The following is a 72,089-nucleotide window of genomic DNA, read 5'->3' as shown; positions in this document are numbered from 1 at the left end:
GTAGGGTTATCTTCTATTTTGACAATAGTTTTATATAGATTTTGTGTAATGAGACAATGCCAGATCATGCCATAATATGTATTCGCTATCAGAATGATGCTTTTTTTGATAAATGGAATTAGTTTGTTCTCGATACAATCATTTTTGTAGACTTCTTGTTTGATTGCAAAGCCACTTTCTCTGAGTATCGGCGAAGAAATTTCTTTATCGGAAAAGCAAATCTGAACAAGGAACTTCTTTTCATATTTTGCAGTGAGGTTGAATTTGACACTAGTTGGTGTTTGAGAGACATCACTTGAACATTAAATATTATTTCCATTAAGTAGAGTGTTTAAATGTGAAGTACAACTACTCATCGAGGATAAATAATATTTTGGCGGAAAACCAATACAGCTAACCACACTTTATTCAAGCTGTCTCTATTTGATCACATGTTTTGATGGAATCTTCTTCTTCTTCTTAGGCCTAATTAAAGACTTTGTTTTTAATGTTTTACTGATATAAATTTGGGTGCACATAAACTGCTTGTATTTACGATATGCTGTCTTTGTGGTCAAACATTGTTTTAAGTCTTTTGATGCTCCTCTTTGTCATTACTTTAGCAATCCTACTACTTCCAGAGACTCTCTAGTGCCCAGAACGACTAAATTAAACAAGGTTTTTAGAGAATTAAAAATGCTACAAACTCAGTAGGATGGCAACCATAACTAATATAAAGTTATTAACGATGGTCTTGATATACCAAAAAAATTGAAAACGGTAAAGGAAGATATAACAAAGATGCCGTTCAAGTTCGAAATGATTCTCAAGAATGCAACAAACAAAAGATAACGCGCTCCGGACAAATAATAAGAGCCCCACAACGATTAGACTTATGAGTTAATTCACCAAGAGGGCTTGACTCAGTGAGTCCAAAGAAGAAGTAAAATATAAAAAAAATTTTAGAAATAATTGTATGGTCCGAAATACCTACAGAAGAACAAGGAGAATCTTAACACAAGCTAAAATCGGAGACAAGACACAATTCAAGAAGTGAAGTTAAGTGGTTAGAGTTTTCTGGCAAATGAATCGCAAAGTTAGCGAAGAGTAAAAGATTGAGAAATACAGAAGTTATGAGCTTTAGAGCTTTAGAGACAACAGGGTCAGTAGTGTTAGAGCAAATCTTTCAGTGTTATGAGCATTAAAGTCACCAACAACAACAATATTGGCAGAGGGATAAAGATAAAAGGGCTTGGTTGAATTAATCAGAAATTACATATAAAAGAGTAAAATATTGGCAAAATGGATAATGATAAAGGACAAAGACAAAGGTTATTCAGTGAAGATGTGCTAAATAAAAGCACATAAAAAAATAGTTAAAGGATTCAAACTTTAGTTTGTTGTATATATCCCCCACCTCACAGTTATGACCTTGAAAATAACCAAATTAAAGCCTCTATAAATTTTGCATTTAAATTAGTTGGAATTACCCACAGGAAACTTTACCCTTGACAGTACCAAATTATCTAATTACATTGCAATCACTACTAACGTGCTAGCTGAAGACTATTGAGACATTTGATTCTAACAATTTAACACAACCTGTCAATTATAATACTTTTCAAATGAGCTCTATATTAGGCCCTATTAGCACTCTAAATCTTATATTAACTGAAATTTTTCAACGCATATTTTCTCTTAAAAGACATTTTCTCTTTAAAAATATCTTTAAATTAAACAATATTGATATAAAAAAACTATCAATAAAATTTAAATATATCATTGTAATTTAATCAAATTTAATTAAAATTGTAAATATAACAGATGCCCCTTTCTAGCAGGCTGGAAAATAAGACTCTGATAGGCATTTGTTAAATAGTTTTGAAAGTATAGCCAATATTTTTGTTTTTGTTTTTACTGTTCCATTGTTTTTACTGTTCATTTCTGTTTGTTTTATTTTGTTTTTATTTTTGTTTAATAGATTAACTTATTGAGGGATTGAAGCAGGGGAGTGTAAATACATTGACTGACTTAAATAAGTGTTTTTTTAATACTTGACTAGCATGGCTACTCGATGTTTATAAGTTTATAAAATAAAGTAAACTTAACACAAAATATGACTGAATATAGATAAAACTTCTTTTTGAATCCTCATCATATTGATTAGTATTGTTTCATAACAAGTCACTGTTTTAACCAAAACAATGAAATACAAAATGTCAAATACATAACATGGTAAGCAAAATTATCAGATTCAAAACTCTAAAGCAAATTCATTATTAAACTTTTAAGTGGTGTAAACATTAGGAAGCATAAAACTTTTAACAAATAAAAATAACAACTTTAAAATATAAAAATAATGATGATCAATTTTCCACAACAACAATTTTTCAGAAATATAAACAAAAGAGGTTTTTGTCACCCTTTTGTGCACATTTAGATAATGCAATTTTTATAAAGGATAGACAAACAGACACTCATGCTTATATAATTAATTCTGGATTTAAAATAAAAAACTGAAATAAATTTATTATTTAAGTTTATAAATTATGTCAAATATCTTACTTATGTCTGTACTTTATCAAAGTTACTTATAAGCTTATTAGGCAATGTAAAAAATTGAAAAACATAAGTTTAATGTATAAGTAAAAAATTATTTAAAATATTAAATCTACTATTAACCTACTAAGGCTGCATGCTTTTAGTTTTTTTAAATGTTATTATTAAAAGCTCTCACTTCTGAAAAATGGTTCTGTTGTTTTAGAACTATATCAAAAAGATAAGCCTTTTTCTATCAATGCTTTCTAACAACTTAAAACAAAAATAAAGAAAGCTTTTTTAACTTAAAAATGTTTTTACATTAGTAACTTTTACAATAACATAACAATTAAAAAAGCAATGTGATTTTTGCAAACGAATTCTAGAATCTAAACTTTTTAACTTTTTTTCTATTTTATTACAATTTTACACTTATTTATATTATTCATTATACAAATAAACATCTTTAACTATTCATATCATAAAAATAAACAATAAAAAATCATTGTTTTAAAATCAAAAACTAAAAATAATTTCAATAAAGTAACAAAAAATACTTTATATATTGATCTTCCTTTTGGGCACTCGATACGAGTTACTGAAGAATTATCAATTAAGTCCAAGGCACCCTCAAGAAGAGTAGGAAAAATACAATTTAACACTGACAAATATTCATCTGAAATTACTTTATCACTTGAATTATTTTTTTCATCTTCACAACTTTTAAGTTGCATTAATATCTCTTTGCTAATAATCAATAATTCTTCCATCTCCAAAGATTACATTTATTTCTATATGCTATATAAAAACAACCAATAAAAAAATTAACTTTGCTTTTTCTATATTCTATACAATATTATCAAAATAATAATAAAAAAGCTATTAAAAAATGATATTAATGATTATTGGTGGGTGATAATGTGTATACTATATCTATTCATAATGATTATTTCTTTAATGTCTTCTCTCCACATTTTTAAAAAAACTAGATAACCAATCTTAACTTTAATTGCTTTCTTACCTAAAAATAATGTTTTAAGGTACTCTGATAAAACTAAAAAATTATACAGTACCTCTGTATAATTTTTTATACAATATTTTTCTTCTAACAAACCACAAGTTTAACTAAAAATTTCCTCTTAACAGCATTACTTCTAAAAAATTCTTCAACCAAAAAGAAATAAACTAAATCAATATAAAATTTGAGTTCTCAATATCTCAAATCTCAATATCTCAAAAAAAATGTGTTCAGTATACTAAATGAGATCAAGGTATTCAAAAAGCAAATAAATAGTTCCAAAAGATTGACAAGACATACAAATGTTTTGCCAATCATTTTCAGAAACATAAAAAGTTTATTTTTGTCATAAATAAACTTTTTATGTTTCTGAAACATCGATAGCATAGAGCTATAAAAATACTTTGCGGAGATAGGTGGAGAATTGTTACATTTTCATCTGAATGTAAAAAACAAAAAAAAAATTAGAATAAATCCAAAACACTTACCTTTTTCTACTTTTAGACCAATAATTCAAAACAAAAATATTCAAACCAACACTCAAATAACATGAAAATTTTTTAAATTTCGAAATTGATTTGAAATAGCTGGAATCTTGCCTGCGTACCAATTCATTCTGTAACAATGCTTTTCCTTTTTCCTACAGCTACTGTTTTTTAACTATCAAAGCATTAAGGATTTGAATTTAACAAAATTATAAGAGACCATTTGATTATTAATTATTTTACATTTGCAACAAACTTTTTCCTAATATGGTGGACTTATGGATTTATAAGCAGAGGGTCAAAAATATTTTTGATATATAAATCCAACAACTCAGCAATCAAATTATGTATTGACAAAATAAATCATTTTATGTGACAATATTATTAAACAATATCAAGATTTTGCTATAACTAAAGAATCTCATATATTTGATACTAGAAAAACAGATTATAATGACATTGATTGTCATTATAACTGATTGTCATTATAACCTGATGACATTGTCATTATAACCTGCAGCAAGCAGTTATTATAATGACAATCAATGTCATTAAAACCTGTTGTTGTCGAAAAACAGCAGATACCTATTGCAAGGTATCTGCTGTTTTTAGACAAGTTGTAAAATTATTACATTAAAAGTATTCTTATACAATGCATGTTACTTTGAAGTCTGTAGATATTTTTTGCTATAATAACATGTTTAACAGCTCAATTTTATTGTAATATGTGGCCGTGAGATTTAGATGTCAATTGCTGTGTGAAGAAGTTAACTGCAACTTCGAATCTTGGAATAGCCACTTTTGTTCATACAGTTTGAGTTTAACTTTTGAAAACAACGGTTTCAAGATATCATTTTAATGTTTTTATGTTGCATTCAAGTGTTACAGTAAAATATATAGCATTGCCACTGTTAATTCTTAAGCATACGGAAAAGCAATATAAATTTATCTATTGTTAATTATTTATTTTTTCCATGAGAAATATTCAAATTTTTTGTCAAAGTAACAACATAACTAACAAGTTTAGTTTTAAATTAACAAAAATTAATCATGAATATAGTTATACTATTGAAAACTTGAAAAAACTTTTCAATACTTTTCAATAAATCTTAAAAATTTTCATTAAACTTAAAATGTTCATAATTTATGACTGTGACTGTAAATTGATACACTTCACAATATTGCAAATTTAGTTGTATTTTAAAAGTTATTTAACATTTTATTATTTAACTATATCTCGATAAAGTATGTTTTAAAAGTTTCAGTTTTAATTATAGTTAGAATTTATTCTATCAAACTAAAATGAAAATGTTTAGCATTGACACTAGAAAGAAACAATTTAATATTGATAAAGTCTTAGAAACAATACAACTTTTTTTAATAAGCTATGTTTAAAACAACATATTTTACAATTTTTAACTATCTTATAGCTGGAGACTTGTGTGTTTCTAACATAGCTGGAGGTTATTTATTTTAATATTATTTTATTACTGTATCATACAGTAGTTTTTCTTTTTATTACTATCAAATTGTAAAATAATATAGAACCTATATTATTTATAATTTATAATAGATTATTATATAGAATAAGATATTATATTATAGCATATGACATAAATACTCATTTGGAAAATGCAAACAAATAAATGTAAATTAAATTAAGTAAACAATAGAACAAATTCAGAAAGCACTAATCTTAATTATAATTGCTAAGTTTTTTTCTGCAATTATTAATTTACAATTGTACTTGCAGAAACTTGTTATCGTTGTGTAACTGTTCGGCTAATTTAGAGTATACACTTTCGTTATACTAGATTTTGATCCATTTAATTTGTGTTCACTTTCCTAAGTTAGGAAAGTGAACACAAATTAAATGGACCTAAACACGTTAGGACCTAACGTGTTTACCTCACGTAATGCTCACCGTAGTTAAGGCGAATTAGTAAACTTAATCAAAATTTTTCATCTTTGATCAAAGGTGGAAAATTTTGATTGTCACGACAATTTATAACTTCTGTTTTCAATGGAATGCAATAAGGCAAAGTTCTTGTTTTATACAACTACTTCTGTTTGTGTTTCTAAAAAAAATTTGTCCGAATTGACAAAAAAAAGTTTTTTTTGTCAGTTCGGACTTGAAATATTCACAACTAAATAAGTGTGAATTTTTTAAGTCCGAACTGGCTTAAGTGAAATGGCGTAAGTGCGAACTCAGGTATAGGCGAACATGCATAAGTGCAAACTGACAAAGTGCACCAAAAGAATTTGCAAACATTGGCATAAATGTCGAATCGGCGTAAGTGCGAACCAATTATATATGTTAATATATATCATTGGTGCGAACTGGCATAAGTGCGAAGCAGATGTAAAAATATAGGCATATTTGCAAATCAGCATAAGTGCAAATTGGCATAAGTGCAAAAAGCCAATTCACACTTATGGTAATATTTGCATTTTTATGTCAGTTCGCACTTATGCCAGTTTTTGTAACTGCTTCGCACTTATGCTAATTTGCACTTATGCCAATTCGCACTTATGCCAATGTTTGCTAATTTATTCAGTGCACTTATGCTAATTCGCACTAATGCCATTTTGCACTTATTCCAGTTTTTGCTACTGCTTCGCACTTATGCCTGTTCACAATTATATTATAAAACATAAAATCTTAATAGACATATTTAATATATAAAACATAAAATACAGCTAAGTACTAATTTTTAATTTATTTATGTTATATTTCAATTTGATTAACTCAGACCGTTGTCAGACGAAAAATAAAATATCGTAGACCTACTTACTTTGAAAAGCGAAAAATAAAATATCGTAAACCTACTTACTTTGAAAAGCGAAGTAACTTTGAATACAAATTTTTTCAGGTTGTAATTATGACAAGAGTTTATATGAAACTTAGTCTGGTCAAAGCAGCCGAAAAAATAGTGGTAGGTTTGCAATAATTCGCATTTAGCTAAAAATTGGTACATACGTTGGGGACATTATTAAAAATAAATTAAAGACTCCGCCGATTCCACATCAGCCAAAAAAGTTATTCAAGGTAAAAAGTTATTTAAGGTAAAACTTTTGTCGCTTTGATAGTGCACTATACTATCTACAGAAAAAAAAGTTTCAGCGGCTTTTCTCTGGAACAAAAAAATATTGCTAAGTTTTAGGTGGTTTTATTATTTGTTTAGCTTATATTTATTTTTTATTTTAGCGTTCTAAAATTATTTACATTTAATTAGAATTAAGTTCTTATAATTGTGGTATGTTAAAAAAAATTTAAGAGTATTAATTTGTTATAAATTTTGTTTATTAGTTTTTTTAAACATAATTTTTTTTTTAAAGCCGTTTTTATGAACCCTATAAAGAAAAATAATCAACTAATATTCTTAAGCAAGTTTTTTTAAACTAAATTTTCTTTTTTAAACTAAGTTTTAAACGCTAAAAGTATTTCATCACGTTATACTCCTTGAATACGGACCAGAAGTCTGTGACAATTCATGTGCAGTGCCGTAAAGTGTATATTCGGAAGAGTGCTATTACAGCATTAAGAAAACAGCAAGACATGCATCAATTACTCTACCTCGTACTAAAGCTAGCGTGAGTGAGTCCAATTTTTTTTTGTAAAAACTTTGTTTATTTTGCGTCGATGAAGCGAATAAAAAGGTTGAAAAAAAGAAAGCGCAAAGTGTTTGACGCAAAATTTATAAAGTTGTTACCCTTAAATTCAAAGAATGGTCGGAGTCAGTCTGTTGATGTAGTAAAAAATAATACTGCACGCATTGAGTATGAATATGATTTAGTTGCTGAGGCTAGGTACCATAATAGTAGTTAAAATTGGTCGTCCTTAAAATAAATCTACGAATGATTTGATAGAAGAAATATTTAGACACATTGAAAATAGTGACATCAGTTTTAATTGGAAGAGTTAAAAAGTATTTGCAAAAATCCAGATTTAACAGAACAGAACTATTAAGATTGAAATTTAAGTATTAAAATTATTATCACTGGTAATAAAATTATTATCACTGAAAAACCGAGCAGATTAACTTTCATTTGTTTTTTTGACAATCATGACGATGTTCTTACCCAACCTTGATATGAGAAAAAAGCTAAAATAAAGAGGAAGAACGATTTCGAATCTTAAAAACTGCGGTAGCAATCATTCAAAAGTACATCTAATCATTATTCTTTGATAATACCAATTATTCTCTCGCCTAGTCGAATGTTTGAAGATATTACCAGCGATATTTCGGAGTTATCGTCTTTTTTTTTCGGAGCAAGTAATTCTTACTATTGGAGATTGGTAAGCTTATTTGAAGAGCATTTTCTTGCTCTATATGGAGCTCCAAAAAAAATTGTTTGAGACAAGTATGTATATAAGTTTCAATAAAAAAGTGCAATTATTTTGTCTTTTTCCAACATCTGCTTCTACTTGATAGTATACTGGATAGTGTAGACTAGTGTCTACACTATCCAGTATACTATCAAGTTCATGTATAGATAGGCAATCAACTGGACCCAGCAGAGTGGGTTTGGAAATTAGTAGGTAATGCATTTGAGCCAATTTAAGCTTTACTCCCACCTACCACGGAAATACTTCAACACCATCTTTTGCAATTGCAAAAGGGGTTATAGTTCAAAATGTAGCTACAAAAAAATCGGGTTATTGTGTTCACCAGTATGTACTGATTGTCGAGACCGATCATTCTACAATGTTAAACCAATTTCAACAAATGAAGATTTTGATAATATTATTGGTGAGACAGCTGATATATTATTTTCACATTTCCAACTAGAATAATAAGAAGAAGAAGTTGAAGAGGAAGAAAATGAAAAAAAAGAAGAAAAAAGCGAAGAAGATGTAGCAGACTAATATATATAATAGTATTTAGAATAATACTAATATATAATATTTAAAACATAATATACAGATTATGTTGAATAAGACTTCTTCAATTTTAATACTTGCAATATCTTAGGAATAGTAATTCTTGAAAATATAAAGACAATTTTTGCAGATAATTTCATGATCTAACTTTTGCTTGATTTTTTTTTTTTTTTAAATAAAACTTACCGTTTACCGGAAAAAATAAAAAACCGTTTTTTTCAACCTTTGACCTTGAATAACATTTTTTACAGATGCAGGATTGGTAGGGACTTTCAGTATTTTGTTCGCAATAATGTCCCAAGGTCTGTACCAAATTTTAGCTCTATGCGAATTATTGTAAACTGAAATGCCTATTTTGACCGGACTAACTTTTCAAACCTTAAACATCAAAGGATTAAAAATAGTTTATATTTTGATTATCTAAATTTTTACATTGTTTATTGGTTTTTCTTTTTCCTTAAAAAATGAATTATATATTTCGGATATTTTTCTCAAAAAAATTAGTCAGAATACTTTGTACACTGCCTCAGCTCGAATAGCAGCTTGTTCTCTAAGTTACATAATTTTTGTTAACAAATTTATTAAACATGAAAAATCAACAGAAATCTGTTAGCCTACTATAGTTATGTTCCATTGCTTTAGCATAACATACTTTGTTACATTTCAAAAATAATTATTATTTTGTATTTAGATTATTAATTATTAATTTCAAAAATAATAATTATTTTGTATTTAGATTATTAGTTTACATTTTAATGCGTGAAAAATCCCTTTTTTAGCATTTTAAAAAAATCATTTTTTTTCACCGTGTTTTTGAGTCAATTTTTTTCAGAGATGTTTTTATAAAACATGATTATTGTTTTTGAAATTTTTATAAAATTTTTCTTCATTTGAGACCCAACATGACATACTTTTAAAGAAATTTTTTTTTCTATAATATTAGGGACCTGTCTGATGTTTAAGGGTCAAAATGGGGCGGTTTCCCATGTCTAATATTAATATTTTTAATATTTTTTGTTCATTTACAGTTAGACGCAACAAAATATTCTTTGATAGATCAAAATTTTATTTTCACCCTAGCCTAATATATATATATATATCTTATGTATACATATATATAAATATATATATAACTATGTATAAAAATAGTATTTTGTTGTGAAGAAAACAATATCTTGTTCTATAACTGGTAACTCTACTCATTTATTGCAACCTCTTAATGTTGCATTTTATAGACTTAAAAAAATTGAGGTAAAATACTCGATCAATCGAAAACCTTTTGTTTAAATGAAGCATAGACAATTACAAAAAATAAATCTCTAACTTCTACTGTTCTAACTTTATTCACTCATAAACATATTCGTCAGATCAAAGGGTAATCAGCAACTAAGTAGCTTAGTGGTTTTAAAAAAAAAAGGGATTTACCCATTAGATGAAAGTATTATTCTCAATCGTTTGCCAGAAGGTGATAAAAACATTAAAACAGTAAGTTAAACTAATGTAAATGAGACTTTTATGGTAGTCCTCTTAAAACATACCCATTAAAACAAAACAAAAACTAAATGGGTGTTTGTTATGAAGTAATATGACATTATTTTAGCAATAATAAATTCTTGTGAAACTAGACAGTTGTTTTTATTAAATTTTAAAACAAACCAATGCGTTTTTGAATAGGTTTTACTTTTACAAAAAACGCATTTAAAGTTACTCCGTTCGTGAGGTAACTTTGAATGACTAATTAAATTAATATTATACAAAATCCTTTTATTTAAATATTATTTTGATTTTGAATTACGTAAGAGTCAAACTTAGCCCCTACATTCAATTTGTTAAATTTCAAATATTAATAATAGTGAAGGAAGAGAAAGTAAAAATACCTTAAAAACGTTCAAAGTAACCCCGGTTTACGGTACAATAAAATACAACAAAAAACTTAAGTAAAAAACCGTTAGGACGATATTATAAAGATAAACTGACGTAAGGTGATAACTATTTTGAGATTTCAATGATTTTTTTGAAAAGAGGTACCTGATGCTCCATACTTTTTTGTATAATTTTTTTTTTTGTTTCTTTAATATAAACGTCACCCCATGAACACGTAACCTTATACACACCCGAATTGCTATTTGGTAATAACTTGGATTTGTTATTACATAAAACAGACATATTACATTTCTAAATAAACATTAAAAGATTACTTGTAGTCCACAGTAAGATTCTTGGCTAAAGCCCCGGGTTCTCAGTAAAAGTTTATTTTCAAAAATGAGTATTGGCCTTTTATCTACCATATTTAAAAGAAACACCTATGGGATAATCGAATAAAAAGAAAAATATTAAATTTGCCAACCTGTACTTTCTCTGATACTAAAATGAAAATAGTCAATCCATCAATAATTAATTTTTTTTATGAGCTAGAAAAAATGTTTGATGCCAATAGAATGCAGGTTATTTCACTTTCAAACTTATTCCACGTAGACGAATCTGGATTTTCAGAGAAAGTACAGGTCGACCAATGAAAGTCTATGTTTCTTAAACCAGGAAAAGTTATTGTCCGGAAGAGAAAACATTTTTTATTATTTTCGCACTTATACAAAAAAACTGGCTTAACAAGCTCTGAAAGAGGAAAAAAAATCACAATAGTTTGTTGCCAATCAGCAAGCGGACTTTTTGTCCCACCAATGTTGATGTTTGCTGCCAACAGAAATAGGTTCTGGATGGAAAAATGACTGGATAATAACTAAGTTGTTAGAAAAATGGTTTGATTATTTTTTACAAGCAGTCTAGCCACAGCCTTGTAACCAATCAGCTCTTCTACTTTTGGATGATTTAAATGGATGAAATAACCAATCAGCTCTTCTACTTTTGGATGTATATTTAAGTATTAAAAAAAACCTTAGCGTTATTTAAAAAGCTTGCCAGACAAATGTTATTATTTTATCACTTCCGTCCCACTGCACAAACTGCAACCACTTGATGTTTCGTTCTTAAAAAGTCTCATAATATTTTATGATCAGGAAGTTGGTACTTGGCTTCTTCCAGGTCGCCCTGTAACTGAATTATTTGGAATAGCTTGTGAGAAAGCTGCAACTGTTCAAAACTTTCAATCAGGGTTAAAATTGTCAACTGTTCAAAATTGTCAGTTAGGGCTAAAAAAAATGTGGAATTAATCCATTTGATAACGTGTTTACAGAAAAAGATGTTGCTGCAGCTAAGATCACTCATATGTAGTATCAAGTATATCAAATCAAATATTACCTCTGAAATACACCCTACACTCAACAAAGGTTTAGGACTCTGAATAAGTCTTATCACCGAGTCAAATAGATTATTACTGGTTATTAAAATTACCAGATATAAAACAAAATAGTAAATTACCAAAAAATATTACTAAACGAATAAAATATTGAATTTAAATACGAAATATTAAAACAACTAAAAGGCTCTTCTATATTTACTAAGTTAATTTGCTTAATCAGAAACGTTATTTACTTATTTAAAAATATTTTGTGAATTAATTAAATATAACATCTTATTCTAACAAAAATGTTTAATTAAAATTTTACAAGTAAAAAATAACTTATTTAGTGTAAAAGTGTAATTGGTCTAGTAAATTGGCACTTTTTACTTGTTCATATACGATGCATAAAACAAACGTGAATAAAAAACATAAGGCTTGTTATAACAATTATCCTGCCACAATATATATTTACAATTTAAAATTTTTTTAAAAAAAGCACAATAATTGATATCATTGTTTACATCATAAATAAATCAATGTAAGAAAAAAAAAGACTATTAACAATTTACAATATAATTTGAAAAAAAAACTAGCTATATAAAATGATTACTTTATATCAGTATATATTACTTTTTTTCATTAAAAATATTTCGTAATATTTTAAATACTATGTTTATAAATTAATCTTTTATTTCTCTAATATTTTCTAAAATTAATATAAAAATGTAAAATAAGAAAAAAAATTAGCAAAAAAACGAAAAAAAAAACATTTATATATTTATAAAACATAACATAAACATTCAAAACTTAACAAGCGCAACACTATTTTTATCACAAATTTTGTTATTAAAAAACTTTATAAGCAAAAAAAAATTTAAAAAAAAACAAACACTAGTATTGAGAACCCCTAACGAAAACCAAACACTTAGCAGATAATAGTTGTTTTTTTAATTCCAAAGTCCTAACACATTCTATAATATAGGCTACTAGACGATATATTTGTTACATGTACATTTTAATGTATATAGTTGATCTAACTTTATTTGCAAGAATGCTCAATTACGTAGCTACAAAACCGTTTCACAATACTTACATATTTTGCATTATTCAACCTTGGTATGAAATTTAACTATGGTATGATTTAAATTTAAGATATCTGAGTACTTGAATATTTTATATTGCATTAAATAAATTGTTATTTATTATTTTAAGGTAATATTTTTTATAATACAATAAAACTTAAAACTCATGGAATATTTGTAAACACAAAAAATCAAAACTAACGTACATACATTATTAGACACCCAAACAACAGTTTCAAATAAATATACTTTTTATTTTTTATTGAATGCTTCTTAAGTTATTTAGAAAAATATTTAAATTGATTCTCATATCTCAAATTTTCGGTAAACTAATTACAACAGTTTTTTAAATCTTTTGATATATATATATATATATATATATATATATATATATATATATATATATATATATATATATATATATATATATATATATATACACATATATACAATAATCTGAAAAATAAAAAAGTTTCAAGAAAAATTAAATTTCAAAAGAAACAAATGGCTTCAATTTATAAATAATAATATTAGTTAAAAAAAATTGCTCCATGCCTAAGTCCAATATGCATTTGCGCATAATGTAGTTGAATGTTTGTGTGTATATGTAATTATATACTTATTTGTACAAAAAACATTAACTAACTGGTCCTGTCGGAATAAATTTTGGTTGAACTACTATATCAGTGTCTTCTTCTAAAATTACAAAAAAAATAATGCAATAATGTGCTTACAATTATGATTTCAAATAAAATAATTTTTTATTTGTAATACATTCTTAATGCATTATCATTATTATTAATCTTTCTGTTTGTAGAACATTGTTAATAATGATAATGCATTAATAATAATTAAAATATCATTATCTTACTTTGAATAATGTCAATAGTTGAAAAAAAAAAAATTACCCTGAAAATCTTGCCCAGCAGGAACACGTTCCCAAAGTAATAGAGTTGCATCCATTCCTCCTGTAGACAACAGAAATCTGTCATCACAAGTCCACTTAACATTAGTAACATGACTGCAATGACCTTTATAAGTTCGACATTTTGCACCCCGCATCTATTTTCGATAAAAAAAAAAAAAAAAGATTATCATCATAACATGGAAAACATTATTCAAAATTTAAAAGAAAAAATTAATTAAAAATTAAACTTATAAATCAAAAATTAAACTTGGAAATCAAAAAAATCTGATCTACAAAATTTATTACATAAAATTTCTGAAAACATATTTAAATTATATTGACACACATTTTTTTTTAGATAAAATTTGTTACATTAGAAAATACTATTTTTTTCAAGTTTCAAAATGCTGATTTTAATCTGTCTATCAGGCTACCTTCTGGAATTATACGTTTCATACTAATTGTTAACATTCATATTAGAAGCTAAACTTTAAATTATCTCAACATTAAGAATTAACAAACATCATTCCAAAGTACATGAAACCTACTATGAGATACAAAGTACATGAAACACCTGTTAAGAGATACAAGGTACATGAAACACCTATTAAGAGATACAAAGTACATGAAACAATATGGGAGACCGGGGCTTGTTGCCTCTGTTTTTACTCTTTGAGCTCTGTAGCCCTAACGGCAAAATTTTTTGTAAATATTAAAGCGCAGTCTTAAAGAGTATGAATTTAGGTAACATTTTTAACTTGCATTTATTATAAAAAAAATTTTCTTGGGGCCCAAAAAGAAAAGTTCGCTAATTTACCTGTTGAAAGTTGGCGCAAACTATAAAATAATTATTAATGCACTATTTTGTGCAAAATTTATAGAAATTTTTTTACTATTTATTTTGGCGACAATTTTAGACCTAAAATTTATTAACTTTTAGCTGGTACCAAATATTAGTTCATATAACAGCCAAAACAATAGCCCACTTTCCATCTGTTAAAAAAAACTAAATTTTTAAATAAAAAAAACCAAACGAATCCCATAAACAACCAGATAAAAAAATTGCATTTTTTTTAAAACCCTTATACACAAAAGCTGTTTTTTATCCCTTGGCAAGCAGCATATTTATTTACTATGATAAAGCTTGTTGAATCTGAAGATCATTTATTTTTTCTATAAAATATACAAGGTTTATAAATAAGTGGTGCATGGTGCATTAATAATAATACACATTAATACCACACCTACAAAATAAAAACATGATGTCTAAGTGTATAATTATATGTTAAATTAACAAAAAATATTATTTAACAAATCTCTGCCTAATTATATCATACTATAACTTGCCATAGAAGTTGTAACTTTTAATGCTTTTTTAAATTTTTAATCTATTTGTTTTCCTATATCATAAGCTAACAATTGTGTGTGCAAATAATCTAGCCTAAAAACAATTGGCACACAAAAGTGAATCTCATCATTAATTCTAAAATTATTACCCAAAATTAGTTTGGAGTATTTAAGGTGTAACAAAAATAAATTGCAAATTTTCTTAATACCGCAGAATTTAAAAACTTATTAACCAAAATCACTTTTAATTTAATTTTTTTTTTGTTTTTTTTTTCTTTCAGTAGCAATATTACTGAAAGTAACTGATTACATTAAAAAAAAAAAACAATTAAAAAGGTAAGGTTTAATATTAGAGTAAAGGTACCAATTGCGGAATAGTAATTTAATGTGGAATACTGATGTTTTTCAGAAATAGTTAGAGACATCTACATTTTAATAGCTGAATATCATTAGTGGTGGCAATTTAAGTTATTTGATTATTTTTAGCTGATGAATATTATCTAGTACTTTAAGGGGTAAACAGATTCTGTCGAACAGCACCCCTTTTTTTTCTATTAGGCTGGCGTAGATTATTAAAAATTAAAACCAAAATTTAAATAAACATGTTATGTTATGCAACATAAATTTAAATAAATAATTATTATTTAAACAAATATTATTATTATTAAATAAATTTCAATTTTATTTAAAACTACTAGTTCATTAAAATTAAAAATGTTATTAAATAAAAAAAATTGAAAGTAAAAAACAAAGAGCAAAGTTAGGAGGAAAATCTTCATAGTTAAATACAACTACAAAAAAATAAAATAAAAAAATAACTTCATTATAAAGAATGTAATTACTTTTTGCTCTACTCTAATAATGTTAATTGTTCACTTTTATATTTTGAAATGAAGCTGAATATCCATTAATGCCAAGAAAAAGTTGCATAGTTTTATTATAAGAAATAATTTTATAATTACACTGGGCAGCAAAAATATATACTTTTTTGTATCTTTAGCAATTTTATTCAAATTATACTAATTTTGAGAAAAAAGAAAATGACAACGAAAATTTTTTTATTAGCTCTTGTTTCTGAGATTTTTATTTCATTTGCAACAGAGCAATATGACATATAGTTTACATATTCTAATAATATTTAAAGTACATTTGGTTTTTTTTAATAACAGATATATTCTAACAATTTTAAACTAAGAAATCATGATCATCAAGCTAATAGGTATAAAGATGATTATGGGGTATCGTCACAAGATCGTGATCTTTTTGTTTTCCTTTTGCAGAGTTATCTAGAGCATCCCTACACACAAGCCAACAGTAATCTGTAAGCATAGCCTCACTCTAATGACCCTAATATCTTTGTTCCATTACAGAAATAACTTGGTAAAACCTCCATATTTATTCATTCTCCATATTCATCACTAACAGCTACACAACGCCAAATGCAGGATTCTTCATAAGTTGACTTATTTGTGGCCCAACAAAAATACCCTTTTTAACTTTTGCATCACTTATTTTTGTAAATTGTTTCTTAAATACCTAAAAGCCTGTCTTTCTTTGTTCATACCTTTGACAAAAATTTTCATTAAATCCAACTTAATATGTAATGGTGGAAGAAGAACATCTTTTGGATCCACGAGTGGTTCCAAAAGATGTTCTTCTTCCCATATACACAAAAAGCAGCAATATTTAGTATACCCTAATTGCATTCCTAAAAGTATAGCAATGACATTTAGATCACCACAAATTTTTCATTTGTGTTCATTGTAATTAATTGAGTTGAGGAGAACTTTTATGTTTATATAAGTCTCTTCCATTTGAGCTGTATAGCCAATAGAAACAGAAGGAAGACGGTTTTCATTGTGCAATAATACTTAGCTTAGATGAGTCTATGAATAATCTCCATTCAGTTGGATCATAGTTTAAATTAAGACAATACATTAATACAAAGACATCAATGCAAACAACAAGATTATTTTTCTTCTCAAAAAAAGAAAGCAGATTTAGTTGCTGCTTTCTGTAATGTGAAACCTTGCCATCAAATAAGAGAAGATTCCACTGCTTTAGTCTTAACCCTAGAAGTTCTGCCTTTTCCTGTGACAAGTCCAGATCTCGAACAAGATCACTTAACTTTGCTTGACTCAATCTGTGTGGCACATCATCTGTTAACACAAAATCAGGATCATTTGATGTGGAAGGTTTTTTTACTTCTTTTTTTTCTATTTCTACTTCATTACTGCCTTCATTTTCTGCTTCTAACTCACGACTTTATAGTGGAGTAGGAACTGATAAACTATTCGAATGAGGAATAGGTTGAATGGCAGACGGAAGATTTGGATATTTAACTGTTCCTATTTTCTTCATTGACAAACCTGCTTTAATAGGTGGGGTCAAGCAGAAATAGCAGTCGTCTGTATGGTTTTTAGGCTCCCTCCATACTATAGGAACAGCAAAAGCCAAAGATCTTTTTTTATTTTTCAACCATTCTCGTAGTGTAACCGAACAAGAGCTACAGCATGTGGAGCCCATGACATACCCTGGTCTGGCCTTCATATCGAAGTAATGCTGGTAAGCAGTCTTCACAAGAGGTGTCATGTTTTATTTGTTTAAAACTTTTGATATTAGTTATGTGTGTTTGATAAAGTTTCTGATCTAATCTATTTTAGTTTATTTTTTTCATTTACTAGTGTAAAATTTGACAAACCAACGTGCCAAGGAAGTGTGTAAATTTACTGGACAATTTTGTTACATTTATGGTGAAATAACATTTTCCTTACAGAAAAGAACTATAGTCAAAAGCAAAAATTGTTTTTGTTTCAAAAAATAAAAACTTATACCCTTAGGAGAAAATATTTGCTTTTATTTTTTTAAATAAAGTTAATGAGTCATTTTTAATGTCATTTTTGAATTCATTTAAGTGGAAATACATAAGAAATGATTAACTTTGGTTCCGAAACAAAATCACTGTTGGGCAGTGTTATAAGAAAACTTAAGGATTAAACATAGATATATAAATATGTTTCAACAAATATATACGACGCTAATATAATTAAAGTCATTAAACCAATTTTTATATAATATACTACATATTATTATAGAGATAGGCTCTTACCGAGGGGCAGTCGTTGGGTGTGATCAGCTACCCTTTTGTACCAAGTGGTCTTTGTTTCACACAAACTTTGTTATAAAAACCACGCAAAATATCATTTTAAACTCTAAACTTCTTCATTTTACAAAAACGAACTCCCCTACAACATTTCATGGTACTGCCCTAAGAGAACTGTTTGGAATTTTCCATAATATCCTAGAACGTTGTGCATTTAAGATGTTCCTGTGGAGTTTTCTTTAGCTGTTTTACAGCGTGATATAAACTGACATATAAATGAGGTGTTTAAAGCGGACAGTTATGTTTAAATTAGCAATATTTTGTCTCAACACCATTATTGCCTCATTAAAAAAGATCTTGTATTATTTGGTGATATTTGTGCTTTATATACAAACATATAACTGTGTATATAATGTTTTATTAGTGTCTTCGGAGAGAGAGAATCAGTGTAATCGTTGTTAAGCTTAAAGCCCTATGGAGCAAAACATTGAACTTTCGAAATGTTTCAAAATGTTTTTTTATCAAGTGTGTGAGATCTTTTTTATTTTGGTTGATTCCACTCTCAGGTAATCTAATGCAAATTTTTTCGATATTGCCCTCTCCAACTTTTCTTGTAATTTCAGGGATATTTCATTTTTTTGATCATCTTCATCATCATTGACATTAAATATTTTATTTGTATCTAAATTTGAAATGTCGGCTGAAGTAGATGTTGTTACTACTCAAAACAAAATAGGTGATTTTTAATCTATTAAACTCTTTTTGATGCAATTTTTTAATTTGAACATTGAATATTTTTACTACTTTACAAACTTTTTTAATGGTAACATTTGCTGACCAGAAAAGAAGAATTATCATGATCATTTTCAGTAGACATTATGAGTAAACCATTTTTATTTTGCTTCAATTAACCTGCCAACCTTTGTCATAACTGCAGTGCCATCAGTGGTAATACCTACAATATTCTTCAATGAAAGCTCAAAATCACTAAACCTAACGTTCACAATCTCGACACATTTTTCTGCTGGAATTGTTCCAAAATTCTTTGTCAAAGTGGACATTAATATTTATGTAACACCTATTTTTTACCAATGTCCATTCATTGAAAGTTAGAGAAAATCTGTTTCCATTAGCAATTCTGCTCGATAATTCTTTAATTACTTGGTCTCGCATTTTTCTACTACAATTCAAGACCACTTTGTGAATTGTTCTGTGATTCTTTGGTATGTTAGAAAAGCCTCTGGCTGTTAAGCCTTTTCTGATATCATCTGACATGCAGAAAATGTTGAATGATAAACATGCAGTCATCCTAGCTAAAACAGCTGGTAATGAGTCATCCATTTTATCACTTTTAAAAAAGTTGTTTATAGTTGCAGAAGGTTTTGATTTCTGTACAAATTCTGAAGAATCTAAAACAGTGGTGTTACCTACCTCTCTTTTCAATAAGCTGATTTCATGAATTGTTTTTAAATGGGTATGAAGATCGTTTGTAGAGCCTCCATGTGTTTTTATTATTCTCTTACACAACTTGCATTTAAGTACACTGTTTTGCTTTTTCTCTTACAAAATGAAACCACAGTGAATTTTTATCATTTGCTTTGGAATACTCATGGAAATCTTGAATATTCCTATTTTTTTAAAATTCAAAACACGATAATAAAATGTATAATTCTGAATAAAAAGTAACTATTTTACTTACCATTTGGAAATTTATATAATATTTTAATTTAACTATTACAACATGTAAAAATATCATATAAATAATCGTATAACCACATTTCATATAACCACATTTCAAAAACCACATTTTATATAATCACATTTCATGTAACCACATTTCATTTTGTATGATGAATTTTATTTCCATTTATAAGATCAATTAAAATTTTTAACTTTTTAAACTTTCAATTGGTGAAATTATTTTGAATGGTGAAATTATTTCAAAATCTGAAACGGTCTTCAACTTTTTCAATACCAGTATTTGGGCACCTATAAATTGCTCCAAATACCAGGATCCCAATATTCCTAACCCTAGTCTGTAAGTATAAATGCTGTAAGTTAAGTTTTAAAATACAAAATAATATTGGAAAATTTACTTACCAACACTGGGTATTGAAATATTTTAACCAATCCAAAATCATCACCTGTAGCTAAAAGTTTATAGTCTTTAGTGCGATTTGATGTATTCACATCTGTTACATCGGTAAGAGGGGGATAAATTCCTAGACCAAATATTTTTGTTGATTAAAAGATTTTACTTTATAACTTAATAGAATAGTTATATTATAAAGTTAATAGAACTTATAGTTTTTATAAATAAAAGTATAAAACATAATTAGATTTTAAAAAAACTGAAAAAAATATAAAATATAATAAGAATGATCCTACTTCCCTTTTTTTTAACATATTATAATACTCAACCCTCGGAATTAAGAAAAATGAGGTCGACAATAATTACCCGACCTCAATCTTTTAGAGGCCGGAATCAAGTCCGCAAAAAAATTTGATATAAAGGTCTTACCATAAAACATAGAAACGAGGTCAGCAATTTTTTTCAATCTCAAACACTTTTAGGTTGACATTGCTGAATGCCGACCCTAATTCCGAGGGTTGATATATTACAATGATAATATTATATTACAACCATCGGAATTAGGGTCGGCATTCAGGGTCACATACATTACTATAGTTGTAGAATATAGTAATGTATGTGATGTATAGTAATGTATATAAATATATGTATAGTAATGTATACAAATATATATTAAGATTGTAACTTTTTGGCCATATTTTCTGTATGAAAAATAGTTGAACTTTGGTCTAAAAGTAACTAAAAAATTATTTGTTTTATTTACTTTTTTTTAAATAACTTAAATTATTAAAATGGGTTAAAATTGCTTTTCTCTAAAAGTATATTTAGAGAAAAGCAAACAAAAAGTCTGGGCTTCAAAAGAACCATGACTTTATAGAGACTTTAGGAATAATAATCACTTATAAACAAAAATTATACTTAAATTGAACAAAAATTAATATGGTAATTTTCGTGACTGTTTGTGAAAATATAATTTAAAAGGTAAATGAAACCAATCACTTTGAAGTTTTTTTTAAAACAAAGTTTATTCATTTTTCAACAGGAAGCATTTTTATTTTCAATTTATTACTAGTACATATATAAGGAATATTCTGGGAAATATAAAAGAAGTTGCTAGGACTGAGATATTTTCTTCTCTTTTCCACTTCTAAACCAAAACATAGAAAAAAAATAGATATGATTGTTGAAAAAGTTATGAACAAAACTAGTGACCTATTCATATTCTTTTTTTTTTCTTCCTACTTTTCCGTAAAAAGAAAAACGCCTTTTCTCCAAAGAGAATACATTATTTATCAGGTCTTGCACTAAGTACACACACACACACACACACACACACACACACACACACACACACACACACACACACACACACACACACACACACACACACACATATATATATATATACAAACATATTCACATACCTGAGCTAGTGTCATAAAACTCTGTCTGTACAGAAACCATTCTGTACAAACAAATAAAGTTATAGCAGTTATTTCTTTTTTGTTTCAATTGAAATTTTTAAAAGGTAACTTTTTAAAATTTCAATTGAGGGTAAAGTATATGTTTATTTTGTCTTTAAATTATTTTGGGTTTTATACAAACTTTTTTATATATTAATAAAAAAATTATTTAAAGATAAATAATTTTATTATTTTTTATAAGAGAGTGATTCACAAGTGAAGCACTCTCTTATAAAGTTTACAATTTATCTCTCTTCACAAGTTTACAATTGTGGTGTATAAATATGTATGTTTAGTGGAAACAATAAAGACAAAATACCTTTTACAGTTGGGCCTATAACACATGTAAAATCTGCCCATTCTAGGCGAATAACCACATCTGTGCCCATTGTTTTTCTCATACCAGAGGGAATTTCAAACAAAAGATGCTCACGAGCTCCAGAGTTTGTTTGAATAAGTCGACCTAAAACCAGTTTTGATATGGTAACAAAATGAAAGTAAATTTAGATAAAAACAAATTATTTAATTTTTACTCTTAATGAATTTTTAATTTTAATTAGATAATTATTAAAGAACTATATTATAAAGTATATAAATCATAATTATATAAAAATTAATTAATTCATTTTTCTTAAAAAAAAATTTTTTCTTGACAAAAATTTCAATATTTGAACTTATGAAAACAAATTCTAATAAAGTAAAAAAAATTTGAAAATTAAACAACATTTTATTAATAAAGTCAATTTAAAAGTTTTTTGCTTTGTTTAGGCAACAAATATTTATCATTTTTTTAACAAATTTATCATAGTGGTAAGCAAAAAACAATTAGCAATAAATTAACAACAATTAATCCCATTGATTCAAATAATCAAACTCTACATCAAACTCTTGATGTAGAGTTTCATTTAAAACTTTAAATTGCATCAAAAAAACAAAATGTTTTTTGATGCAATTTAAAGTTTTAAATGTTTTAATTATGGTAAAGAGATAAAATTTACAATTTTTTAAAAAACATAGCTATTTGCATTACTTTAAAAACTTTTCATTTTTATAAGATTGCATCCCAAAAAAATAAATATTTTGAATATTGGTCACCATATTGATACCAATATTCAAGATACCTATACCAGAATTCTTTTGGGGGTTAGGCTTTTTAGTACCACATCTAACTATAAAAATCATGAAAAGGTTTTTCTTAGAACAAATAAAAATAAAAAAAGCATACCATCTTTTGACCAATCAAAATGTGTCAAATAACTTGAATTTCCTTTACAAACTGCTTTTTTTCTTCCCTTCTTGACATGATATACGTCTAACATATTATCATGAGATGCTACACCAAGGTACACTCCATCTATATGTAAACAACTATTAATGTAAAATGCTACTTTACAAATCTTAAAAATAAAAAGTAATGAAAATAACCTGGTGAAAATTTAATATCTGAAATCTCTTCATTTCGGTCTTTTGTAAGAACTAATGTCTTTAAAGTTTTTGAATCCATAATCATAAAACTTCCTAAATATGTTATTCATAATACAGTTTTAAAATACCAAAATAAATTTAATATATTAACACAAGACAGAAATAAAACACTAACTACTAAATATTTACAACAAAATTAAAAAAAAAAATGTTTTTAATTAGATTTTGACACCAACCATATATATATATATATATATTTTTTTTTAACATCTTCACTTCCAACAAGGCTGCTAGCAACCACTATTTAAGTTACTGGAAGTTATATAAAGTTACTGGAAGAGAAAAGATGAAGTTTATAAAGCAAGAAAACAATTATCAGATATCTTGAAAGATTACAAATTGTATGAATCAGGAAAACAAGGGAAGCGAATTCCAATAAACTGATGTTCAAGGAAAAAAACTAAACAAATAAGAATTTTTGGAACACTTAGGAACAGTCCCAGTAAAGGGATGAGACTTAATTGAATAGAGAGTAACACAAGAATGAATTTTATTAGATGGCACAAGTTTTGCTAGCACTTGAGAGCAACGTCAACATTATGTTTAGAACAACAAGCAAAGAACAACATCATGGTATTTATAGAAAAGAGAAAAGGAAGCAACATTATGACAATGTAACAATGGAGGTTTGCTGTAAGAACAGGTCCAACTTTGTTTAACTCGTTTTTGCACCTTATCTAAAGAGATAGGGCATCATTTTGAAGATCTGCTCCAGATATGGCAACAGTATTCCATACAAAGATTTATAGAGATAAAGAATAGAGTAAGAAAGTGGTGAGCACAATAAGGAAATGCAAAGATGTTGGTTTTGCAATCAATTTGATATATGGTTTCCAAGATAGATCAAAAGAAGAGTTGATCCTAGAAGGCAAAGGGCAGATGACTCATCAAGTATATTACCATTCATAAATATAGGAAAATCTAGATCATTGCAATAGCGATTAGCTGAAAAAATTGAGTTTTAACTGAGTTAAAGTTCACCAGCCACTTAGACCCCCATGCTGTAACAAAAGTGAGATCCTTTTCAAGCTCAAATGCCCCCTCCAAACAATCAGAGAGTGTTGGCTTCTTATTAAGACAGTGGCAAACCCAGAGTTTATTTGGGGATACTGTTTTTTTTCAGCAACGTGTGTGTGTGGGGAGGGGGGGGCATGAGTGATGTTTTTGAGATTCCCCTCCTCCTTCTCCTCTAATTAAAACCAGAGCTGTGACGATGATTTTTTATTATCATATTCTTAATCACCATTTTAATAATTTGTGTTTAATTTGCTTAGTTTTTATCTGATGGTAAGGAGTTGATTTAAACCGTGTAGCGGCCTTGTTCGTCAAGGTTCGTGTTTCGGAGTTATAGAGTTGAGAGAGGGTTATAACCACAATTAGTTAGCCTCCTCGTCTGTAGTGGCCTTCTGGGCCTTGGGGAGGTGAATTAACAAAAAAAAAAAAAAAAAAAAAAAACACCATTTCTTTGAATACATGAATTTACCGGTGGACATAATAATGTTACTTTAGTTTTTTGGGTGCCCTTACCGCTCCAGCAGTACAAAAACAGGTCTGGGTTCGTCCCTGTAAGACATGAATAAATGGCAGTATCATCAACAACCAATACCACCTTGGATGTAAGAATTTCTGGAACTCCTAAAGTTATAGGAAATGAAGAGCGCTCGAGGACACTCTTATACTACGAGGCACTTTTATACTACAATTGGTAAGGAAGGATTCAATAATCTTAAAGATGTTACCTGATACACCGTAGAAAAGAGTTTATGGAGAAGACCAGCATGCTAAATTTTATCAAGGGCTTTAGAAATGTCTACTCCATATCTATCTAATGCCCGATAAAACTTATCATTTATTACCATTAACAAATCAGCACTAGAACGAGAAGATTGAAATCCATATTGATGATCAGTTATTATGGTGATGAAAGTTAGTTTCTCCGCGCAGCGGCCTTGCTCGGCAAGGTTCGTGTTTCGGAGTTAAAGAGTTGAGAGAGGGTTTCACCACGAATAACAACTAAAAAATAAAAAATACAAAAAAAAAAAAAAAAAAAAAAGAGTAGCCTCCTCGATTGTAGTGGCCCCCCTCGGGCCTTGGGTAGGTGAATAAACTAAAAAAAAAAAAAAAAAAAGTAAGTTGTTAGATTCAAGATGAGAAATTAGGTGTTTGTTAATTAAAGACTTAAAAACCTTGCTTATGATAGTAAGAAGACTAATGGGATGGTAGTTAGACAAGTCAGATCATTCTTCAGAATTTTTGAAAATAGAGATAACAGATGCCGCTTTCCAGCAGGCTGGAAAACAAGACTCCGATAAGTATTTGTTAAATAATTTTAAAAGTATAGACGACAGATCTCGAAATGTTGTCTGGACCACAAGCTGTAGAAAATTTTAAGCAGGAAATCACTTTAGATACAGAAGCTGGAGTAATACGAATGTCAGGTAATGAATTAACTTATTTGTCGGCTATATCAGATAGAATCCAACTGCTGGAATCAAGAGATGATATTGATGAGAAGTTCTAAGCAAACAATTCAGCTTTGTCTTTAGGTGAGGTGACAAAATCTGAACAATACAAGAGAGGTGGAATAATAGATTTACACTTATTATAGATATTGTTGAAGATTTTTCAGATGTCACAAGAGCCTTTATTTTTGAGATGAAATACAAGATTTTGTGACCAGAAAATAGCGGGCTTTGACATTAGACAAAACCTTTTTACAATGGTTTATAGCAATAGTAAACAGACATCACTTTTCTGGAAAATTGTTTTGGCGATAGATATAAAAGTAATGGCTATGATTGAAAATTGCAGCAGCACAACAAAAAAACCATTGAGAAGAGTGAGGCTTGACTAGTGGGAATAAAAAAGTTTCTTGGATTGCACGCAAGCCTTAATCCAAGAAACTTTTTAATTCAGGTTTACATGGAACCTTTTATTCCCTCTAGACAATTTCTAGTATGTTTCTTAGTATTTGCTCTAGATGATTTTTTAATTCTTATGTAATTACATAAGAAGTACATTTGTCAGCAGGAAAACGAATAATTTCTACGCAAGGGCCATCACAAAGAAAAACACGGAAAGAGACCCAGCCAACTTTAAGGTACCATGATAGGGGGATTCTGATGATGAAGAAGAATGAGATGATTGTTTTAGAGAGATCAAACCGTGATTAGAAGCACCTAAGAGCAAATGTGGAGAAACTGAGCACTGACTAGAATCAGAAACAAGACATAAGTCAAGTACAGAAGATAAATAACTCGGATTGTCTGGAAAGCGAGTTGAAAAGTTGACTATTTGTGTTAAAGATTGAGAAAGGTAACATTATGGGCCTTATCACCTGCAGAGTCATTGACACTAGAACCAAGCCATTTAATGTGATGAGCATTAAAGTAACCAACAACAACGATATTGGCTGAAGGATAAAGAGAATGGGCTTGGTCAATTTGATCAGAAATAACATTGAAAAGAGTGCAGTTCTTAAAATGGAGAGTGATATAGAACAAAAAGAAAGGTGATAGAGTAAAGTGGTGCTAAACAAAAGTACATAAAAGAATAGTCTATGGATTCAAACCTAGTTTCCTGACAAATGGGTGAACTTTTGCGAATGTAAAATTTACCCATTTAATGGGAATTAAATAATCACAGGCCAAGCATATTATTATTGGAGCATGTTATTATTGCAGTCTTTATGAATTAAAGGAAGATCATTAACACTAAGATCACAAGATGAGACAGAACTCCAATTAGTCTCACAAAGAGCAAGTAGGCCTTGTGAAATTTGCAAGAGATAAGGCTCAACAGAAGGAAAGTTACTTAAAAGCAACGGATATTAGTGGCCTCGACAATGCAAACCAAAAGTAAAAACAAGGACACAATCCATGTGCAACATGGCACTGTTAGTACTTTGATATTTTACAGCTGTTGATGGAATCAGCCCTCTGAGAGCTATTTGACTACCAGCCGACCTCAGAACCATAAAACTGAGTTTTAAAGTTGTACCCTCATTAGGAGATAATAGAATAAGTTACCTAGTCATAAAAGCAAGCATACAATGAGCCAAGAAAATCCAGCATTCAACAATCTAAACTGGAAACAATGTATTATAAATACATCTATGGAAGCCTAATAGATGAAGAAGAGGAGTAAGGCTGGTCAACAGAATCTGTTTACCTCTTAATTTAATAATGAAACAATAATAATAAAGAACTATACAAACAATATTTAAAATGGCCAAATTATAAAAATTTACTTTTTTAGATTTATTGAGGAAAAGCTCCTTTAAGTTAAAGTTCTTTAAAATAATTTTTTTTTTTTTATTCAAAAGATATAACATTAATAATTTATTTAAAAGATATGACAACAATATCTTAACAACAAAATAATATTAGTTTTAAAAAAATTTACAGAAAATTTATTAGTTTTTAATATAATAGCACTACTAAAATTTTTTTAGAATAAAAAACATTAAGTTTAGAATAAGTACAAGCATCAGTGTGGAACAGAGAAAAAATGTAAATTAGGAAAACCTTCATCACAATAAATTTTAAGTAAAGAAAACCTTCATCACAATAAATTTTAAGTAAAGAAAACCTTCTTCACAATAAAATTTAAGTAAGAAAAAATCTCTCCACAATAATTTTTAAGTAAGGAAAATCCTCTCCACAATAAATTTGAAAATAAAAGTTCTTGTTACTTTTAATAAATGTAAGAGATAAAATAAAACTTTTTTAAAAACACAATTTAAAATTAATTAGAAGATCCACAATGTCATCTTTAAAAACTAATAAAAAATAAATGAAATTGTTTATCACTACATATTTGAGCTACAAAAATAACGACAAAAAAATATGAAATGATCACCTAAACATCTTAAAATTATTTTTCAGTAAATTTCATTACTATATTAGTAATAAAATAAAGTTAACTAAAGGGTGATTCCATGTGAAAACATCCAGGGCATGCAACCCTAAGTCTCAGATTTTGCTGATTTTTAAACCACTTAAAGATTTTAGTAAATTATGAACATCCTGAAAATTTTATCATCTAATTTCAATCGGTTCCAAAGATATAGCTATTTTAAGTTTGCCTCCAACCAACAAAAAATCTGCCATATTTAAACATGGTTTTGGTCCTAGTTTCTGTTATATGTGTGTTAGAAAGCTGAAAAATTGTACCTTTACATATTTGGGCCAACGAATCCAATGAAACAACTTAAAGTATTTAAAAACGAACATAACACTCAAAATTTAAATATTTACCACAATTTTACTGGGGCCAGTCCAATCACAAAAATGCCAATGTAGCTCTTTTTTTTTTTTTTTAAGAATTTGTCCTGAATAGTTAAGTTATAGTTATTACAAAGAATTGGAGAGTGATCTTTTCTAAAACAGAAATAAAAACATGGTCAAATCTACTTAAATTTAATGCTTAAAAATAGGTATTTTGATAAATTAAACGAGAAAAAAAAAGTGTAATTTGACAGTTTTTTAACTGAAACAGTTTTGGCTATATTGAAATGCTCTTTTAAATGTTGTTGTTTAGACTTGCTGTTTCTGCTTTTTAGTAGTTTTATTATTTAGAAATGTTTATAATGTTGTAAAATTGAAGTTAGAATGCTCATTAATGATGTAAAATTTTCTAATCCTGAACAACCTTGACCCCATGAACACATTAAATGAATTATACATTTTTATACATCTTTTTTAGGGATAATAAATAATAGTATATTGATAAAATCTTGTGGATTTGGAAACATTTTAAATGATGAATGTCACAAAATATGTTTCATTCAAAAACAAGGAATAAAAAATTTTTGTAATCTAGAAAAGGATTTTCAAGATTACTTATATTTGGAGGTCTGGCTTGTTTGAGACCACATCATACGAAGAGATAAAGACTATTTGTTATCATTATGAGCAGGTTTTAGGACCAATATTCAATATAAGAATGATAAGTGTTGTGATGTTTTAAATAGAGACAAAAAGAAGGTTAAAGGTAAAAAAAAAAATATATATATATATATATATATATATATATATATATATATATATATATATATATATATATATATGTATATATATATACACACAAATTTTAAAATGTTTTCTACAAAATAGAGTGCTCAATGTTCTTAAAAGAACAGAGCAATTATAAATTAGTAGAAAATCATTTAACAAAACTTTTTTCTCATACTACATTTACAATTTCATTATATATATATATATATATATATATATATATATATATATATATATAATATATATATATATATATATATATATATATATATATATATATATAGTTTGTTGCATTTGGGAAGAGGGGAAGGAAAAAAATGATTCTTACGCCAATACCTACGTCACTTTTAATTACTTTTGATTTTCATCCAACATTTGCGTGTTGTCAGAAAGTTAAAACCATTAATTTAATTACAAATTAATCGTATTTTAAAAAAACCACAAAAACGCAAGTTTAATTGACCAGAATGTTTTTAAAAACATTCTGAATGTTTTTAACAATATAAACAATGTTTTTTTTTTTTTTTTTAATAAAATGTTTTTATTTTTATTTTTTTTTACTGTAAATCATGCGCGGAGTGTTGCTACATCGACTATCTTATAGCCTGACTCGCAAGGGAGTGCTGCTACATCGACTGACAAATAGCCTGACTCGCAAGGGAGTGTTGTTATATCGACTGACAAATAGCCTGACTCGCAACGGAGTGCTGCTACATTTACTATCTTTTAGCCTGACCCGCAAGGGAGTGTTGCTACATCGACTGAGGGTTTGGTTGGGGCAGGCAGTCTATCAATTATTAGAAAAAAAAATTCCAGTCTTGCATTTTAATTTTTACTTTTTGTCAACAAAATATGGAAAAACTTTCTGACAACATATAAGAGTTCTATATATATATATATATATATATATATATATATATATATATATATATACACACATATAAATTTGGAAGTAGAGTACAATGTTTATTAAAAGTTAATGATTTTATTTTAGGTCAAACAACCATATCTCTTGAAATGGCTTGTAACCTTAAATCCAAAAATCTAGACTGTAAACCAGGATGGAAATTTTGTCACTCATGTATTCAGTTATTATCAAATTGTGATGAAGTTTCTAATAATGAAATGGGGTGTGAAATTGATGATGATGTATCATTTGTTAAAGGTAAATCTAGTAATAAACAACAGTTAGACAACTCTTTAATATCAAGTCTCACCAAATAAAGTTCATGGTGTCAAAAAACATCAACAAGTTGTAACAGCAAAAAGAAAATTAGTCAAAGCCTACTCAAAAATAGAAGGAGTAGCAAGTGCTTATGGAGTAAATATAGATAACTTAAGTGTAGCCTCAACTTTTCCCAGTCATCCTACAGATTAAAAAAAAAAGCTAATGATCTTGATCATTTGACAATTTTAATGAAAGAAAAACTTAAAGTTGAACCATTTAAAAAAAAAATTCAAATATTAACTTTTACACCTGAATCTAGATCACCTGATCTAGAAAATACGCTTCAGAATATTTTGAAGTTTCTGAACTTATACGACGTGCTAGGAAACTTAAAAGTGAAAGCGGAATTTTTGCTACACCTGATAAGAAAATAGGCAAAAAAATACCTGACTTTCTTACAGCTTTGGTTCAAGATTTTTTTCAACAAGATGAACATTCTAGAATTATGCCTAATAAAAAAGATTGTGTCAAGGTTAAAAGTGGTCCTTCACAACAAAAAAGATAATTGTTGAGCAACCTTCATGAGCTTTATATTGATTTTAAAAGTATATATCCTAATTTTAAAATAGGATTTTAAAATATCCTAATTTTAAAATAGGATTTTCAAAGTTTTGTAGTTTGCGTCCAAAATGGTGTATGAGTGTGGGACCAAACAGTACACACTATGTATGTGTTTGTATTTACCATCAAAACTCAATATTGCTTGTAAATACTATTTGGAATGTAAAATGGAATTTTACATACAAAGATTTAATGTCAAAATTAGTTTGTGATACAAGCAATAATGAATGCATGGTTCATAGATGTGCCAATATAATAGCTTAAAGGCATTTTTAGATGAGTAGTTAATTGAGATTGACGAAGAAGAAGAAATTCAATTTAATCAATGGCAAAGTACTGATAGATCACAATTAATTACTCAGACAGTTAACTTATTTGAATATAAAGAACTAGTTGTTTCTCACATTAATCAACTAACTTCACATTCATATATTGCTAAATGCCAAACTCGCTAATTGAAAGAGCTAAAAAATAATTTAGGTTACAATGAATGTATTATACAGGCAGATTTTGCAGAGAACTATCAATTTGTTATACAGGATGAAATACAAATTTGTCATTGGAATAAACAACAATATACACTACATCCTTTGTTATATATTTTGAGGAAATTTCTAAAACAAATATTCAGCATAAGTCATTCTGTTTTTTAAGTGATGACAATGATCATGATAGATGCTTTGTGTATGAATTTCAAAAGAAAATTGTAGAGTACATTAAAGAATATTTAGTTGGTATCAATAAAATTTATTATTTTTCTGATGGATGTCCTGCTCATTATAAAAACTATAAAAACTTTATAAATCTATGCCACCATAAGGAAGATTTGCGAGATTACAGCTGAATGGGTATTTTTTGCAACCAGCCATTGAAAATCCACTTGTGATGACTAAAGGAGCGATTTGAAACAGGAAAAACTATTCCAGGTACCAGAAGTTATCATCATTCTATACCCATTTCAAAATTTGAAATTAGTTTTAAAAGAACAAGTGAACATCAATGTGTTGACAGATTTATACTGTCAACACATTGATGCAAAAAAGCAGTAACGCCTGATGTTTTAATTGTACCAAAACCCTCATGGTCCTTCTCAAAACTTTATTTGGCTACAGAGAGATGATATCTGTTGGGTACCATTGTTGAGTTTAATTGCAGTAATCAAAGTCCCAACAACAAAATCAGGGCGAACATATAACATTGATGTAAATGATTATAACACTATAACCAATAAATTTTAATTTTTTTTTTTTAATTTTTTAATTTTGTATATTACTTTTGTTTCTTGAACTTCTTTCCAAGTGCTCTATTTGTTTTGGAGCTTTTTTTCTTTTTTTAAGTTTATTTGTCTTTAGTAATTTAGTTTGATAAATATGAAACTAATGTTTTATAAGCAATAAATTTATATTTGAAGATGTTTTTATTTTTTTTATTACCTTTCAAACTATAATTTTTTAGGATCAGATTCTCTAAGATTATAAAGAAAACAGAAACAGCTAGTCAACAACAGCTAAAAGAACAGTTTGATATTGCCAAATCAGTTTCAGTTACAAAACTGTCAAATTAGACCTTTTTTTTCTCATTTAATTTATCAAAATACCTGTTTTTAAGCACTAAATTTAAGTAGATTTGACCATGTTTTTATTTCTGTTTTAGAAAAGATCACTCTCCAATTCTTTGTAATAACTATAACTTAACTATTCAGAACAAATTCTAAAAAAAAAAAAAATAAAGCTACATCGGCATTTTTGTGATTGGACTGGCCCCAGTAAAATTGTGGTAAATATTTAAATTTTGAGTGTTATGTTCGTTTTTAAATATTTTAAGTTGTTTCATTGGGTTTGTTGACCCAAATATGTAAAGGGACAATTTTTCAGCTTTCCAACACACATATAACAGAAACTAGGACCAAAACCATGTTTAAATATGGCAGATTTTTTGTTGGTTGGAGGCAAACTTAAAATAGCGATATCTTTGAAACCGATTGAAATTAGATGATAAAATTTTCAGGATGTTCATAATTTACTAAAATCTTTAAGTGGTTTAAAAATCAGCAAAATCTGAGACTTAGGGTTGCATGCCCTGAATGTTTTCACATGGAATCACCCTAAAGTATTTTATTAGTTAACAATATTAGTATATTTGTATATTATTCAATATTAATATAGTATTCAACTTTTTAGACTCAATAACAAATATTAGTATATTTGTATATTATTCAATATTAATATAGTATTCAACTTTTTAGACTCAATTGATTTTTTGAAAAAAAAATTAAAAATTAAATTGATTAACAAAAAATATATGTGAAAAAAATCTTCTTTAATTCATTTTAAAATAAAAGTTGTTAATAAACTATAGGTCAAATTGTTTATGGACTACAAACATGTGAGTAACTATTTGTGCAGCACTGTATCATATTTTCTATTAAATAAACAAATGACGTTTTGGAAATGCAACACTCACATGCCAACTAATTTTAATTAATTGAAAGAAACCTTTGTTTAAATAAACATTTGATTGGTACATAGACTTCTAGCCCTTGCCCAAAATCAAGTCAAGGTCAGTTACTAACCATAATGACATGAACTATAAAACTTACCATCATTGAGTCCAACTGCCATAGTCTCCCCATTGGGATGGTAACAAACACATCGGCCACCTTTCTTTAAAACAGCTACTTTTTTCATGATGTGTGCACCAAGGTTCCAAATCCTTAGTGTTTGATCGTCACTTACAGTTGCACATTCGAATTCAAATGGATGGACTGCAAGACCCCAAAGTTCTCCTTCCCCATGTCCCTTAATTTACACACATAAAAAATTATTAAAAGAAAAAGTAAATACTGGTTTAAAAAAAAGGGCTTTTTATGTTGTTCAAAATGTTTCAAACATTTAAAAAAGTGTAAAATTAAATTTAACTTAAACAGAGTATAAAATATAAAACACAACTATGTGCTATTTTATTTATTTGTTGCTAAATCTAGCATGTAGCTGTGTTTTATCTATTTATATTTCTAAAACCTAGTCCAACAAGGAATATCATTGAAACAATTGATTTGACTTATATAATTTGATAAAACATAATTTTGTTTTATAATGACATAAAATAGTGCATAAATTAATGGCCAGCCTTTTTTTTTTAAACATCTTCGCTTTCAACAAGGCTGCAAGCAACCACTAATTAAAGTTGGAAGTTACTGAAAGAGAAAAAATGAAGATTGTAGAGCAAGATAACTATTGACGGACGACTTAAAGGATTGCAAATTATATGAATCAGGAAAGCAAGATAAAGGAAGCGAACTCCAAAGAACTGATGTTCAAGGAAAAAAACTAGACAAATAAGCGTTTTTGGAGCACTTAGGAACAGTCACAGAAAAAAGATGAGACTTAATTAAATGACGAGTAACACGAGAATGAATTTTAGTAGATGGCACAAGAGACACTAGCTCTTTAGACCAGTGCCCATTATAGTATTTGTAGAAAAGAAAAAGAGAAGCAACATTACACAGATGTGATAATGGTTGGAGGTTGGCTGCAAGAGCAGGTCCAACTATGTTTACCTATTATAAATAACAGAATAAAAAATATATATAAACAGATAGAAAAGAGATGTTTGTTTTAATTATATATTAAGACAATTAATTTTTATAAAAAAAGATTCATTAGTTTAAAGCAGTTTAAAAAAAATCAACTTATAATTATTATTTAACTACAAATTAACAATATCTTTATAACCATCTTTATAACAATATCTTTATAACCATCTTTATAACAATACCTTTATAACCATACATCATTTTGTTTTGTATACCACAAATGGTAAAATTGCAAAAATTAAATTTTTATTTCCGTAGGGTAAGTAAAAAATTTCAATTTACATTTCATCTTTCATTATCTTGTGTAGCTCTTTTACTTGTCAAATCTTAAAGCTGCTGTAGCTAGTTCAGAAGATAATGGTAAAAGCTACTGACAACAGGGTTGATTAAACAATTCTGAGATGTCTGTTAACTGATGTTGTTTTTGTAGAGTGGAAGTAACCCATCGAAAACCAGAAATAGCTTGCTAATGTGTAAAACAGCTACCACTCTCATACATCTGTTTGATTCTTGAAGAAAAATTTTGTCTATTTAAATTCTTGCATTTTGTTTCCTTGTAATACTTTGTAAAAATTGCCTTTCGCATTTATTTAACATGGCAATAAGCACTTACCTCCAATGTCTGTAAAATATAAGATGAGCTAGTTGACAAATCAAGATTATATTATTTTTACAACACAGTATTAATTTCTGCTTAATTGATTTGAGTCCACCTAAATGTAAAATTCAAAAACCATTCTGGTATAAACACTTCCTTTAACCATTCAATAAATGTATCATGCTCTTTTAAACACGTCTTCGACATGCTATGGTTTCTTAGCCTCAACCACGACAGAAATCAGACATCACAATTCCAAATATGAGAACCAGATGTTATACCAGGCAGTTGATATTATTTATTTAAACTTCAAATTTGCATTATTATTGCTCTTGGAACCTACTAGTTTTAAGAATGAAAGAGTATATTTAAATACAGCTTTTCTGATTGAAGTATTTTTGTTTCAGATAACACAGCTTCTCGTGATTTTTTTTTAAACTTTGAAAGTGAATGATTAAGATTTTTTATCTATTTTTGTAGAATATATCTATATAAAAGTAAATTTGAATTAACGCACAAGATAATTTAAATTGAATTCGCTAGGTACCTTATTAGGTTTTACCAAAATTTTTATTTTAACTTTTTAGCCTAGATTTTAATTATAAAACAAAAAAAATTATTTATTAAATACTAAGAGTTTTCTTTCTCCATTCTAATTTTATTTCAGCATTTTGATTAGTGATAAAAGTTTAAAAAAATAAAACAAAAAAAAAACTCAACTTTCTGTTGATATGAGAGACAATTTACATTTTGTAAAAGTCAAACACTTTTTTTTTTTAAATAACTTTTAATAAGTAAACTACTAAAGTATATAAATCAATTAAAGACAAACCTGGAGAATCATTTCCATAGAACCATCATAATGTATTTGTATAATTTCATCAGACCCAGTGCCTACAAGAATATTTCCTTCATCTGTATGAATTGATCGTACTTCAGGACAGTCACGGAGAAGAATTGTACCTGGAGGAAATTGTGAAGTTTCTATTTTAAAAGCACGTAATGCTTGGCTAAACATTTCATCCCATACCACAACAACGCCATCTTTTCCACCAGACACAAAACCCTGATACATCCAATAGAATTATATTTTTGTTAAATTTCATCAATTTTATAAAAATTAATATATCAGTCATATTTTTTGAGCTTATGAATGGAATCTTGGAATCGAATTGTTGAGCAACAATAAAAATTAAATAATTAAGAAAATGCTTATTATATTCCTAAGTTATTTATTTTTTAAATTCATTCATTATAAACTGTAAATTTATATTGTAAAATATATGCTTACATTCAAACAAGCATATATTCAAATAAAAAAGTAAAATCAAAATCAATAAAGTGGCAATGTTAATAAAAACATTTATAAACAAAAATTAACCTTATCTTTTGATTGAAGAATTGCAAAAATAGCATAAACAGGTCCTTTGTGTGCTGGTATAGCTTTTCTGTATGTACTACCCTGCCATACATATATTTCACCAGAAGCAGCACCAGTGTAACACAAATCTTCTTGGGGAGAATGGCATATGCACAACATATCAGTTAGCTCACCTGGCTTTCCACAATTTGTTGTTCGTTTTTCAATTTTTCGATCTAGAAAAAAGCAATTTTCTTTATAAAATCAAAATAAATATTTAATTTTATAAAGAAAACATTTTTATTTTCTTCTACCTGTTAAAACATATTTTTTTTATTTTGTTTTTTTATATTTTTTTAAATCTAAATTGTTCCAACTTTTAAAACAAATTAGGGGGTAAAAATATATGAAATCATCCAAAAATAATAATATTTGATACCCTTACGTCTCAGAATTTGTTTATTTTTACACCACTTGCAGTCCACATCAAAAAAATAATAACTGCGAAAATTTTAGTTAAAAATACCAATGGGTTCCAGAGATATCGTCACTTGAAATAATGTTGACTCGGCCATTTAGTGATTTTCTGAAGCGACAACAAAGCAACTTTGACATACAGTATCTTCATAATGGCTTGGGGAAGTTTCCTAAAATTTGGTACTCTAATAGATTTTAACTTAAGGAATCCAAAAAAAGCACCCTCAAGACTCGATTATCTCAAGAAATGCCTCGTTTGTCCAATTTTCTTCAAAATTATTGACTTGTAAATTAGTGATTTTTGGAGGTAAAATGAAGACTGTGGCCCAAAATCCCGAGTAAAAAGTTTAATTGTATATCTTTATTTCATCTTAGGTCTACTGAAAAAAATTAGGTTCATCAATTGTCTCTCTAATACATGATCAAAATTTGCATTTAAAAATGGTGTCTTTTTAGAAAAACTTAAATTTTGTAACAAAAGCAATTAAAATATTTTGTAAAACATTTATGACTAGTTTAGGATATTTATAGTCATGGGCCAAGGAAGATGCCCTCCCCTCCCATGGAAGGCCCCCACGCCGCCCCCATCTCCCTAGATTTATTTTTTTTTATTTTTTTTTTACATAAAATGAATAAATAATAGTTGATTGTTAAAATACATTTTAAAAACTTATTTTTATGTAGTTTTAGACTAATATAGTCATTGACATAATAAGATGGGAGTGATTTGTGATTTATTTAAACCCCCACCCCTCCTTCTCAGCCTACAATTCAAGAATTTGAAAAAAATAAAAGACATTTTAAATGCAAAATAGGTAAATAAAATAAAAACAAAATTATTTTAAACATAATTAATTTATTTTTGTAACTAACAGTTTATATTCTTCAAATCTAAATCAGATATGTTGTATGTACGACCTGATATTGTTCGCGGTGTAGAAATTAGGCATATAACTTCAGAATTGAGCACCCAACACTCATCAGTTCTCATTGGCCAAAAGAAGTTTTTACCTGGTCCATGTGGATGCATGAATCTGACTTTTATATCAAGCTCACTTACATCTTCAGCAATCCCTACCCACCAAAATCCATCATAAAAACATGCAATATAATCCATTTTTTTAATATTTAATGAAATATCTACATAATGTTTGCTTTTTGGAATGATATCAAATATTTCAGTGCATGCATCAGTACTTATTTTTTTATAACTTATAGTGTTTGGAGCAATTGGAATAAAATGATGATACATCTTTGTGCCAGGAACTGTTCTTCCACCTAAATATCTTTTTTCTAATTGTGCTCGTGTTTGATCAATTTCTTCTTTTGAAAATAACTTAAAATAAATTCCATTTATCTTGGCTTTACAAAAGGAGTACATTAAATTAACATCTAAAATCTGCCCAGTAGTTATTTGTTTTAGACTTTCTTGACATACTACTCTTTTAACAGTCCCACCAATACCATCACAGGGGGATTTACCATGACTGGTAGCAAAAAATACCCATTCAGCATTTAAATCTTTACTGTGATGACAAAGATTGATTTAAAATTTTTAAAATTTTTAAATTGTGCTGCACAACCATCGGAAAAGTATTTCACACTTGATACATCAGGTAGATTTTCTTTGATATATCTAGTTATATCTTCCTGAGTCTTGTAAATAAATCCTGTGTCATGATCAACATCTTCTGAAAGGTAACAAAAAGATTTATGTTTGAGAAGTTTGTTCTCTATAAAATAAAGTACAATTGTATAAAGTGAGCATTGACTTTTGTTCCAGTGATAACTTTGAACCTCATCCTGAACAACATATTGATAGTTTTCAGCAAAATCTCCTAAAATTAAGCATTCGTTTTGGTTAAGATTTTCTTTACAGTTTTTTAAGTATCTACTTTGTGTTTTTGCAATATATGAATGAGTGGTAAGGTTGTCAATGCTGTCACATAATAAATCATTAAATTCATCTAGTGGCAATGACTGTGAAAGTAGTGTTGTACGATTGGTAGTCTGCCATTGCTTAAATACTACATCTTCTTCATGCTCATGGTCCATAAACTCCTGCACTAAAAAACTTTTTAACACTTCAATACCAGGGCATTGGTTACATTGATGCAACATACATTCTGCATTTTCAAGAGAGCAAACAATCAATGCCATGAAATCTTTATAACTTTTATTCCACCTAATGGCATCAATGAGAAATTTTGTATTTTGGTGATGTATGCAAACACATACATTGTGGGTACCTGACGCATTAGTTGTAATACACCATTTAGGTTTAAGAGTACAAAATTTTGACAAACTGACTTTGACATTAGGGTAGTCTTTTTTAAATGCAACATGTAATTCATTAAGATTGAGTAGCAATAATCTTTTTTGAACATGTTGGTTTTTCTTAATACTTACATAATCTTTTTTTCCTGGCATCATTCTTGAAAATTCATCACTTTGATAAAAGTTAATCACTGTTTCTGGTGAAAGTGGGTTTCCAGTTTTTTTTCCGGGTAATGATAGAATTCCATTCTCATTTTTAACTTTTCTTGCTGTTCGAACAAGATACTCAGACACTTCAAAGTAGCTTGATATCTTTTTACGTGTCCATGATTTTGGTGCGAGTGTTACACAGTTCACAAATATAGGTTTTAGGTATAAAATGATATGACCCCGGAAGTTTCAATGGATTTAGGTCACTAATGTCATACATTATGAGGTTCTGACTTTAAAAAAATCTAATGTGTGGCCCTTTTTGAGAAAATTAAATTTGAAAATTTGCAAAAATTTCATAAGATTTTTTAAAGATTTTAAAAGGTTTAACTTCTGTAGTTAGTGTTTAAATCAACAATATGGTTATACAATACAATATTTATTATTATTTTTTGTTAAATATAACAAGACTACAACATTTTAGTTAAAAACCAAAAAAATTAGATCTGATTCCCATTATATATCAATATTTGTAGCTTTATTGCATAACTAGTCATATATATATATATATATATATATATATATATATATATATATATATATATATATATATATATATATATATATACACTACATCAAAAAATAAAACATACAGTTAATTTCCAAACATTCAAGTCTTTTTATTTCAATCAAATAATAAATAACATAATTAATATTTACATATTAATTAGTAATTGCTATAATATATAATAATATTAAAAATAAAGTTCATAAAAAAAATTATTTAATTAATAAAAACAAAAAAACATAGTCAAAGAAAAAAACATACATCAAAAAATAAAACATACACCTTCGAATTATATATAAAAAAACAGGAAAAAAAGTATTTTTAATAATGTGTATGATAACCTTTTTGTGTAATAACTTCTTGCAATCTAGTATTCATCGAATGTACAAGTTTTCTTGTATCTTCTATTGAAATTTTATTCCATTCTTCCAAAAGTTTTTCTTTTAATTGTTGTTTATTTTTTATTTCGTGTTGCCGAAGTTGTCTTTCGAGAAGATCCCAAAGATTCTCAAATGGATTGAGATCTGGTGATTGTGGAGGATGCGGAAGTGTTGATTTAACATTAAAAATCAGCCAATTTTTAATTAGTTTCGATGCATGTTTTGGGTCATTGTCTTGGACTAACACGAAATTTTCAGTAGCACCTACTTTTATTGCACTTCGTTTTAGATAATTTTGCAAAATGTCTAAATATTTTTCTTTGTCCATATTAGTTTCAATAAATACTAAATCACCAACCCCACCTGCACCCATCGCTCTGACAAACAATATTTTGTTTGTCAAGTGCACTGCACTTGACAAACAATATTTTGTTTGTCAAGTGCAGTGCCTGTTTTTCGCCATACATACCTTGCTCCGTCTGATCCGAAAATATTAAATTTTGATTCATCCGCAAATACAACTGTGTTCCAAAATTCTTCAGACTTGTTCAAAAACTCATTCACGTAAGCCAATCTTTTAACAACATTTCTTTTTGTTAAGAATGGTTTCTTACGTGAAATTCGTCCTGCGTAGCCTTTCCGGTGCAACAAATTTCTTACAGTTTAAGGATTAACTGTCACATTTAGATCTTTTTTTAAAAGAGCAGTTATTTTTGGAGCCGATGTTTTTGGATCTTTTTTTACCATTCTTTCAATTTTCCTTTCTACTTGCATTGTAAACGCTTTTTTTCGACCTCTTCCAGGCGCACTTTCAAATGATTTATTTTTTCTATAATTATTAATTACTGTCTGAATGGTTGCTCGAGGTCTGTCGATCAACTTAGCAATTTCTGCATAACTTTTTCCTTCTTCCTTTAGTTTCACAATTAACATTCTAATTTCAATGGACACTTTTCCTTTTGAAATTTTTGTTTTTTCAGAAATTTTTTTAGCGGTTGCCATTATTTACATCAATATGCGCACTATTTAAGTAACAATGCAATACTAAAGCAAAATATGACAAAAACAGGTCTTATTTACATTACCGAATTAGATGAGTCATGTTTTTGTGAAAGGGTATGATCGTTTTTCTTCTTGTATCTTATTTTTCTTTCATGTATTTGATGTGTGTATGTTTTATTTTTTGATGTATGTTTTTTTCTTTGACTATGTTTTTTTGTTTTTATTAATTAAATAATTTTTTTTATGAACTTTATTTTTAATATTATTATATATTATAGCAATTACTAATTAATATGTAAATATTAATTATGTTATTTATTATTTGATTGAAATAAAAAGACTTGAATGTTTGGAAATTAACTGTATGTTTTATTTTTTGATGTAGTGTATATATATATATATATATATATATATATATATATATATATATATATATATATATATATATATATATATATATATATATATGTATAAATGTATATATATATATATATGCATAAATGTGTATTAACACAATGATTCTCCAATTGCAGTCGTAGTATTTTTAATGTATTCTTGTTTTTATTATTTACTTGTTTCTATATTTTAATGGATTACTATAAAATAGTATTTCTTATAAACACTTATTCTAGTTTTTACTGTCTTCTTATGCTCACTTTCGAAACTTAAAATGTAGCTAGATATATACTTATATGTTTTAAATAGATAATCTGGAAAAATAAAAAATAAAATCTACAAAACTAGTTTAACGAACCAAAAGGTTATGCCACGCCTACTCTTTAAAAAGAATAAGTATAAGAGATGTCACGAGGACAATCAGAGAATGGTTTGTGCCTGCTGCCATCTGAAAGATTTAAATTGTATACCCATAAACCTGACACTGAAGAAAATGATCAAAGAACATATCAATCCCAACTATTCAAGACATGTGTTTGAGTATCCAACAGGTAAAACTTACATTAAAACTTTAAATGCAATAAGTTAAGTATTGTAGTCAATTTAATATTGTGTTTTGACAGTTGTTTTTTTTTACGATTCAATATGTATTAAACTAAATATTTTTTTAAAGAAAACATGTCTTACAGCTCCCTCACAACAATGTACTTTGTAAAAACAGATATTATTTTTGAATTCATAACTTTAGTTTTATTCTAAGGAATTTGTTCATCATGCAAATCATACATGTACAAGCTGGCTTCCAATAATCCTATTCCAATAAATGTGACTGAAAACTGGAAGCAAGCGGACCTAATGCTTTTCAAGTCTGGAAGAGACTGTGTCATACAGTGTACAGTCTGTTCTTGGGCAAAATCCATGGATCATAGGGTACTAAAGAAAACTAAAGCTAGAATTGAAAAGTCAAAGTCAGAAAAACCTCTTATTTTATGTCCTAACTGCTTTTGTAACCTTGGTAAAGGTTTACCCCACAAATGTTCTCCTGGGCAGGAGAAGGTAAATGTTTCAACCAACCTAAGTAGCAGATCATCATAGGTATAACAGCAAGTTACTTCAACTCTGATTGAAGTAACTTGCTGTTATACCTATGATGATCAAATTGAACAAAAAAAGAAAGTAAAACTTGAAGAGATCCAGCCTCTAATAAACAAACTAGGACTTAGTCAGTATATGAATAAGCAGATGTTGCAGGGGCTTCGAAAATGCGGTATTAAATTTGAGTCATTCATGGAGGCAAAACTAGACGAGAGGAGCAAGATCCTTTCAGATTTTTATGCTGTTAAGACAATTCAAGCTGAAGAGAAGATAAACAATAAGCTTACAAAGGCAGTTTCAAGAGACCTTGCTTATATTAAAGACCTTACAGAGTTTCTCAGCTTTGTCATGGATTTCAGAGGGCAAAATTACTACTGTACCTTTGTCAGAGTTGGAATTGATTCAGGTAACCAAAGCTAAGAGTTAGGGACATAGAATAAAGTTAAGCATTCTTTAAATATAGTATTTAGTAAAATGTTCCCTAATGTTCAATTTAGGTGGAGGTTCATTGAAAGTAATCTGTAACATATTTGAGCCTGAAAAAGAGAGAGAGGACGACATGGGAGATAGAGGGACATACTCTGGGATCAATGGTTCTGTTGTTCTTGCATATGCAGATAACTTACAAGAGACCCATCATAACTTATTGCAGATTGTCGAAAGCATAAATCTGCATGAATGCAAATATTCTCTGGCATCAGATATGAAACTCATCAATATATTGTTGGGAATTTCGGTACTATATATATATATTATAATCCAAATTTTATATTTTTTACATTACTTGAACACATATATATGTGTTCAAGTAATGTAAAAAGTAGTACATGCAAGTATATGTGTGTACTTGATAAAATGTAAATCATGAACCTTATATAAATTATTCTAGGCACATGGAGGAAAACATTCCTGTGCCTGGTGTGAAGGTACATCAAGTATTGCTGCTGGAGATCTCAGAACTTTGAGATCTTTAGATGATTGGTATATACTATATTGCGAGGCTGGATTGCCACACAAAAGGATGCAGGACTTCAAGGTAATGTTAATAATATACATTAAAGATAATGCTTTGCCTTAAAAAGTTCTGCATTTTATCAGACTTTAACAAATATTATTTTTACATAGAATGTTGTGAAGCCATGCTTGATTAAGGAAGATAACAAATCCAAGTTGGTGTTAGATGTTATACCTTTGCCAGAACTTCACTTACTGATGGGCCTTGTAAATCATATGTCATCATTCCTAACCAAATTGTGGCCCGAGTTTGAGATGTGGGTTGCAAGCTTGGGATGTTTAAGAAAAGGATATTATGGTGGAACTTATGAAGGAAATACTTCAAAACGGATCCTAGAACAGTGCGATGAGCTAGAAAATATTTTGCCAGTAGAGCTATTACCTCTATTAAAACCGCTGCAAAAGTTCCACGTGGTAGTTCAAGGAACATTCGGAAACAGTTTAGATCCCAATTACAAAGAAGACATTCACGCATTCACGCAATCTTACATGGTTACCCAAGAATACTGTAAGGAGGTAGAATATAAAATGTACTTTTTTGCTTTTAATAGTCTGTGCAAGCACATGGGTGTTTCACTATAAATGTTATACAAAAATTTTGTATAATTTTATACAAAATACTTTTCTGATAAAGATATCACTTCAATAAACAGCATAATTTAAAAAAAATTGATTGATATTTTATTATAGTATCTTCAAAAAGATTTAACTGTCACTTGGAAAGTACATGCTATTACAGCACACCTAGAAGAATTTATCTCCAGATCTGGGCACTCTCTTGGAAGATATGCAGAGCAGGCTTCTGAATCAGCTCATGCTAAAATGAAGCTTGTCATCAACAGATTCAATGTTTCCCAAATGAACAAAAAACATTTAACAAGAAGCAAGAGAATTGCAGAGGTGTTTAGTAGTAATAACCTGTAATAAAAGAACCTTGTCGAAGTTTTAATATAGTATTAAAGGATATATTTTCATTGATTTTTTAACTAAAATGTCGTAGTCTTGTTATATTTAACAAAAAATAATAATAAATATTTTGTATTATCAACCATATTGTTGATTTAAATACTAATTACAGAAGTTACACCATAAAAAAATCTTAAAAAAATCTTATGAAATTTTTGCAAATTTTCAAACTTAATTTTCTCAAAAAGGGCCACACATTAGATTTTTTTAAAGTCAGATCTTCATAATGTATGACATTAGTGACCTAAATCCATTGAAACTTACGGGGTCATATCATTTTATACCTAAAACTTATATTTGTGAACTGTGGTTAACACTTGCACCTTATGGCAATAAGAGTCAGTCTCTGAAATTTTATTTTTTATTTCATACATTAAAATGTCTAGATCATGGTCATTGTTAATGTTGTTGTTTAAAATCGAACTTTTTATTTCTGTTGTTAAAAAAGTTTCTTTAATATTATATGCTAATGAGACATTTTTGCAACTCTGTCAATAGTGTTCTCAAACTTTTGTTTTGCTACAGGTAATTTGCTGTGTTTTGAACGACTTTTTAGTTTGACTGGTGAAATTCCAAGCAATTCTATAGTGGTATCTAACTTAATTTTTTTCTCACTTTTGGATTCCCATTACTCCTGTGAATTTAAATCTTCATCAGTTTCTATTGCTATTTTGTAACATTTACTGCAGAATTTCCAACCTGGGGTTACATAAACATTATTTTTTTGCAAATAGTTTGCCATGTCTATGGAAATCTTTATATTACCTAAAAAACAAATTTAGTTTTACGTGGTTAAAATAACTGAAATTATCAAACATTTTATAAATAATAAATTGTTTTCTTTTAATTTCCATATCAATTCTGTTGTAAATAAGGTAAGATTACCTTTTATAGCAATTTTTTTACTTTCCTTGTGTGTTCCAAAAGGATTGCAACACTTTGTAATTTTTCTCTCAAAATATTTTCCATAGAATTGCTCATGATAACAACATATAATTCTTATTGAACTATATTTTTCCTTTAAATTTGCTCGCCATATTATTTCTTCTTGTTTTTCACAAGGAAGATCTTTAAATTGAACAAAACCTTGTTTTCTTGAAAATCCAGTTTTGTGGCAATGAATGTTAAGACTTTTTCCAATGTCACATTTCTCCATATTAATTATTTTTATTATTTATTACCTAACAAAATAATATAAAAACTATAAAATTAAAAGTAATTCTTTAAGAAAATACAAACAAGTAAATACCTTTAAAAAGAACAAAACAAAACTTATGTTTGTTTTTTATATAAAAGGAGGTTTTAAGTCACCAATTTGAAATAATGAAAATTTTTTTTTTTTCAAAAATAAAAATTAAATTGTATGTTTTTGCATTATTTATTCATTTTATGCAACAAAAAAAAAAAAAAATCTAAGGAGATTGGGGGAGGGGCGTAGGGGCCTCCCGTGGGAGGGGAGGGTATCTCCCTTGGCCCATGACTATAAATGTCCTAAACTAGTCAATAAATGACACTATTTGATGTTTTATTCAAATAAATGTTTTACAAAATATTTTAATTGCTTTTGTTACAAAATTTAAGTTTTTCTAAAAAGACACCATTTTTAAATGCAAATTTTGATCACGTATTAAAGAGACAATTGATGAATCTAATTTTTTTCAGTAGACCTAAGATGAAATAATGATATACAATTAAACTTTTTACTCGGGATTTTGGGCCACAGTCTTCATTTTACCTCCAAAAATCACTAATTTACAAGTCAATAATTTTGAACAAAATTGGATAAATAAGGCATTTCTTGAGATAATCGAGTCTTAAGAGTGCTTCTTTTGGATTTCTCAAGTTAAAATCTATTAGAGTACCAAATTTTAGGAAATTTCCCCAAGCCATTATGAAGATACTGTATGTCAAAGTTGCTTTGTAGTCACTTCAGAAAATCACTAAAATGCTGAGTCAGCATTATTTCAAGTGACGATATCTCTGGAACCCATTGGTATTTTTAACTAAAATTTTCGCAGTTATTATTTTTTTGATATGGACTGCAAGTGGTGTAAAAATAAACAAGTTCTGAGACGTAAGGGTGTCATGGTCTGGATGATTTCATATATTTTTACCCTAGGGCTAGAGTTTAATAAAACTTGAAATTTTTTTCAAAGTTACATATTTTTTGTGGACTAAAAAGTAAAAAATACTTTCTAGGCTATAGGTCTTAAATTGAAGCTCTATAACTAAAAACATGAACCACATTTTACACAAATTAGTTATATATTAGAAATCTATATTAACAATGTCATCAAAAAAGATTAACACTCTATAGGTAAATGGTTCAAGTGATACCATAAACTGCAACTTATGCCCTATTTTAAACTTAAATTTTTTTATTTGTATAACTTTTAAAAACATAGATATATTTAAAAAGCACTAAAAAAATAAAAAACCTACCAACAATTGTCCAAAACTTAATATGTTTTACCCCTACTGAAGCAAATTTATTTACTTCATAAGGGTTCCACTCCAAATTGTAGATAACATCTTTATGACCTCTAGAATATAAACATAAACTGGAAAAAACAATTATATATAACTTGAAAAGAAAAAGAAATATTTTGGCATACTAACTATGAAAAGCCACAAAAAAGTTTTCTTATTAATGTTATTCATTTTTTTCTTCATTGTCTAAAAAACTTTGAATTTTACACTGAATATATTTTGCTCTGATTTTTCAAATACATTAATCCAGACACTTTTTCAGACTAGAAAAAGTGGGAAAGTTCTTCTAAATAAAGTTTCTTTGTAGATGCAACTTGCAAGACTGCAATTGAACTTAATTCAATTATGCATCAGTTTCATGACACAAACAGTAGCATTGATATTACTAAACATTGATTACAACAAAATAATCTGTATGCATCAGTTTCATGACACAAAATAGAGCATTGATATAATTAAACATTGATTACAACAAAATAATGGTAAAAATAATAATAAAAGTATGGTCATTGTCAAGAAACTGCTAATATCTGCAAGAAATTTAAAAGCCAGAACAAAACTTGCAAAGGACCATCTTAGTTGGAAAGTTAATAACTGGTCAAAAGTCTTTTCCTCTGATAAATCAAAGTTTATTTTATTCAGCACTGCTAAACCACCAGTTAATTTTTGTACTGAAGTCCCCTAAATAGCCCTCACTATCACATTATAGTAAAATATAAGATGGATATTTTACCACAACATTATCATTGATGTTTCATACACTGCTAAAATTGGGGCCCTAATGACAGGTTTTAAGGGATCTCAGTCCAACTAGCCACAACAATGTGTGTCTATATATATATATATATATATATATATATATATATATATATATATATATATATATATATATATATATATATATATACACACACACAGTGTCACATATATATATATATGATATATATATATATATATATATATATATATATATTATTTTGCAACTAACTGTATACTAATAAATTCTTTGATCTGTAAGTGTTAATAAATTAATGTTATGTATAAATTTATATAAGTTAATTTTGTAGTTATTTAACATTTTATTTACCTTGTAGTAGCTAGTTTTTCTTGCTTTTTCCAATTCCAAACACATATACAATGATCATCATCTAAACCTACATCAGCTAACATTTCACCATCACCTAAAAGAAAAACCTAAAAATAGTAACTTAGCATTTCACCATCACAAAAGAAAAACCTAAACTAGTAAAATTCAAACAGTATTTACTAAAAATATCACAGAAATTATAATTTAAAAATCACCTGAGAAATCAACACATATAATCCCTCTTTTGTGAAAACCTTTCAGAACAGCAACATTTTTCAATGATACAATATCCCAAACATGAGTACAAGGTTGGCGACCTATCTAATTAGAATTGTTTAATTTTAATAAATATCATCATTTACTCATACTGATAAATAGACAAATTCCAAAAAATTTAATAATATTAGCATAAGAAAGAATATCAGTAACTTTCGACTTGAAGTAGTCCTATATACTTTCAAATAGTAGTCCTATATACTTTCAAATCAAAACTTGAAATATAAAGACAATTTATGAATAACTTAATTATATAAGCACTTTAGGCATTTGAATTTATGTCTAACTTTTTCCTTTTCCTAGTGAAGAAAAAAATATTATCATAAAAAACTTGTAATAAAAATTTCCTCCAGGAACTTAGATTGATTGATTAAAGACAAAGACCTCCATTCTTAGACATACTAATTAGTAACCTAAGTTCCTTTTATGAATTTTAATCAAATAATTTGTATTTTCTAAAAAAGATATTCTTAATACTATTTCCTTTCATGTAATTCATTGGTGAACTTTAGCTTTCTAATCTTAGTTTGCCTAAGGTAAACTAAGATCAAAAAAGCTCTTATTCCAAACTAATCTAAAAATTTTTTAACTAACCTGTCCGGTAGCAATCAAATCCTGATCATCATGAATAGTAAGACATAAAATATCATCATCATGGCCCATATAAAACCGTTGTTCATGTGTTTGCTGGTTATAGATAACACCAACACCAGCTGTGTGGAAAACAATTTCATTTGATTGAGTGTAAAAAAGATTGTTGCACGAATTATACCCATGATAACTTTAAAATAAGACAACTTTTTTTATCAAAAAATGAATATAAACATTAAAAATATTTTTTAATAAAAATAAAAATTTATTTCAAGAAACATATTATGTTTCAACACTCAGTGTTTGACATCAAAATCACTCTTCTGTTGCTAAGGTTATTTTTCACTTTAACACCTCTGCATTTGTGGTCCTGTCACTGTCTTACAAAAGTGCTCTCTCAAGCTCTACTGATATTTCTCTAAACAACAAACGTTTAACCAAATCAAGTGTTTCCTGCATGCTGGAAAATGGCATCAGTGGTTCAAAAAAACACTGGAGATCAAAGTATGTTATAATATATTATATGAAAACGTAAGCATTTAACTGTAAAATGTATATGAAAAACTAAAAAAATTTACAAAATAATTTACCCAAATGCATATTTTAACTGTAAGCCCTCTTGGGGTTTTCTAGCAGATTTCTCTGGATTCGCAAGTGCTTTTTCAATTTGATCATTTCTTTGAGGTGACTCTGTAATTTCAAGTTTTTGAGGAGTAACTCTTGCCGGAAGTTGATTTTTTGCAGGAGGTTGATTTTTTACAAGAGTGTTGGTTTGAAATGGACACTTGACATTTAAATGGTTATTTGTAAGACAATCTACACAGTGCATAGTTAGACGAAATTTTTCTGAGGCAGCTCCTGAAAACATTTCTTCTTCAATAGAGGACCAATCAGTGTTTCCTAAACAACAATAATTAATAATTACTAAGGATTTAAAAAAAATCTAAACAAATTAAAATTTTTAAAATAAAAAGTTAAAAACTCAAGTCTGAAGGGGGTTTAAACTTTATACAATTATAACTTTTGAATGCTAAGAAACTATTTTATGAAATTTAAAATTTACTGATAAATATAAATTTATTAAAATACATAAATTATTTTATCAACATTTTGCTCTCACATTTAAGGCAGTTGTGGCCAAAACTTTAGATTTTCTTTATTCCCAGACTCCAATGTCTAGAAATTCAAACATCTCAAACATCAAAAAATGATGGATCCGCCCCTGGTAGTATACTCGTGTCATTACCATTCACTTTATAATTTATAACAAAAAAAATTTTTTATTTATGATTGATTTATAATTGCGCATATATAGAGAGTTATGGAATAGAATTAATTAGTGTTAAAAATTAAAGCTTTTCATTAACGAGATTAAAAAAGAGAACTAAATTTATTTTAAGAACAAAAACTGAATAAAAACAATAATTTTTATTTTTTCGATCAGAATAAAAACAGAATTAAAAGTTATTATGGAACAAAAAATAATTTTGTTCTAATTTGAAAAAATTGAATTATTAGATATATATTATTATAATATAATATAAATCATTCATGTAAAATTCACATATATTATTTGTACTGAGTAACAATTAAATAAAAATTATTTTGGAAAAAAATATTAATCATCTTAATTTGAAATTAATTTGGAAGTATAAATATAAAGTATAATTATTTTCTAAACTTAAATGTCACTGTCATTCATTTATTATTTTAAATTTCAATGAAAAGTGGTTTAGAACCTTTAGGCATTTTTTAAATTTATAACAAAAGCGATTTACAAATACAAAACATTTTAATTGAAATCAATTTTTTAGAAATCGGCCATTTCTAAAAAATTGATTTCAATTACATTTTAATTGAAATCAATTTTTTAGAAATTTAAGGGAATTTTTTATGCAAAATATTTTCGGATTTCTTTTAAATAGCACCTGCATTCATTAATAATGATAAAGAGGTAATGCATAATTTAATTTTGTTATACACACATAAAAGCATAGATATTTAATTAAAGTTTTTAATTGCTTTTAACCGAGTTATTCTGCTAATTATTAACATACTAATTTTTATTTAATTTAGTAAAATAAAATTTGGGGCAATGTTAGACAAAAAATAAAACATTTTTCTTAAATAATTTAATCTATTATATTGTCACAATTTATACAAAGTTCTATCAATTTCTAATTAGAAAATAATGGTTTCCTTCTATATACAAGATAAACAATTAATGTATACAACATATGAAAATTTATTTGAAATAAATGTAACTTTAAACTATGTCTAACAAAAATCTTTTCTCCAATCGAACATGCCACTCCAATATCCGATTTAAAGAAAAGGTTGGAAAAAAGAAAGTATATAGATGAACAAACCTTTTTAAATAACATTGATAGTGAAACCAGTTCTAATTTTTTATCCCGTCAAATGGAAAATGAAATTGATACACAACAGATTGAAGAAGCAACAAAAACTACATACAATTATTACTCAATTGAAAAAATAAGTCTAAAATGGTCACCAAATAATAACCAAAACCAAATGATCACCAAGTAATAACGCAAAAAAAAAAAAGAACTACGAGTGGCATCTCAAAAGAAAATAGCGATAAGATTGATAGAAGTCTTTTAATTTTCATTGTCTGTTGCCTTCCATTTATGTTGGTAGAAAGTAATGCGTTCAAAGAATTTGTCTTGTGTTTAAATCCAAAATAGAAATTGTCGTGCCGAAAAAAGTTAAGATCTCTTTTAACTGATTTATATCAAGAAAAAGTTGAATTTTTGAAGTCGAAGTTATTATCAATCAAAGTTTTATCTATTATTACTGACAGATGGACATCCTGTCAAAATTGTAGCTACATATCTGCAACTGCACATTTCATTTCTGAAAAAACAAACTTCATCAGTTTTTGTTTGGGCTTTGCATACCTTAATGGCTGCCATGACGCAGATAATTTATGGCTTTTAAAATTTAATGTTAGCAAATGTAAATGCATGCATATAGGTAGCAAAAATACTAAGTATATAAACACAATGTATGATTCGGTGCTAAACAGAGTTGAACTACCAGAAACCAAAATTAAAAAAGATTTAGGAATTATGATTTCAAACAACTTAAAATAGTCTAGTCAAGTTAATTATTTGTCTGGTAAAGCTAATAAAATGTAAGGAATAATAAAACATTCATTTAAAAACTTAATACGTCTAAACTATTGAACACCTCTTTTCAGGCCTTACTTTAAATCAAAAATGCTTAATGCATTAGCTTAATGCAATATTTGACGCCATAAAATTCTCTTTATTTTTTTTATTAAGATGTTAACTTTTTCAAATTACTGCAATAATGTTAATTACCGCAAAACAAGTAAAATGTTATTTAACAGCTTTATTATTACTATAAAGGAATGTTTATTTTTATTTTTTATTTTTTTAATATTAAGTAATTAAACTTAATATTGGATTTTTAAAAATGTTTGATATATGCAAACTTCTTTCTTTTTTCAACATTCACATAAATGAATTGAAATATGTTAAGTTTTTGAGTTTTTAAAACGATTATTTCTTAAACTTCTAATTGCAGCTTTGCAACAACAAATGATTTTTTATTTAAAAAAAATTAGTGAGTAACAAATTAAAAAATTACATTAATTTATCTACTTTATTTATTTAAAGTTTATTAGTTTATTATTTTATTATTAAAATTACGTTGCTGAATATATCATTTATTAAAAAATTATGGCTGTGATTTAACATACGTTTTGTGCAAACTTTTGATGCAGCCATTTATTTAAAATTTAATTTTGAGTAAAGAAAAAAAATGTTTAGGGAGGAAAACCGAAAAAACAATTGCGATAAAAATAAGCTGATTTTTTTTTAAGAACAAATAAAATTTAAAAATTGAACAATATTTAGTAATATTTTTAAATAGATTACGGTTTGAAAATTTTGGGGTGAGTCCCAAAATTTTAAATCCCTTTAGAGGGATGCTAATACATACCCATAGTATATCATAACAAATGATTTTAAATTACTGTCTGTGAAAGAAACTAATATTTTTGATTTTCTCAATACTGGCTAAGTTTCAAAACTATCTTTTAGTACTAAAAAGCTATTAATTCATCCAATTCTGAGTTGTTTTTTTAAAAAATGTGTACTTTCTAATAAAACAACTGAAAAAGCAAGAACAACAAAGCAAATTTCTGTATAATTTCACAATTTTATTCTCTTAATATCATAACGGATTTAATCATATAGCTAAAACAATTCTAATAAAATCACGTTTTTCACTCTTATATGTTTTGATTCAATACATGTTTGCTGTTGTAGTCTACAACACAGTTAAGTAGTTGCAGTCCATGTTCTGGGTGAAGTGCATGTCTCTTGAATCATTGCCATTGAGGCTTGAAGTTTGCATGAAGAGCTTCAGTGGCTTGTTCACTGTATATTTCAAGACTTTGATGACTCAGAGAGATAAACTGGGTCACGTGAAAGAACACAGTGTGCCCTTTGGAGTGATTGAGACTGGAAGAGCAAGGTATGCAGCTTTGAAGTTCTTAATGTATTCTTGAAAATTTTCATCCAGATGGGTTCCAAAACATGCAGTAACTAACTTATCAAATTGCCTGAATGCTTTAACATAGGGAAATACTGCACTTACAGCTGCTGCTTCAACTTTTTGCTGAAGAATATCAATATTTTTCAACAGCTTTTGACAATGATTTCCATGAAAATGTCCTCCATGAAAGGGTTGGAGGGGAATGTTTAAAACCTCTGGCCATTCTTTAACCTCTGGCCAAACTTTGCTTAGACTCTTGAAAAGGTGATTGACCACACCCATCAGTAGGTGAAGTTCCATTGGTGGTATTGTTTTTAGAATGAGTGTTTCATCTGAAATATTAGGCAAGGGCACATTGATGATATTTCCAAAGCATTTTGCACCCTTTACATTACTTCCTTCAGCAACAAAAGCTTGGTGAGCCTTTCTGATGCTTCCAAAAGTTCTCAGTGCACCACATTTTCCAAGGTTTAAAGAGCCTGCATCACACCAACAGCAAGGGTGTTTGCTAGCAAGTCCACAAAGAATGTTACCAACTTTCATGTCACAAGACAAGACAAAGGAAAAAGCACCAATATTGGTGAGTTTCAATAGGTTTTAATGTTCTCATAGTTTTCTGGCATTCTTTTAGAGATTGCTATAATCAGCTGTACCTTACTCCAGAATCTTTGAAGGAAGAACTACAAAGTATAGGAGTCTTCTAGACCCATCCTAAGAAAGTCACCTCCACCACCAAGTTCAATCTTAACTAGATGTTTCTCGGAGACAGATCTTACTGATACCATAAATTGAAGAAGGCTGCCAAAATCATTACAATGAAAAACATCTCTAAGGTGGTCAATGTCAGAACATTTAATTTTAGTGACAGAAAAGTGATCTTTGAGCAACTTTCCTTGCTCTGCAAATTTCCTAGCAAAATATGGCTCAACAATTTTTTGTTTGCCTGCAGAGTTAAAAGTTGAAGCAAGTTGTCTCATCTGGTTGTTGGACAAACCAGTGTTAACTTGAAATGTCACAAGACTTTCAGTTGGAAGAGGATCCTTAAACAGTTGTGTTGGAGTAGGTTTGCCTGAAATTTAAAATGGAATAATAGAATAAAATGTACCTAATGAAAAGAAATATATTGGGTAAAAAGTAGTGAAAAAACACTTACCAAGTTTCAGTGGTAATTTAGGTGATTTAGTAGAACCCAGGATGCATCTCCGAATATGCCATATAAAGATGCTTTCTGGGTTCCCAAAACAGAAGATGCAAGAATTTCTGCACTTTTTGCATCTGTTTTTGCAAGTGCAATAAGGTTAGTCCTTCTAGTTCCAGGGGTGCACTTATGGGATAAACCCAGTCCAATCACAGTAAGGCATTTTGTGTATCTTTTTTCAACTTTAGATAATTTCTCTTGAGTAGTACTGCTGGACAAAGGAGATGAATTTTTGCTCTTTGACTTTGACAAATTTGACAAATAATACAGTCACATGCAGGAGAATTTCTTGTTGATGGCTTCACAGCAATTGAACTGAAATCATACAATTTGGGAAATGGCTGTGATGTTTTTCCCTCATCAATTTTTTGCAGAATAAAACGACAATTTGTGCACATTCCATTTGAAAGATGATCATCATTAAAGTCTTATGGTTTTGGGGAGTGTTTTGCTGATCTGCTTATCAAGAATGGTGTTATACTTTGATCACATTTTGACATGCAGAGAAGCAAACCATGTTTCGACACTCAGCATGAGTTTTAGCAGAATTGGGCATTTTAAATGTATTTTTTTAGTTCCTCTAACAAAATATCATTAATTTTAGTTTGAATACTAGGACAAAAATGATGAACTTAAAAAAATGTTGTGGATTAACAAGAAATCAAAACCAAACTGATGTTCAACATTAGATATGTGGTGGGTTCTAGTTTTGTAGAAGAAAAAGCAATTTTTTTGTTTGAGTTAAAATTTTTAAAAATGTTTGTTGTTATTTATTCTATATTTAAAATAAAATATCAATATAAGCTTATAAAAATGTTTTTACTTCATAAAACCCTTTGAAAAAATACATAATACGAGCGTTCTTACTATAAAAATATTAAAATTAAAATTTCTTTTTCGGACAGTAATGGTTAATTTTAAAACCACTTCCAATAGTATCCAAGGGTCCATATTATCATCCCTCCAAAGAACTTTTTCGGTGTTTTCGTTGATGACTCACCCCTAAATTTTCAAACTGTGAGATTTGACAGTTAAGTTAAACCCAAGCATTAACTTTAATTTTAATAAATTTAAATATATTTTTTAAATCAAAATTAAATTATATATTTTTTAAAGCTAAATTTAATTATATATTTTATTTCCATCAGAATAAAATTATATATTTTTATTAAATTAGTTATAAATTAAACCATATATTTTTTATCAGAATTAAATTATGTTTTTATAATCTTTGCTTCAAGCTTAAAAAATCAATCATTACAATAAAATAAAAACAAACTTTTAACTTTATTTGAGCTTTTATAATTAGTAAATAGCGCTTATATCAACATAATTGTCACTCAAACTTTTGTAAAAAATATTTTTACATAACTGTCATTCAAAAGATAATGTGACTTTTTTCAAAATTAATTACTTCTTTTATCTTACCGCTTGTAGTATAATTTAAAAGTTAAAAAATGATAAAAAGTCGCTTAACCAAAATTGTTTACCGCTTTCATAAAAATTGCTTAAGGCATACGTAAATCGCTCTAAGCTTAACACTTTAAAACAAGGCCTGCTTTTATTTCCGATGTCCAGGGCCTATACCATCGTCAGACAATAAGTTTTAATAATTTAATGCAACATAAAAAAGTGAAAACAGCACTATCCAGGAACGAAATTCCATCTGAAATTGAAAAATTATAGCATTATAGCATTAGCCCTAGTGTAAAATAAAAACACTATCAGAAAATAACGATGAAAAATGGCAGAATTAAAAGCTCAATTGTTTAGCTTCAAAAATCTGAAAGGAAAACAGGCAAGTTATAAGTATTCCTGCTTTTCAAAGCACTTATTTTTTAAGGAATTGTTGCAAAAAATTTTATTTGAAATGAATTGATTCAGAGGATTATTTTTGCAAGTCATTCTTATTATTCTCTATTTTTTATATAATGCATTACATAAGGTAAACTTTTGCAAGTGTAATATCCGGAAGAGCAAATTTAAATCTAGTTAAAAAAGGTGAGAAGTTTTTTCAAGTCTTCTAATCCCTGGTAGTTTAAATGCCATCATATCCCTGGTAGACTAACCCTTAACTTGATTCTGTGGGGAAAAGCCTTATTTCTCAAGGTTCATTCTTTATCACATCAATTATCATATGTGTCCTATAATAAAAATAAAATAATTTTTTTTTTTATTAACTTTAAGGATAAAAGGCAAAAATTAAAACTTAAATAATTATTAGCTTGCATTCAAATTTATTAGGATAAGTCAGGGATTATTAATTTAATAAAAAAACTTGAGAATATTGTTAATATTTGAATGATTTTTAGACTTCAAGTGGAAACCTAAAATAAGTCAATTTACACTACTTGTAAAAAAATATGCCTTTTTACCTTTAATAGCTGCCATTCTCCTATAGGCTTTATCATACCTCCACCATGCAGAATTATCTGGCGCCTCTTTATATATCCATAAAATTACTCGACTATAACGTAATAAATTTGAAACCCTGCCTGGACAAGTAGAACTAATGACTAACAAATACATCATAAAACAGTCTAACCATGCTAAAATATCTCTTTTTAGTAAGGCTTCTGCTTGTTCAAGGTTACTAGCATGTCCAATTAATAAAGCAACTTGAGGAAAATCTACATAATTTCCTGATAAAACTAACTTTTCAAACTCATTTGAAATATTAGGTTCAATTGGTCCTAGTTCTTGCTTTCTTTTTACATTGTCTGAATACAATAAACTACTATTGTTCACTTGATTTCTTTTTTGAAAAATCATGTCAGAGTTATCAACAAACTGATTCAAGTTTAAAGCATTCATTGAGTTTTTTAAATTAAAACCTGCATTACTATTTCTAATTGAATTGATAGAATTTCTTGAAATACTATGAACATCGGAACGTAAATGAACAGATAAATTATCATCATCTTCATCATCATCATTATCTGCATAAACAAAAGCTTTTGAAGTAGGTACTTCAGGCACTCCTATCATTCCTGTCCATGCAGGTGTTATATTTTTATTTACAGCTGTCGATGTAGCTTTTACAGGCCCAGTTGAGCGAGGTGGTATTCTTGCCTTTGGCATTATTTCAATAATAAATAATTTCTATAAGTTAAATAAAAACATCAGAGGCTGATCCAGGCAGTTATTATTATTATTTTTTTTATCTTTATTATTTACAATGAACATAAAGTATACTTATATAAATTTAAATTAGAGTTGATTTAAACTAGATTGACTAAATTAGATTTGAGATATTAAAGTACATTATTATAACAATTAATTAATCAAATATATTTTTAGAATATTATTATCATTATTTTAGGAAAAGTTATGGCTACAAATACATAATTGTATTATATATTTATATATATTACATTATTAATATTATTATTATTACTATTATATATATATATATATATATATAATAATAATAATAATAATAATAATAATAATAATAATAACATTAATAATAATAATAATAATAATAATAATAATAATAATAATATTAATAACAATGATGCAACTTTACACAAAATAAATTCTTCAGTAATTACTATAATAAAACAATAATAACAACAAAAATTCTATATAATTGTTATAAGTATTTTTATTCATAACAACAACAATAAATTAATAATAGTAGCAATAACAATATTAATTATAATGGTAACAAAATTAAAAATAATATCAATTCTAGTGCTGATCAGAATACTAACACAATTAATTCAGTATAATAAGGATTAAAATAACTCAATATAGAATAGTTGTTTAAAGGAGTATTTTAATACAACAAAAAAGCAAACAAAGTTTGAAAAATATTAGCTTAAATTTAATATTGTATATAAAACATTTTAGAAACGCATAAATTTTAAAAGCAATATTTTTTATTTAAAAAAAGTGATTGGTTTTAAAAGTTAAAAGCAATTCAAGACACTTTAACTAATATATAGTTGTAATCATCTTTTTATCACATGACAATATTAAGTAATACTCTTTTACACCTGAAAATCTTTACACAAACCTTTCTATTATATTTTTGTGCAAATAGTTGAAAAAGAAGAATCCTGATAAAATAGTTATTAAATAACTCATGCACTGTTTCAGTTGCCTACCCCTATCATTTTATGATTGATTTCGATAGAGAATTTCATGCTGATTAAGAATCCTATAAAAACATTGACCTATAAATTTGAGGAAAGCATTCTATTTTAATGTTGAAATTTAAAAAATGTTAATAAAAACGCTAATAATCACCATTTTAATTTTTTCAGCCTGGTTTTTAACACTTTAAAGAAAAACTATTTAAAGCAAAACCCATTAGTTTCTGATTGATTTGGACCCAAACCCTAATCTTAACCATGTACATTCAATTGCGCCAATCCCTATTTGTCAGTTGATGTATGTACATTTAAATGTGCTAATCCCTATTTGTTGGTCAATGTATGTACATCTAAAAGGCTGTCTCAAAGATTTTTTATTTAAAAAAAATAGATATATTCATTATAATATTTAACTGAACTTAAATAAATTTCAATAATGACAACAATAAAAATCAGGTTGTGTAATTAAAAAAAAAGATTTTCTAAATGATTGATTTCTTAATAAAAACCGATTAAAAGACGTTTTTAAAAAGATAATGATATTAGTGTTTTTAGAATAATTTTTTAAACTTCAACATCAAATTAGAGTGCTTTCCTCAAATTTTCAGGTCAATGTTTTTATACAATCCTTAATCAGCATGAAATCCTCTATCAAAATCAATCATAAAATGGTAGGGGCAGGCAACTGAAACATTGCCATTTTTTTTGTAGGGATAAATGCAGCCGAGTGTACATAAACAAACTAATTTTCATAGGGATAAATGCCATAAATGATAACATATCAACATAGGTTTTGGTAATGGCAAACAGCCTTTTAATTTAAATTCATTATAAAAATTAAATTAAGCAAACCAAAACCATCACTTTAGAGTAATTTATTTTAATAAATAAAGTTGTTGGATATCCTTTTTAAACAATGATCTTTTAGTATCTACGGTAAAAATTGGTTAATTCAAAGAATTTTTAAATATTTAAAACAATTTTAGACTTTTAATAATCGTTTTGAAAATATTTTAAATATGTAAATTATAAAAACATCAATTAAAGATTTGATAATTTATTTGAGAGAATGCATAATAATTGGCACAAAAAACAGTGATAATACTAAAAAAAATCAATAGCAGCTCATTTACTTGCTAATATTAAATATTAAAATTTTATGCAATTTTTATATGGAACATTTGAAACAAGCAAACGTTAAAATATTTGTTAGTAAATTATTTTAGTGATTAGAAAAAAATATACGCCTTTATTATATAAAAAATACAAAAAGACTCGAAAAAATACAACACTCAACAACACAATGTAAATAAATCAAAAGAAGTTGAAATATTTAGAATCGAAATATTTAGATATCGCATATTAGTTTTTAAAAAATTAAAAAAAAACACATAAATATATAAATGACACTGTTGTTTACGATAACACGAATTTTCAACCTAATATAAAGTAAAAAACAAATCAAAAACTAAACGTATATAACACAGATAAAAATATATTTCATAACACTATTTTCAACAACGTGATATTTTTTGTAATTGAAAATATTGTCGCCTAGCTTTAACTTGTTTACACCATAATACACGATGAATAGAATTTTTAATATCCAATCTCTTTTACCGAATTGGAAACACTTTTAAAACTGACCGACTTGGAAACACAACAAAATCATTTCTTAAGTAGTGAGTCAAAATCCAAAAAAAAAGCCGCCTTCCCTCCTCTCCAAAAATAGTAATAGTAATAATAATAATAACAATAATAATAGTAATAATTGGGAGGAATTATTACAAATATATTATCGTCTTCTCCTGGAATTAATTAGTTCCACGAAAGACGTTAGTATATATTTTTTTTGGTTAAATTTTAAGGATTCGCCAACTTTTGGACCGTTTCTTGAGACTTATTGTTTAAAGTATGATACGATAATACGGTATTTTGATTTTTTGAGTCCAAATTTTTTTTGATTAGTATATTTGGGTTTAAGAAACCCAAATTTTCTTATTTAAGTTTTTAAAAAAATTTAACCCGTCTACGACACGGCGGTTTAGTAATGGACTTTTAACACGCGCATGCGTAATACTTTGTTCAAAACTGTTTGATCGTTTCTGTTTGTAAACAGAAACGATCGCGGTTAAAAAGGGATTTCTTACTAAAGTTGCATACTTTTCAAACTTTAATTATTTGTGGATAATGCTAAATTATCTCTAAGAAATTATGTCAAAAAAATATTTTTGGTATGGTAGGTTTTACCAAAGCTATCATTTAAATAATTTTAGGAGGAGAAAAGATGTGGAACTAAAGTGAAACTTGGTTGTTTTTCTGGGAAAGTTTAACCTGTAGTTACATTATGGTCTATATTTTAAAGTTGTAAATTTGTTAGTCACTACTAGTTTTTTTTAAAAATATAATAGTGTATGAATCATTTAAAACTAAAATTATAACTGGTATACTTTTTTTTTGTTTCAATTTAATGCTTTTAAAAATTGATAAGTTTTCTTTTTATTTATTTAAAGGTTTACAAATACTGACGAAGTAATATTTACGCCATAACACTGCCATATATATTCTGAAAACCCGTTTGCAATGTATGAAAACCCTTTTGCAATGTTTTATAAAATTATTTTAACTATCTGCAATTTTTCTCTTTTTAGGCAAAGCTTTTTGTTGATATTTTTTTACAGTTGGATGGTTTTTTATGAAGTGCTTATCCATTATACTTTTGAGTTATGTGTTCCTTTCATGTGCTAGTATGTACTCTTCATTCTGTTGAATTCAGCATAAATACTCTTTGCACCCTGTTCTCCATAAGTACCAAGTCTTACACCCCATTTCCTAATGAAAGATGCATGATATTCAAGCATATGGTGTAATTGAATTATTTGGCCAATTATCACGGAAGTATTTCATAAAACCTTCAATTTGATTTTCTGTGAATGTATAATAATAATAATGTATATATAATAATAATAATACATGTCATACCAAAATTTTGAATGTCTTCTTTGTTGAGATGTTGGCAGAAGTTATTAAGTCCCAAACTTATCAAATAGGACTTTAAAGTTCTGACAAAGTTCAATAGCTTCTTTGTATATGTCAGTATCGTTGAACCCAAGTTTGACTACAAGCTTTGGTATTGAGTTGCATAATTCAAGGATACTTTTCATCTAATTTTTTTTAAATGAAATAAGTTATATATGTTAAATTACACTTTCATTTACCCTTTTTTCATATATATATTAGATACACATATACATATAAACAAATACATACTGACTATACCTATTTAAATATGCTTTTTTTAAAATTTGGAATAAATGAATATACTACTTTTTTCACTAATGTTTACCTTTTCTTTTTTTTTCTCTTCAAAGTGAATTATGTGTGGTTCAAATACTAACTTCATATATTCTTCATTTTCAGGGTGATATATGTGAGTTTCAAGTGCTTCTGTTATGATTCGTGTTTTATCTTCAAGATCCTGAGTACTTATCTGAAGTTGTTTTATTTGACGTTGCTTCTCAATATATTTGTTAAACTCTTCACAGTCAAGTGCTTGATTGTTTACTGCCAAATGTTTGCAACATTTTTTGGTTTAATTACATGAAGTACAACAGCATCAATATCCTTTGTGATAACACTTTTTGAATTTAATGCAAATATATCTGAAAGACTTATTTGTGATGATGATATTGGCAAGGTTGAGGAAATTGGTATTGGAGTCTGACAAATATTTTGATGATTCATGCGTTCTGACAGTTGTGACACTTTAAATAATCTACCACAACGTTGCTTACATTCTTCTTGAATATTATTTATCATTTCAATAACATTGCTAGAGGATCCATCAATTGAAATTGAAAAGGAGCATTTAGAGCATTTTGTTTTAAATAATAGTTTATTATTGATAAGTGGAAATATACATGGTGCAAAAAACAAATGCAGACAGTTTTTTAAAATAACTAGTTTATATCAGGCAACCAAAAAAGTTCGTGCGGTTTATCCTAATTGCCTATTTCTAAGAAATGTATTAAGAAAACTGGTTGTGGTGGGGGGATGATTTTGCATATAAATTAAAGCTTGTTTTAAGGAGAATCAATCAGTGTGTTTCATAAGTTTTATTAGTGTGTTTTAAATTTAAAAGTCTTAAGTGGAGTATTATTATTATTATTATTATTATTCAGTGATCAAATACAAATACAATAATCTATTTATAATTTGATGAAGAGGTGCTACACCAGGCCCCGCTATGCTGACGAACATGGAGATACAGAAGCTACAGACAAAGCAGCAATTGTATCTATAAAGTTACTTTCTTATGTTGTTTTTGAAAGCGTTGACGGATTGAGCGTTCACTGCTTCTTGCGAAAGCGCATTCCATGGGGCGACAATTCTATTTGAAAAAAAGTTATACCGCTTCTCGCAGTTTTTTACCATCTGACGTTCTAGTTTATGGTTATGGCCTCTTAGAATATACTTATCTTTACTTTTTGAAATTTTTTGCGGGACAACAAAACTAACAAGCTCGAGTTTACGAGTGATTTTGAATTGCTCGATAAGATCTGTTCTTTTTTCGGCGTTCTTCAAGAGTTGTTAAACCGAGCCGTTGGAGTCGATCTTCATAGGTCATGTGTTTAATAGTCGATATTGTTTTTGTTGCTCGATGTTGGACTTGCTCGAGAATGGCAATGTCTGATTTTAAATGCGGTGACCAGGCTTGTACAGCAAACTCAAGATGGGGGCGAATGTAAGTGAGATACAGAGTGCGCCATAAATAAAAACTGCGACTGCGAAATGTTTTTTTGAATCGCCCTAGCACTCTATTCGCTACTGATACGGCTGACTCTATTTGCGGTCTAACGTTAAAGTCATTCGAGACCATCACACCAAGGTCTCTTTCGACTTCGGTTTCTTCGAGAGGACGACGGGTGCCATCGACGTTTGACATTGAGTATTTGTACGTTGACTTGTTACATCCGCGCCCAACATGCATTACTTTGCATTTCTCAACGTTGAAATGCAAGAGCCAAATATGTGACCATTTCACTGCTTTGTCAACGTCATCTTGGAGAGTGATGTTGTCCGACTCCTTTTTAATTATCCCTATTATTTTGCTGTCGTCGGCAAACAGTTTCATATGATGAGTAATACTGTCCCGCAGGTCGTTTACAAAGATTACGAATAGCAAAGGCCCCAAGACTGAGCCTTGAGGCACTCCACTAGTGACTGCTTTCCATTCAGAAGTAATGCTGTTTATAACCACTCGTTGACATCGATTGCTTAGCCAAGCTGCGATCCAGTCAAGAAAAGCGCCTTGAATACCGTACGCTCTCAGCTTATGAAGAAGGCGTTTATGTGGTACTTTGTCAAACGCCTTTGCAAAGTCTGTGTAAATGACGTCTACTGCATGTCTGCAGTGAGTTGCTTCCGTCATGATATCCCGAGTTTCTAAAAGGTTTGATACACATCCCTTACGATGAACAAAGCCATGCTGATTTGGAGAAATTAGACCATTAGCAACGCAGTGTTCCATTATTCTTTTTTGTAAAATACTTTCCATAATTTTGCAAGGTATGGAAGTGAGCGAGACTGCCGGTAGTTGGATGCTTTAAGCCTACTCCCCTTCTTGAAAATAGGAGTTACATTCGATTTTTTCCATAATTCAGGAACTACACCAGTTGCAAACGAGCACTTATAGATAAGCGAAAGAGGCTTGGCAAAGGTAGCTGAACATTTACTAAGGACCCTTGGATGTAATCCATCGTAGCCGGTTGATTTTCTTTTATCAAGGTTGTTTAGGCATTTTTGTACTATATCGGTAGAGAAACTTGCTGGATCGATGACACAAACTGCTTCAGTACGACTTTCAAAGCCTGGCATTGAACCTTCGGGCTCTAAAACAAAGACTGATTGAAAATAGTTATTTAACGATGCGCATATATCGTCGGTATCGGTTGTGATGTTGCTATTGACTGTTTCAAGCGATGTAATGTTGTTACTGACGCTCTGCGTCAGTATGGCTGTATGGCTGTGTCAGATGCAATAATTCATGCCTGTTTACTTTATGAGTTCAAACTTGGAACCAAAGATACCATAGCAGAACGGGCGGGTCAAAAGTGGTTTAAAAATTTTCTTCTGGAAATGAAAACCTTGAAGATGAACTTAGCTCTGGAAGACCATCCATCGTAAACAACGAGGATATCAAGCTGGCGATCGAGCAGGACTCCAGTCAAACATGTCAGGACCTTGCCTAAAGATTTAATGTGAGTGAGGAAACTATTCGTTTACATTTGCGTCTACTTGGAAACCGTTGGAAGTTGAGCAAACGGGTACCCTATGAATTGAGTAACTATTTGACTTTATGAATTACCTTATGAATTGAGTAACCATTTTGAGTAACCAATTGAGTTAACCATTTGTTCTTCATTGCTTTCCCGCCACAATTTAGTGCCATTTTTTGACCGAATGTTGACGTACGATGAAAAATGGATTATGTACTGCAACAAAAAACGAATATACCATTGGCTAGCCAGTAACGATCCAGTATCGATGACTCCTAAACCAAGCATTCACCAACAAAAGGTTTTACTGTGTGTATGGTGGACTACAGCAGGTATTGTTCGCTTTGAGTTGCTACCAAGTGGGCAAACCATTACTGCTGAGATATACTCAGCCTAATTGGACAGAGTTTTGGTTGCTCTTTACCAAAAAACAAGTAGCTTTGGCAAACAGAAAAGGTGTTGTGTTCGACCAGGACAACGCCAGACCACACACCGCAAAAATCACGCGGGAAACTCTAGCACGTTTACAATGGGAGATTCTACCTCAACCTCCGTATTCACCAGACCTTGCGCCAAGCGACTATCACCTGTTTTTGGCCCTGGATAATCATATGAGGAATCGACAGTTTTGAAATAGAGAAGATCTCGAAAATGAGTTAATTCAATTTTTTAGCTACCAAACTCAAGACTTTTATAAAAATGGAATATACCAGCTTGTTTCACGATGGGAAAAAGTTATTTTTGTTGAAAGAAACAATTTTTTAGAATAAACTTTATTAAAACTGTTTTTATGTGTATTTATTTATGGATCTGCAAAACCGCACAAACTTTTTTGATTGCCTAATAATAATACCATTACAAATATAACATACACAAAGATGTGCATGTGGGTTAAAGTTTTGGTTAATGTCTTGTAGTTTCAGATTTAAATTTAGAGATGAAAGTTTAGCTTGTATGTTATTTTTTACGTCCAAATTTTTTCATTGGCAATACTTAAGGGCCTTCCTTTTACAGTTTTTTTTGGTTTCTTTTCTTTATTTAGTTTGAAGCAAACACATTCACATTTCTTGCTATTGCTAATCCAGGTTCTTAATTTAAGATTAGTATTACCTCTTTCCATGTTTCTCATTATTGAATAGCATCTGTAACAGATCTTCTGTGTGTGCATTGTTGGGTCGTCCTTGTCGATTCGTATAAGAAAATGCAATTCTATTCTAATTAGATGGTTTGTTAAAAAAACACTACGATTTCCAAGATTTTATCCACGTATTCGACATAATTTTCTTAGTTTTGTTATATGAGACTCAGTCATTTTTATATTTATTTATAGCCAAATAACAGGATTTGATGTACACTGTTTTTAAACTTAAAATAGTAACCCAATCTAATTTATCTTAATATAAAGATAAACTCTTCTAGTTTTAAAATATATTAGGTTTTAAAGCCTAAAAAATTAATAAACTGCCTAATTATCCAGTTTTAGTAGTCTACATAGCCATAAAATCAAGTCTGAGTTTCCCGCGTATTTAGAGATAATAAAATTTAAAAACTTGAGTTAGTCTTTGTTTTATTCTAATCCACTTTATTTTACCCATTGTATATTTATTATATTGGGCCTTGAGCCTGTCAATAAATTTTGATTGATTGATACATACATAAAGTTATTAGTAAAAATATCAAACTGAAATATGGCTGCAATAAACAGCCTTAAAACGGCAAGAGACACGATTTTAATTGCATATTCAGAGGACATATTAGATGATTGTGAGTTCGCACTGCTCTATGAACTAAACTATTCAAGAGATATATATCCTCACTGGGACTACAATAAGTTTAACCTATCGTTGTTGGATGATGCACAGTGTTGGACCGATCTACGTTTTCGTAAAATTGACTTACCACAATTGCTAAATATTTTCAGGTTACCTGATGTAATAAAATGCTCCCAAGGAACAATCTGTAGAGGAATAGAAGCCTTATGCATTATGCTTAAAAGATTAGCATTTCCATGTCGCTATACTGATATGGCAAATACGTTTAGAAGGAACCCTACAGAAATTTGTCTGATATTTAACAAAGTAATTGATCATGTTTACAATTGGCATAGTTATAAACTATTACTTTGGGATCAACCAATGTTACAATCAAACAAACTTCGAGAGTTTGCTGATTATATTTATCGAAAAGGGGCACCCCTTAATAACTGTTTTGGTTTTATCGATGGAACTGTTCGTAGAATTGCTAGGCCTAAAACAAATCAAAGAATTGTCTATAATGGTCATAAGAGAATCCATGCACTAAAATTTCAAAGTGTTGTAGTTCCCAATGGCATGATAGCAAACTTAGCTGGTCCTTTTGAGGGTAAAAAACATGATAGCACTATGCTATACGAATCTGGTTTATTGCCACAGTTGCAAGAGTTTGCATGGCATGATGGGAGTCCTTTATGCTTATATGGCGACCCAGCCTATCCACTTCTAGTACACCTGCTAGCACCATACAGAAGTATGAATGTTACGCCAGACCAACTTGCATTTAACAAAGCTATGAGTGCACAGCGTGTTAGTGTTGAGTGGGTATTTGGTTTAATGACAAATTATTTTAAATTCATAGATTTTAAACAGTCTCAAAAACTTGGCTTAAGTCCTATTGGAAAGGTATATACAGTTTGTTCATTGTTACAAAATGCACACACTTGTCTTTATGGGAGCATTGTTTCAGATTATTTTGGTTTGAAAGCTCCCTCCCTACAAGAGTATTTTCAATAATTTAATTTCAAATCATATTGATACTTCCTAACTCATTAATAGTATTGCCTGTTGTAAATCTTATAGATAGTTATTAATAGTCTTGTTTAACTTTCATGATTCTTTAAAATATACAAATAAAGTAACAAAAATAATTATTTATTCCAAAAAGAAAATGCAAACAATAGTTCTGCTTAACAAAAATATAGAGTTTATTAAAAATAAAAACTAGTTTCTTTTTTCTAATAACATTTTTAATATTTCTGTTTGTTGAGCTAACATATGATTAAACATATTTTGAATATTATTTTGTTGTTGCTGGGCAAGAACTCTTGCTTCAGCTCTTTCTTCTCGCTCAATGGGCCTATTTTCCTTATCTACTTCCATTTTTTCACGCAAAAATGTCAATGTATCACTTGATGATCTGCGAGAAGATTTTGGAGACTTGTCTTCAATATCAAGAGCTTTTCGCTTCCTTGTTTCCCCAAAACGCTCCATAACAGTATTTCTTATATCTAAAGCACTCATTCGATCTTCATCTACTGCATTTTTTCTTTCTTTAGATTTTTCATCTTTCTGAGCATCTGTGTCATCACTGATTTCAATTAATTCTTCAACCAAAATATCATATTCAGTTATTTCTTCTCCGCCTTCACCAGAAAGTTTTTTTTTCGTGTTTGCCTGAACACGATGCTTTTTCATATTAATCGATAATCGATCTCCTACTCCTCTGCTTGTAACACAGAAACCATTTTTGTTTAATGAGTCAGAAACCAGCTGCCACAACTGCCCACGTTCTTTACTTCCAGGCTTTTGTATTAAAACACCTAAAGCTGCCACTTCTCTCATCATTATTATATCTTTTTCAATATTCCAGTGCATACATGTTCTAAATAAAAACAGTTAGTTAATGTTTATGCTAATTCGAGTCAAATCCTGATCATAAATTGATTGATAAATTTTGATAAACATTGATATTTTCATATTGTATTTGTATCAAATGTAGTTTATAAAGTTTATATATTTATAATTGATATATAATTTATATATATATATATATATATATATATATATATAATATATATATATATATATATATATATATATATATATATATAAATTAATTATATATATATATACAAATTAATTATATATATATATATATATATATATATATATATATATATATATATATATATATATATATATTAATTTAATTTATTATTGCTCTGTTCTTTTAAAACATTGAGCACTCTGTTTGTAGAATACACTAACATAATTTATATATATATATATATATATATATATATATATATATATATATATATATATATATATATATATATATATATATATATATACACATAAATACATATAACTTATGAAATTATATATTAAATATAAATATGTAATTTATATAAACTATATTTGGTACAAATACAATATGTAAATATCAAGCTATTTGATATTTATTCAAATATAATAATATATTACATGCGATATATAATTATATTTGCATAAAATATCATCATAATTTTATTACATCAATGTAAAAATATATTACCAAGTAAATTAGCAATATCTCTCAAAAGTTGTGACATGCTTAAATTTCAAAACATTTCTAATAAATTTAAAGGTTGAAAAATCTTACAAAACAACAATTTACCTTTTTTGGTTTGAAATTGATAAAGAATATGCAGTATGTGAATTCAATTTCGATAAAGAAGATATAACTTCTGAATTTGAACTCTATGAATTACATGTAATATCCATTTTTAAATGGTTCTTATTAGTTTGAGAACGCGATTTCAAAAAATCAAAACGTTAAAAATTATTATGCACCAGTCTTATTTTGGGATTTCCCAAACACTTTTAACGTTCCCGTTGTCGCGTTAAATAAGTAGATCGTTAAATAAGTAGACAAACAGTTCTGCGCAAGCGTAAAAGCGCTGAAACACTTAAAACTAGGATCCTAAAACCCAGCGTTAAATAAGTAACAATGCTTATAAACAAAAAAGATAGCTGACCACGATTACTCTGTTGAAGATGTTAAAAAATATCTTTATGATGGAACAATTAAGAAATGTATGAGCTTAAAACAGCGTAAATCATTTCTAAAATATGCAAAAAAATTTCAGTTTACTGGTATGAATTAATATTAAGAGTAATTTTGTATTTGGACTTTAACTTTTTTTGAAGATTTAGACTTTAATCTCAGATAAAATGTAAACATTGTATACAAATGTAAACATTTGCGCATAATTTATATAAAATTGTTAAAATTGCAGTTATAGTTCTGCAAATGACTAATCCTCAAATGAACATATACAAAAGTAACCGTTGCATTCACGTTTTGCATACACATGTCACATGTGTTTACAAATGTTTACATGTGCTGTAAACGTTTGCATATAATTTATATACGATTCTAAACATTACAGAAATAGTTCTGCAATGACTAATATTGAAAAGTAACCATTGCATACACCTTTGGCATGCAAATGTAAACATTGCAAACAAAATTCTGCAAACCCAAATGAACTTCAAATGAACATTTTTTTTTTAATAGTTTAATGGAAGTATGGAAACACTTGTTTTTTATTTTTTTCTCTTAGATCGAAGGCTGTACTATGTAACTGCTTCTAATAAGCTGCAAGTTCTTTTAACAGATGAAGAAAAAAAATATGCTTTTAGAGATGTGCATGACTCTAATCATGGAGCTCATGTTGGGCTTAATAACACAAGAATTAAGCTAAAAAGTGCTTTTTATTGGCTAGGTAATAGGGTTAAATATTTCAATTTAATATATTTTTTATCAAATTTTCTCATATAATAATTGTTTTCTTTGCATTAAAAATGATTTTCAACATGGTTCATTTTCTAACTTGATCTAATTGTAATTATAATAGTAAATTTTTCCAGTATAAAATGCTTATCATATTGTTTGCATAATGTTATATAGGTATGGTTTGTGATATCACAAAATGGGTGAAAGAATGCGACAAGTGCCAGCGCATGGAGAAGATTAAAACTTGTGCTCCCGAACTAAAACCAATTAAGGTCAACGGATTGTGGGAGTTTTTAGGTATAGACCTCATTGGTCCCCTTCCACTTACAACACAAGGCAATAAATACATTTTAACTGTTACTGACCTTTGGAGTAAGTATGTTGAAGCTTTTTCAATACCAGAAAAATCTGCTTTTTTTGTTTCTAAGTGTCTTGTGACTTTGTTTTATCGATTTAGCCCTCCAAAAAAAGTACTATCAGACCAAGGGAGAGAATTTGTTAATAGCTTGAATGATTTTGTATTTTCTACTTTTAATATTAAGCATTTAATAACATCTGCTTATCATCCACAAACAAATGGACAGGATGAGAGAACGAATCAGATTATTAAGCGAGCTCTTTCAAAAGTAGCTAATGAATCCCAAGATAGTTGGGATACTTTATTAGAACCAGTATTATTT

At 28.1% G+C, this 72,089-nt stretch overlaps 4 protein-coding genes and 1 long non-coding RNA gene across 5 annotated transcripts in view; 1 reads left to right on the top strand and 4 right to left on the bottom strand.

Annotated features, from left to right (window-relative positions):
• LOC100213748 (zinc finger SWIM domain-containing protein 7) overlaps nt 1-3,347 on the bottom strand; it is a 4,122-nt gene extending 775 nt beyond the window's left edge. Inside the window, exon 1 of the mRNA XM_065801141.1 lies at nt 3,075-3,347. Coding sequence (XP_065657213.1) covers nt 3,075-3,287 — 213 coding nt within the window. The 5' untranslated portion in view covers nt 3,288-3,347. The remainder of the gene's footprint in view (nt 1-3,074) is intronic.
• Nucleotides 3,348-13,734: 10,387 nt separating this feature from the next.
• Nucleotides 13,735-58,641, bottom strand: LOC100199568 (echinoderm microtubule-associated protein-like 6). Its single transcript, XM_065801142.1, has 15 exons — nt 57,872-58,641; nt 50,341-50,650; nt 49,754-49,940; nt 49,099-49,204; nt 48,884-48,977; nt 47,749-47,849; nt 37,003-37,217; nt 36,454-36,687; nt 34,028-34,226; nt 23,563-23,655; nt 23,363-23,491; nt 22,457-22,600; nt 20,683-20,804; nt 14,134-14,287; nt 13,735-13,921 (listed from the first exon to the last, which is right to left on the bottom strand). Exons 1-15 carry the CDS (start codon nt 58,575-58,577, stop codon nt 13,863-13,865), a joined length of 2,853 nt encoding a protein of 950 aa, XP_065657214.1. The 5' UTR covers nt 58,578-58,641; the 3' UTR covers nt 13,735-13,862.
• Nucleotides 58,642-61,977: 3,336 nt separating this feature from the next.
• LOC136082307 (uncharacterized) lies at nt 61,978-63,533 on the top strand. The gene is made up of 2 exons (XR_010639576.1): nt 61,978-62,181; nt 63,017-63,533. It is a non-coding gene; the product is annotated as an uncharacterized LOC136082307 (long non-coding RNA).
• A 1,592-nt stretch (nt 63,534-65,125) lies between these two features.
• On the bottom strand, nt 65,126-66,047 carry LOC136082583 (uncharacterized). Its single transcript, XM_065801998.1, has 2 exons — nt 65,964-66,047; nt 65,126-65,599 (listed from the first exon to the last, which is right to left on the bottom strand). The coding sequence occupies exons 1-2, from the start codon at nt 66,045-66,047 to the stop codon at nt 65,126-65,128; spliced, it is 558 nt and encodes a 185-aa protein (XP_065658070.1).
• A 2,717-nt stretch (nt 66,048-68,764) lies between these two features.
• Nucleotides 68,765-70,510, bottom strand: LOC136082306 (uncharacterized). The gene is made up of 2 exons (XM_065801139.1): nt 70,288-70,510; nt 68,765-69,510 (listed from the first exon to the last, which is right to left on the bottom strand). Exon 2 carries the CDS (start codon nt 69,501-69,503, stop codon nt 68,850-68,852), a length of 654 nt encoding a protein of 217 aa, XP_065657211.1. The 5' UTR covers nt 69,504-69,510; nt 70,288-70,510; the 3' UTR covers nt 68,765-68,849.
• Between the last annotated feature and the right edge of the window lie 1,579 nt (nt 70,511-72,089).

Source organism: Hydra vulgaris, chromosome 07 (assembly GCF_038396675.1).
Source record: "Hydra vulgaris chromosome 07, alternate assembly HydraT2T_AEP".
Lineage (NCBI taxonomy): Eukaryota > Metazoa > Cnidaria > Hydrozoa > Anthoathecata > Hydridae > Hydra > Hydra vulgaris.
This window is presented reverse-complemented; position numbering and strand designations above follow the sequence as displayed.

Excerpts from the sequence above, each read along its gene's own strand:
- LOC100199568 (XM_065801142.1), bottom strand. The coding sequence starts at position 58,577 with ATGCCAAAGGCAAGAATACCACCTCGCTCAACTGGGCCTGTAAAAGCT. Across the intron at positions 37,218-47,748 it reads TAAGTTTTGGACAATTGTTG|ATCGAAAAATTGAAAAACGA; the intron begins GTAGGTTTTTTA and ends GCTTTTTTCTAG. Across the intron at positions 23,492-23,562 it reads AGATATTAAATTTTCACCAG|ATGGAGTGTACCTTGGTGTA; the intron begins GTTATTTTCATT and ends GTTTACATATAG.
- LOC136082583 (XM_065801998.1), bottom strand. The coding sequence starts at position 66,047 with ATGGCACTAAATTGTGGCGGGAAAGCAATGAAGAACAAATGGTTAACT. Across the intron at positions 65,600-65,963 it reads ATGGTTACTCAATTCATAAG|AGCGTCAGTAACAACATTAC; the intron begins GTAATTCATAAA and ends ATACTGACGCAG.
- LOC136082306 (XM_065801139.1), bottom strand. The coding sequence starts at position 69,503 with ATGCACTGGAATATTGAAAAAGATATAATAATGATGAGAGAAGTGGCA.